Genomic DNA, 58157 nt, shown 5'->3' with positions numbered 1-58157 from the left:
ATACTGCGATGTCGACAGCGACGCCGGATGTGCGTCACTTTCGATTTGACCCCACCGACATCGCACCTGCGATGTCGTAGTGTGCAAAGTACCCCTTAGAAATGTCCGTGTGTCCTCAACATATCTAGCTAGAAGAAAACATATGGTAATTGGTGGTAGCACTCTGGACTTACAGACTTTTTATGCTTCTTCTATAGTAAAAATTGGACAAAAATTATCCTTTTACAAGCAAGATGCCTGGCTTGCTGATGTTTTTTTACAAGTGATATAAACAGAAGAAGCCGTATCTTTTTCACAATCTATTGATACGTGTAAATGATCCCTATTGGACGAGCATCAAGAGCATTGTTCTTTGCTAAAGACGCAATAGCTTTATTACAAGCCATCAAAAAATGTTTCCTATATTTACGGAACAGAAACAGGTGTTTTTTGTTTTGAAAGTACAGAAGTTAATGGTTTCTCAAAAGTTGTGAGTGAGCATACTCACCACTGCTCATTACTTGATCAAACATCGAGGTTCTTGGGCACGAATTAAGTACAGAGTGTAATGGAAGTTAATGGAAAACTCCAATGCTCAATTTAGTAATGAGCAGTGGTGAGCACGCTCGCTCACCACTATTTCTCAACCAGGATGGAAAACATTACCCTTTTTTGGGATCACCAATAGGTTTGCTATTTTCAAAATACCTTGATAATTATAATGGCTTTTTCAAGTCAGCCATAAATTCTTTGGGGAGCAGCAAAATATTAACTTTTTTTAAAATGAGGAAACAATGGCTTGTCAACAAGCCATGAAAAAAGTTATCCCTGTTTTGGTAGCAGTTTGTGCGCCCTGCAGTGGCTATAATTCTGAGCAGCAGTATTGTATAGCTATACAAGGCAGATGTCATGGCCGATTTAGTCATTGCCAAAAGCATTAGGGGACGTTGGCACTGATACATGCCTGATTAAATTTGATAAATCTAAGGTTTTTCAAGCTTGCAGAAATTAAGATGGTCTGATTGTCTGAGACTAGCTGCCACTGGTTGTAATGAATACCCTCTCTAACATTACACACATTGGTGGCTGGATATGACAATACCTTGATAAACTACTAGGAGAGGTCTTGTCACTACTTCAATCTTCTGCCCAAGAAATCCATGAAATTAGGGCTCAGGGTTAAAGATGAGTGAACCTGTTTGATAAAGGTTTGCCAATTTTAAATTCGGTACAAGCCTTAAGGGTGCTTTACACGCTGCGACATCACTAGTGTCGTGCACGATAGCACCCGCCCCCATCGTTCGTGCGACATTTGGTGATCGCTGCCGTAGCGAACATTATCGCCACGGCAGCGTCACACGTACATACCTTTTCAGCGACGTTGCTGTGACCGCCGAACAATCCCTCCTTCAAGGGGGAGGTGCGTTCAGCGTCATAGCGATGTCACTGCGGCGTCACTTAGCGGCCGCCTAATAGCAGAGGAGGGGTGGAGATGAGCTGCCGGAACATGCCATCCACCTCCTTCCTTCCTCATTGCCAGTGAATGCAGGTAAGGAGATGTTCGTCATTCCTGCGGCGTCACACATAGCGATGTGTGACGCCGCAGGAATGATGAACAACCAACGGCATGCACCACCAACGATATTATGAAAAGGAGTGATGTGCCAATGATCAACGATTTTTGGCGTTTTTGCAATTGTTGATCATCGCTCCTTGGTGTCACGTGCTGCGATGTCGCTAACAGCGCCGGATGTACGTCACTAACGACGTGACCCCCGACGATATATCATTAGCGATGTTGCAGCGTGTAAAGCACCCTTTAGCCTGTTCGGTTTGGGCTCAGCAACCCGTGTACTTTCTCCAAAAGTCGGCAATGTTTGGTTTTGTTTGATCACTGATCGCATTTTAAAAAAATGCTTTTCTACTAACGTGTTATGCTTTTGTATGGGATTGTGGGGCTGTATTATGAATGGGGGGATGTGTTTAATGAGTGGAGGGGTTAAGGACTCGGGAGAAGCCAGAGGCGCTTGGCACCATTTTTTTATTTTTTTAACTTAATTTGTGGATGTTCCTGCAGCCAATCAAAGTGCAGCAAACATCCACAAGGTTTAGACACAAGGGCTTGTGTCATTGGCTGCCTAAGTCACATGTCCATCTGCATATAAAATGTGGATAAGTGGAGTCAGTTCCATTTTGTGAATGTTAAACATTAGGGAGGGTGCTTTCACGAAGGCTGCTGGACAGTTAGCTTAGCTAGGGTTTAATGATAGGTAGTTGAGATAGATAGGAAAAGGGTAGTGTAGAATAGGAACGTGCGGTGTACAGAAAGCTGTGTGCCACAAATCGATGCCTGCTAAAGAGTTGACATTGAAAGATCTAAATAGCTATTGCTGCTTATTACTGCCTTCTCCAAATTAGCCAGTGAAACACATTTGTATCTGTTGCTAGCTATTAGTGCTGGCTCCAAATTAGCCAGTTAAACACATTTATAGGCATTGCTAGGTATTACTGCATGCTTCAATTTAGGCAGAGAAATACATTTCTAGGTATTGCTACGTATTACAGCCTGCACCAAATTAGGCTGTGAAACACATTTCTAGGTACTGTTAGTTAGTACTGCCTGCTGAAAATTTGCTAGTGAACTAGGTAAAAAGGTCTTGTCAGTTTTCATTGCCTGCTCAAAATTACTGTCAATTGAATTTCTAAGTATTGTTAGTTAGTAGAGCCTGTTGTGAAATTGCTAGTAGACTAGCTAAAAAAGTCTTCTCAGTTTTCAATGCCTGCTCAAAATTATGCAGTTAATCACATTTCTGGGTATTTTTAGTTAATACTGCCTGCTGTAAATTTGCTCGTGAACTAGGTAAAAAAAGTCTTGGCAGTTTTCAATGCCTGCTCTAAATTACACTGTCAATCATATTTCTAGGTATTGTTAGTTAGTACTGCCTGCTGTAAATTTGCTAGAGAACTAGGTAAAAAAAAGGTCTTGTCAGTTTTCATTGCCTGCTCAAAATTATGCAGTCAATCACATTTCCAGGTATTGTTAGTTAGTACTGCCTGCTGTAAATTTGCTAGTGAACTAGGTAAAAAAAGGTCTTGTCAGTTTTCATTGCCTGCTCAAAATTACAGTCAATTGCATTCTAGGTATTGTGCTGTAAATTTGCTACTGAAATAGGTAAAAAAATTCATAGTGATTCAACCATGAGAAGCACTGCATCTTCAGCAACAACTCTTGCTGTATCCAGCAGCGGTTGTGGATCTACAGTTCACAGGAAGGGTTGCCAAGCCTGTGCCTTTTTTGAGACCACATAGAATGACCCAACTTACTTTGTATGCCAATGTTGTAAACAATAGATAGATAAAACAAGCGCACTATGAGAAGCACCCGTGGAATCCTTTTAGCGTTTAAAATATTAGAAATGCTCACCTTTGTTGGTTGTGCGCCCCCGCACAACTTCAGTGTAAGCTTATCAGTCTGGAGTTCCTCCGAGCAGATCCTGTAACCAGGCTTCAGGAGTCCAGATTTGGGGTAACGTTGTCAGTTACTGATTTCCACCGGCACCATGGAATTCAGGTTTTTTTTTCCCTTCAATCCTCCAGCTACCAGCTGGATTTTTTGATATGTCAGCAGGTCCTTTGCAGCTATTACCGATTCCCAATGGGGAGGGGGTATATGAAAAAATTATTTCGGTCTAATATAGCGCAATAAGGATATATGCTGATATTAGTTATTTAAACTTTATTAATTAGGCGCTCCTATTATTACAACGCGTTTCAGCGGAATTGCTTTCATCAGGTAAAATAGGAGCAGTAGCTCCTATTTTACCTGATGAAAGCAATTCCGCCGCAATGTTGTAAAAAATGACTCAGTAGAGGCAAAAAGTCAAATAATTTGTCTACTACATGCACGAACCGGCACATGTGCAACCAACATGAATTACTGTGGAAAACTTGCTGCACTAAAATGCGGACTATTGGGCCTACCCAACCACTGGCCACCAAATCAACCATGTATGCTACTTCTTCCTCCTCCTGTGTCAGCAGGGAAACTATTTGCACACAGGTCTCCAACCATAGAATCTACACTTGTTTACCCTCTGCGGTTGGGGTGAGTGAGAGCTCGTCAGCTGTTACGGAAGTGACCATGTCTGGTGTTTTTGACCCATGTGACACTCCGAGGCCACATCCTGTGTGTTGCATGGGCCATACCTCCCTGCTGTGCAAACACATTCTGGGCAAACGGGAGGGGATCAGTTGTTGCCATTGTCATGCTGTCTGCCTGAAAAGTTTTTAATATCAAGACTCCAAGATGGGTCTCCAAATTGTCTGTCCTGGAAGAGGTGTGGAAGTAAAAGGCCTATTTCTGTCACTCATCCCACATTTTATTTTGAAAAATTTAAATGTCAGCCCACATCCTGTGTGTTACATGGACCATACCTCCCTGATGTGCATACAAATTATGGAGAAATGGGTGGGAGGGGAACAATTGATGCCACTGCCCTGCTGTCTGCCTGAAATATTTTTAATCTCAAGACTTCAAGATGGTTTCCAAATTGTCTTTTCCTGTATTGCCAGGGTACTGGGACAAAGAGGCTTACACCTGTCCCTCATGCATCTCTTTATTTTTTTAAAATTTAAATATCAGCCCACATCCTGTGCGTTGCATAGACTATACTTCTCTATTGTGCAAACACATTATGGGGAAATGGGGGGGGGGCAATTGATGCTACTGTCCCGCTGTCTCCTTGTAAGGTTTTTAATCTTAAGACTCCAAGATGGGTCTCCAAATTGTCTTTTGTCTGTATTGCCAGGGTTCTGGGAACATGAGGCCTAATCCTGTTACACATGGATCTCTTGATTGTTAAAATGAAAATGCCAGTCCACATCCTGTGTGTTGCATGGACCATACTTAACTGCTGTGCAAACAATCTATGGGGAAATGGGAAGGGGTGTGGGCAATTGATGCCACTGTCTCACTGTCTCCCTGAAAGGTTTTTCATCTCAAAACTACCAGATGGATCTCGAAGTTGTGTCCTTTATGTACTGTCAGGGGTATGAGAGAACCAACTCTGCACCTGTCACTCATTCAGTGACTCATTCAATAGCTATGCCAAAAGAGTGTTGCTGCACTCTAAATTTTTGCTGTTTTGGAAGCTTTTCAGAGTTCCTAAATGTGTTTTCTCTGCCTAAGGTTTAGCCTCCTTTTGAATCTAATGTGGTTAGAAAGATTCGTTGAATGGTTTGACGAACAGTTCAGAGAACGTAGTATTTGCTCGGTAAGGCTTGGTGAGCCAAACTTTGACAGGTTAGCTCATCTCTACTCAGGGTATCTGCCTGAGAAAGGACATAGTTTAGGTATGCCTGAATCAGTCTGTTCAGTCACTGCTGCTTTGTTTACTGAGGTAGCAGATAAAACATCTGGTCCATCATGTCAAATATACTGCAGCTGTTGCTGCTTCTGCCTCAGTTATTTCCTGTAGTCCTAATGCTGGAGCAAGCAAAAGAACATTCGGTCGGGGGGGGATTGCAGAGGGGTCCATGATAAACTCAATGATGTCACTGCTCCCAGCCGTGGCTCAGTCAGTGTCTGCCTGAAGCCATAGTGGGTGGTCATATTCTCTGATGTGTCCACATGCTGCAACATCAGTAAGTAGCAGAGCCAGGATCATAATGAGACGTGGGGATTACGTCAGACCTGAGTATCAGGCTCCTGGCATGATCCCAGACACTTTCCATAGCTTGGTGACCCAGAGGTTGTCATGATGACCTTGGGTTACCATGGCAACAATTGGGCCTTTACGATCACATTGCGGATGGAAAGGAAGTGCGATGACTCCTTCAGACCCCTAAATGCTGCCATCGATATTGATCTTGCCATTTAGGCGGTTAAACAGCCAGGTATGACGCGGAGACCATCCCTTGCTGTGAAAGCCGGGGCATGGCTGTTGGGTAAGCCGAGTCACCACTGGCGATCGCGTGGGCACAGTTCCTGTGCCTGCACAATCACCAGGAGGTACCAGTACATCTAAGATTGGGATGTCCCTGCCAAAAAGGACGTCCGGTACATCCAAGGCCGGTAAGGGGTTAAAATAAATGCAGCTGATTTCTTAATATAATTCATAGAATTATGAACTGTAGTCATGTATGATATTGATCTTGCCATTTAGGCGGTTAAACAGCCAGGTATGACGCGGAGACCATCCCTTGCTGTGAAAGCCGGGGCATGGCTGTTGGGTAAGCCGAGTCACCACTGGCGATCGCGTGGGCACAGTTCCTGTGCCTGCACAATCACCAGGAGGTACCAGTACATCTAAGATTGGGATGTCCCTGCCAAAAAGGACGTCTGGTACATCCAAGGCCAGTAAGGGGTTAAAATAAATGCAGCTGATTTCTTAATATAATTCATAGAATTATGAACTGTAGTCATGTATGACTTAAAATCATAATGATTTTTAATGGTTTTTCAATTTGTCCTTAAAAAATATTATCTGTCCATGATTTTTTGATAAGCTGTCCAGAAAATATACAAAGTCAAGTTGGCAACCCTGTATATGTCCTGTGTGGTGTAGTGTATAGAAGATCTGTCAGCTCTTGGGTGTGGTTCTGTAAGGAGGACCCATTTTATCAACTGACACCATACTTGTAAGCAGAAAAGTCTCCCTATTGGCATTGTATTATTTCGATATTACCGCATGGAAGACCCCGAGAACGATTTTTCTCTGCTGGGCCCAAGGCACTTCAGCTCAATGCTGGTGTCATGTGTCGGGGAGTCCAGATAATGTGTATAATACTGCTCCATCACTGACTAGCAGCTTGCTGACAATTCAGTGTACACAGGTAGTTGCTAGTGATGGGCAAACTTGCAGATAACCGGAATTAGCGGGTCCAACCAGATTTGTTTTAAAAAACCCGGTTCGGGGTCAGAATTAATTCTGGATATCTGACTGGACGCCGGATTCAAAGTCTAGAGGGACCCAAAAGAAAATAAGAATAAAGCAGGACCCTCAACTGTGATACCCAGCCATGATCAAGCCGACAGCTGGGGGCTGATATTTTCAGGCTGGGGAGACCCATAGTTATTGGGCCTCCAGCCTAAAAATTCATCCTGCAGCTGCCCAGAATTGTTGCATCCATCAAATGAGATAATCCCAGCACTTTACCCAGCTCATCCCGGTTGCCTTGGTGCGGTGGCAATTGGGGGAATATAAAGGGATAATGACATCTCACAGCTGCCACTAAGCCCTAGATTAGTAATGGGGGATGCTCTATGAGACCCCCTCACTACTAATATTGTAAGTGAAAAGAAATAAATACAAACATTTAAAAAATCATTTATTTGAAATAAAATACAAAAAAGCGCCTTCTTTCTTCAATTTATTAACTCCAAAAACACCCCTGCAGGTCCAACGTAATTTACATGAGGTCCCACAATGATTCTGGCTCTACTTCATACTGAAGTCAGAGCGGGCAGGCACAGAACATGACCGCATGTGGTGGCTTCAGGCAGAGACTGACTGATCCGCAGATATGAGCGGTGACATCACTCAGTTTATCTACAGTCACAGCTGGAGGTTCCCATTGTACCCCACTTGTGACCACAGGTAAACTGACCTCAGGTGACCTCATTGAACTCAGTGACGTCTCCTTAGGTGAACTGAGTTCTAATATACACAACAATTCTTGGCAGCTGTAGGCTGCTATTTTGAGCCAATAACCATGGGTATCCCCAGTCTGAGAATACCAACCCCCAGCTGTCAGCTTTATCATGGCTGGGTATCAAAATGGGGAGGGGACTGCATGCTGTTTTTTTAAACTATTTACTTAAATACTTTTTTAAAAAATGCATCGGGTCACTCTAATTTTGATACACAGCCAAGATAAGCACACGGCTAGGGTCTGCAGCCTGTAGCCGTATGCTTTATCTGTGCTGGATATCACAATATGGGGGAACCCTATGCCAATTTTTATATTTATTTATTTATTTTTACACCACTGTAATGACACAGGCAGTGTGTGTGATTCCAAGCAGTCAGACACACTGTCACACACGGTGGGGCTGCAGTCTGACTGCAACCAATCACAGATGTCGGGACTGCCGGTGGGTATGGGAAACAGAGAATATGTATGAGGGTAATGAACGGCCCCAAAAGTAGTGTTACATCCGTACAGGAGACTGGTAAGTATAATGCTACTGCTTTATTCTTAGTTTCTTTCTTTTTCCTTTCTTTTTTTAATTACCTGGGTGGCCGGATCGAGATAGTTACAGTCCAGTTTCACTCATCACTAGTATGATAGCTGCCAATCAGTGGTGTGGGTAAGGTTTTACAGAGCTCAGAATTCTGACTACTGCTACTTCTGTGATGCCCTGGACTAGTCAGGTCGTCCCAGGTAGTCCCATGCACACACACTCCCTCCCCTTGGAAAGGTGACAGCAGCCAACCTACAAACCCTTGTCACCACCCTCCAGGTTTGATATCCACACCAGGGGGGCGGAGCCAGGTGGTAGGCTCCGCCTACCGAGGAGTTCACAGGCCTGGAGGTGGGAAAACCAGAGAGTTCTAGAGTAGTAGATTAGCTTTGACAGTGGAGGAGAGAAGTCAAGTTCAAGGGCAGACCTGTGACCAGGCCTGCCATAGTCTACCAGGTGTCTGGGTTGGAACCCAGTCACCTCTGGCAAGGAGGCAGACGGTGGTGGCCACCTGCAGGAGCTAGGATTACAGCCGGTGGAACCGTAGGGACTGGGGTTGGGTGGTGGCCCGCTGGAACCGAACCGAGGAGCCGATTGGAAACCGGAGCACCAGGAGGGGTACTCAGACCCAGTATGAAGCCCAGAAACCACTAGGCTAAGTCGAATCAACTGATTGAGGACTGGACTTTAGGACCTTTCCCACACAAGTCCCGACTGAAGACAACAGCCCAACCATTAGGGTAAAGCCACCGCCAAGGCATAAAGACCCAAGGGGCCAGTGTCTGCGGGCAAACAGGGCTCTCCCGACATACAGCAAGCCGGGGAGCGGACTACCGTTGCTTAGGCATAGGAGTCATAACATTCACATTGAAGAGGTGCAGGAGAAAGGTGGAAACCACCAACCTGTTAAGGGGAAGCTGCAGCCGGCTGCGGGCACCGTTCATCATCCCATTTGGTTTACCAGAGACTCCGGTGTTTTGTGTCATAGTGAGTACACCAGTGCCTTCGGGCCACGCGCCGCACCGCACCGCATCAGCACCCAGCACGCATCCATCCCCTCGCCTCAGCTCCTCCCTCGGGCCCCCGGGACCATCACTCCCCTACCCACAGAGGGGTCAACACCAAGCTGCGCAACATCGTCCCCGGGAGGCCTAGTCAACAGCAGCGGTGGTGTCCATCTATTCACCACAACCCGTGGGTGGCGTAACGAACCTAAATCCCCTACAAACCACCGTGGCCCCGACCGTGGAACTCACCACACAAGCCCCTGCGTGTAGCGCCAACTCCCTTTCAAAGCGACGTGACCCCCCGGGTCCGTGGAAGAGCTCGAGCCACCCACCGTACGAGCACGGATCCGAGCGGCTCGGCAACCGACCGAGCCCGCGGGGCGGTACACTTCTACAGGGATTTTATTAGAACTACACCAATCTGCCCATTGTGATATATTACTTGATTTGTCACTCTGCCCAAAAGCAAAATCCTGTAGACAGATTTCCTTTAGCTATATTTTCTCCAGAAAATTAATATCACGTTATGTGGAAAAAACTGTAGTATAACCATATTTATGTCTTCACCAAACACAACTCTTAAATAGAAAGCAAATATTTTATTATGATTTTTACATATTTCATGACATACATTTGAAGCAGCAAATGTAAGTTTATATGTTCACATAACACTTTATTAGTTTTCACTGATATGAAGACCTTATCACTCTGGGCTTTACGTTATCCTCAGATATGAAGATAGTTTTTAGAAGCAGACATCATTTTTAATTCTTGTTAAATTGTTATGGCTCAAATAAGTTCACCAACAAAATCATTAATTTGCCATTGATATGTGATTTTCTATATGGTGAAATTTCTTTGTCATGCTGAAGTCATTTGAAAAATGTTTTTAATTTACTGTCTGTATCCCTAAGAAAACTGTAAAAATCCTTATATCATTTTTTGAGGAAAAATATCCATATAATGAGGTTATCTATTGAGGTTACATACATAATACATATTTCTTTCTACTCTGCACCATCAGCTCTTCCAGTAATAGAAGAACCTATAATACAGTACTCTCAAAAAAGTAAAAGGAGATACCTGAGTTGGACAATCACATAAGACTGAAGACTGGTCTGGTGAATATTTACCAGTATGGTTAACAGAGAAATTTTATCAAAGCTTTTGATCTTTCAGAAGTGCTAAACTTATGGCAATTGAAAAATTAAAACAAATATATTAACAAATGATAAAACTCACAAAAAAATGTATTCACTCTCCTTGCTTTTCATCTAATGATTGTTGTAATATTGTTCGTATTGTTGAGCGTAGTGCTGATAAAGTTGGTTTCTATAGTGATAATCATCCTCATACCTTCCATAAGTATCACCTTTTACTCCTCTAGGATCAATTTCATTCTCATGATAATAATAGCCATGTTCATTATAATACCCATTACTCTCAGGTTCATATACATGAGCATTGCCGGCAGCACCACCATTGCTGCCTTCCTCGGCACCTAGGTTATCATAATCATTGCTCTTTGGGAGTTCAGTGGGATTGTCTGCTTTAAGTTGTTGTGTTGCAGGTTCAATGGTACCAGCTTGTGTGGGCTGCACTTCAGTACTGCTCTCCTGAGCTGTGCTTGACTGTCCGTCATCAGTTGTGGTCTCATTCTGGCTGGCAGTACTATCTTCTACCTATGAAGACGACAAAACAAGACAGAGTATAATCACACTGCACAATATGGCCAACAGAGAACATAAGACAGAGTATAATGACACTGCACAATATGGCCAACAGACAAAACAAGACAGAGTATAATCACACTGCACAATATGGCCAACAGAGAAAACAAGACAGAGTATAATGACACTGCACAATATGGCCAACAGACAAAACAAGACAGAATATAATCACACTGCACAATATGGTCAAGAAGACAAATCAAGAAAGAGTATAATCACACTCCACAATATGGTCAAGACAGTACGGGGGCCTTCTTGTAGTTGTCATTTAGTTTCTAGCACATTAGTGGACGTGCAGTCCACGTGTGTGTTCTCCGGATAACCGGTAATTTGCATACTCACGTGGTCCTCGCTGCTGTCCAGGGTTCTGATCTTCGGCTCCAGCCCCGCCCACTCCCCACTGATGCTGCTTCTGGCTGAGCGGAGGAGCGGAGATTAGAGCCCGTGACAGCACGCCCACCTCCATAACACGCTCATAACGAGCAGCGGACGGCAGCAACTGTTTGGGGCGCAAGATTCTGCAGGGCTTGTGGAGGTGAGTATGTGTTTTTTTATTTTACAATAATGACACGTGTTTCTCCGGCGCGTGTCACACGCGACCGCATCCACACTACATCCGTGTGGTATGGGTGCGGGCCGTGTGACACCCGTGTGCTAGAGAAAACGTGGACATGTCAGCGTGCGAAACACACATACACACGTAAGTACGGAACGGACACACGTTCCGTTCCAAAATACTTACGTGTGTCCAAAGAATTATGAAATCATATGTCCACGTGTATACGTGCCTCCGGTACATGAAAAAAACTGGGAAACACGTACCGGAGGCACGAACGTGTGACAGAGGCCTAAGGTGGATTCCACATGTAACCCTTCTGAAAATTCACTAAAAAAACTTCCAAAAAGTACTAACAAATGCACAGCAATGTCAAAATGATTAGCTGTGCATATCGTTCATCTTTTTTCACTTGTTTGAGCCACTTAAGGCTTTGAAAGTCGAGACATGGGAATGCATTGGTCTACATAAAAGCTGTAGCCACAAAACTGTAGTTTTGTATTATTTTAGACTTGCCAAAGTTCCTTACTTTTTTTTTTTATTTTGTACTCAAGCTATTCTAATCCATCTCTCTCCTCACTATAGCTCTACTTCTCCCCTCTGCAAATCCCCTCTGCATTGGCTCCCAATTTACCAACGTGACCAGTTCAAAAGGTATGACGTTGGCAGTGTATTTTGCCATCAGGGACACCACACCCCAGGTGGACACATTTCAATTGAAATGGCAGACTAAGCATACTGCCCAGCGCCAGCATCGGCAGTAGGACGTTACTCAATCAGGCAATGTGTAATGACAATATACAACACAAATTCAGGGTGGGTCCTTCATGGGTGCCACATTACTTTCTGGAAGAAAGGCCTGGTAATTTACTTGTGTATTAAGCAAAAAAAAAAACTTGATGGCAAGCACAGCTAATGGAATGCAATTTTGTGCTGAAAGATGCGCCCCTAGGTCGGAAGGCATTCAGTAAGCTATTGGAGAAGAGACGATGGTCGACCTGAGTATGATTACATTTCATAGCACGCAAGGATGAAAGGGAGGACATCTTGTTTCTGATATCATTCGGTCAAAAGGGAAAATCAAAAACTGCAGTGATACCATAAAGTTCGAATATAGCAATGCGCCACAATATTTAACAGCATCACTGTGAGAACTATTGAGAGGATCAATTGGGTACCAATGTCCACGACAACTACCATGTATAATGTGATGTTAGTTCTTATTTTACCTCCATCTGCTGCTTTATCATCATTGATATTTTTAGTATACATAATATTTCATATTTAGAAGAAAAATCCAGCGCTGGGTATAAATTTAAAAGTCCATCTTTTTATTAGAATTCATTAAAAAAAAGAACATGATTAAGACCTGAGCGTCGAAACGCGTTATTCTGCTTCTGTATGGTTCCTTGTGATGGCACTTCACTTGCTGGATTTTAATGAATTCTAATAAAAAGATGGACTTTTAAATTTATACCCAGCGCTGGATTTTTCTTCTAAATTTTCTATTGGTGGCTGCGCCACTCCGAGCGCAGGAGATATCAATGCTACAGCAGGTCTGATCGGTGAGCTGGATTTTTCCTTTCTAATATTTCATATTGTCCTAGTGAGAATAAATATAGATGTTGTGACAAAAAGTTAGCATAAAAATGTACATTGAGACATCTCTGGAGTCAGTTAATAAAAGTACTACAAGAAAAAAATGGTCAGCCAATCAAACCAGCTAAAGCACGGACCAGATTCTATCAGAAGTCAAATAAAATGAAGCCAGGAACCAGTTAACTCGTCATTGGTAGCTGCCTGCCCTATGAATGTGTGCCGCCCCCCTGCAAGCAGCCGGGCTGCTGCTGCTCAGATCCGGATCTGCGGTGGCTCGAGGGGTCTACGGACCTGGGGGTCGCGCGGCCACTTGATTAAAAGAAGTCGGGAGATATGTACAGGGGGCTTTTTGGAAAGTTTGTGACGCCACCCACGGTGCATGGTAAGGTGAGGGACCACCGCTGCCGTTGGGGATCCCGGTGACGAAGGTGTGGCAGCCTGATGTTTAACCCCTCCGTGGGTAGGGGGTTTGTGTCCCGGAGCCCGTTGATGATGGATGTTGTGTAGGTGCCATTGGGAAATAGGAACAGGGGTTTCCAATTTACTCACTCAGTCCCAGAATAACCACACTGACAGCTTGTAAACCAGAATTCTGAGCAACACTGCAGCCTGTGGGGAGCATGCCTGGATCCGTGCCCTTGGTGTTGCTATTGGTCTGTGGCCCTGTCCCTGGCACCTTAGTCTTGATTGGACCCGTTGGTATGAAACACTCCGGGTCCCACTCACCCGTATGGCTAACAGAGCGAGCTTGCTCTTAGGGTTCACACGTAGGATTTCTTTGGACTGTAGTGAGAAAGTCCTATCCTATCGGTGAGCTAGTACCCCAATTGTGGAGCGGGTTGGGGATGACACTTGAAATCTTCACCCCCATCGGGTAAATTACCGGAATGCGTGAAGCTACTTTCCAGCCTGGGGTCCACGTACCCCGTCATGCCCTGGCCCCTGCCCGGTGATAGCTCAAGGCCGCCTGCTGCCCTCCTCGGCAGTCCGTATCCCTTGACACTGTCGCCTGCGACCGGGTTCCAGTTCCTACCAGGCCCAGACCAATGTCTGCCACCTAGTACTCAGGAGCTCTCCTCCGTGGCCTCTCCTCATGAGAGCCATTTCACCTCCTCTCTCCTTCATTCTCAACTCTCAACTCTCTACTGACAGTGTCCTCACTTTCTCCTCACCAACCCCCCATGTGGGCGGACCTATCCCTTCAGGCCCCCCAATGGTGTGTCTGGTAGGTTCAAGTGGGAAGTGTTCCTAGGATTTTGATTGGCTAAGCTGTCAGCAACACCAAAGGACCAGGATCCGTAACCAAGGAGGGTGGATACTGTGCAGAAGGGCAGATTGCACAATACCCTGTGACGACCTGATAGGCCAGGGCGTCACAAATGTAATGATCTTTTGTCACCTCTGGAGCAGAGGTTCCTCCATTCTCCTCTTCGCCACCTTCAGAGTCAGCCTCTTCCTCTGCCCCATTTCCTTCTGATTCCTCTGCTCCTGCCTCTTCTGATGCAGCATTGTTTCCATTTTTACCAGCATCCACTGATTCCTCCTGCTGTAATCAGATATATAAAATTATTAATATGACACTAGAAAAATATGAATATTTTTATTTTACCAAATTCCTTTACTATTGCTTTACTCATGCTGACATGATTACATCTGCCTTTCTCCAAGTATTTATTGAGGCTTCTGTCTTCATTCATAGAAAAGTCATCTGGAATCCATTCAGCCAGAACTGTGTATATCGGCCTTTTGTTGTGTGTGAGGTTAACCTCTATGGTGGTTTAGAAGCAAGAATACATTGCTGGGAAATGATCCTCATAATGAGTCATACAACCACAGGATTTAAAAACAGGATAGAAGATGGCATACTATTTTGTTATGTACGCTAGACGAGCAAATTAACTACATTGAAAATTGAGTAGATGGATTCATACAGGTTAATTGTTAGCTGCCAATGTCCTATCTCATTCCTTTATTATTTACTTTGGAGCTTATTTTTCAGAACCTATTCTAAGACATGGCAGACTTACACTTGACAGTCCTAAAATGCGCCAAGTTTCTGTAAGTAGTTCATGCTGTTTAATAAATCCAATTTTCAGAGTATGTTATCTAAGTTTACGCTGCCTATTAATTGGCTTACTTTCTACCAGGAACAGAACTCCAATTTTGGTGCATTTTTTTTTCTGCATTGTGTTGTGTTTTAAACCACACCTCTTCAAACATAAACTACGCCTCTTCACACATAAACCACACCTCTTCAAACATAAACTACGCCTCTTCACACATAAACCACACCTCTTCACACATAACCACACCTCTTCAAACATAAAAGACACCTCTTCACGCATAAACCATGCCTCTTCACACATAACCACACCTCTTCACACATAAACTACGCCTCTTCACACATAAAAGACACCTCTTCACACATAAACCACACCTCTTCACACATAAAAGACACCTCTTCAAACATAAACCATGCCTCTTCACACATAAACCATGCCTCTTCACACATAAACCATGCCTCTTCACACATAAACCATGCCTCTTCACACATAAACCATGCCTCTTCACACATAAACCACGCCTCTTCACACATAAATCATGCCTCTTCACACATAAACCATGCCTCTTCACACATAAACCATGCCTCTTCACACATAAACCATGCCTCTTCACACATAAACCACGCCTCTTCACACATAAACCACACCTCTTCAAATATAAACTACGCCTCTTCACACATAAACCACACCTCTTCAAACATAAAAGACACCTCTTCACACATAAACCATGCCTCTTCACACATAAACCATGCCTCTTCACACATAACCACACCTCTTCAAACATAAACCATACCTCTTCAGAACATAAGCCACACCTCTTCACACATAAACCACACCTCTTCACACATAAAAGACACCTCTTCAAACATAAACCATGCCTCTTAACACATAAAAGACACCTCTTCAAACATAAACCATGCCTCTTCACACATAAAAGACACCTCTTTACACATAAACCACGCCTCGTCAAACGTAAACTACGCCTCTTCAAACATAATCCACACCTCTTCACACATAAACCACACCTCTTCAAACATAAACTACACCTATTCACACACAAACCACACCTCTTCAAACAAACCATACCTCTTCAAACATAAACCACGCCTCTTCACACATAAAAGACACCTCTTCAAACATAAACCATGCCTCTTCACACATAAAAGACCCCTCTTTACACATAAACCACGCCTCTTCAAACATAAACTACGCCTCTTCACACATAAACCACACCTCTTCAAACATAAACCACACCTCTTCACACATAAACCACACCTCTTCACACATAAACCACGCCTCTTCACACATAAACCACACCTCTTCAAACATAAACTACACCTATTCACACACAAACCATACCTCTTCACATATAAACCACCCCTCTTCACACATAAACCATGCCACTTCACACATAAACCACACCTCTTCACACATAAACCACACCTCTTCACACATAAACCACACCTCTTCAAACATAAACTATGCCTCTTCAAACATAAACCATGCCTCTTCACACATAAACCATGCCTCTTCACACATAAAAGACACCTCTTCAAACATAAACCTTGCCTCTTCACACATAAACCACACCTCTTTAAACATAAAGTACGCCTCTTCACACATAGAAGACACCTCTTCACACATAAACCACACCTCTTCACACCTATTCACACATAAACCATGCCTCTTCACACATAAACCACATCTCTACACACATAAACCACACCTCTTCACACCTATTCACACATAAACCACGCCTCTTCACACATAAACCACATCTCTACACACATAAACCACACCTCTTCACACACAAACCACACCTCTTCACACATAAACTATGCCTCTTAACACATAAACCACACCTCTTCACACACAAACTACGCCTCTTCACACACAAACTACGCCTTTTCCCACATAAACCATGCCTCTGCACACATAAACCATACCTCTTCCCACATAAACCACGCCTGTTCACACATAAACCACGCCTGTTCACACATAAACCACGCCTGTTCACACATAAACCACACCTGTTAACACATAAACCACGCCTGTTCACACATAAACCACACCTGTTCACACATAAACCACGCCTGTTCACACATAAACCACATCTCTACACACATAAACCACACCTCTTCACACATAAACCACACCTCTTCACACATAAACCACGCCTCTTCAAACATAAACCACACCTCTTCACACACAAACTATGCCTCTTCACACACAAACCATGCCTCTTCACACATAAACCATACCTCTTCACACATAAACCATACCTCTTCACACATAAACCACGCCTGTTCACACATAAACCACGCCTATTCACACATAAACCACACCTCTACATACATAAACCACACCTCTTCACATACAAACTATACCTCTACACACATAAACCATGCCTCTGCACACATAAACCATACCTCTGCACACACCACACCTCTTCACACACAAACCACACCTCTTCACATAAACCACACCTCTTCACACAAGCCACACCTCTTCACACATAAACCACTCCCCTTTTCATTTGGCCTAGCCTTCCAGCTGGACAAAAAATGCTTTAAACACTTCATAAATATTTTTCAAGTCATGAAAGAGGTTTATTTTACACAAATTATGCCAGAATTTGGCAAATTCTACTTGATATGCACAATGTTTAACCCACTTTATAATTTGCCCATTTTGGGCCTTTAAGAAAAAACTTTTTTTTTTTGATTGTTACATTTCAGCAGCTGTAACATTTTAAGTTTTTTTTCCAAGTTGTATTTATCAGTGGTAGAATATAACTTATTACTTTTTATTAACTCTTTATGGGTGGAATAGAAAAAAACAGCAGTTCTGGGGTAGATATTTGAGGATTTATATTTTCCAATATTCACGTGCTGCATAAATAAGGAGTTAGCTTTTTTTCTATGGTTTAGCAACATTATGGGGATACCAAATTTATGTAGTTATATTTGTTTTTGATTTTTTTGTAACAGTGTAATTATTGTACAAAAGTAGTCATTTATTTCTGTGCTGGCATATTCTGAGAGTCATGATTTTTCCAATTTTCTTTCACTGGAGCTGTATGAGAGCTAATTTTTTTACTTGACAAGATATATATTTCAGTGGTACTATTTAATAGTACATTTGTTTTTAAGTTTACTTAATTCTACGTTTTTTTAAAGGTGGAATGTACAAAAAAAACAATTTTGGAATTGTGTTTTTTTTATTTTTTTTTTATTTTTTTTAACACTGTTTACCAATTTGTTTAACTGACACATCAACTTTATTCTAAGGGTTAATGCAATGATAATAATGCCAATTTTTTATATATATATATATATATATATATATATATATATATATATATATATATATATATATATATATTTATGTTTTACTACTCTCATTTGAAAAATAAACTATTTTTGGTGGGAGAGAGGGTTCACCACATTCCTCGACCAATACATTTTAGGATTAAGGCTGAGACCGCACTTTGCGTTCACCTACTTGAATTTCTAAATGCACGTTTTTGGCTTAATTAATTTGACCAAAGTTGCCTTTTTCAGAAATTTAGCGCTGAAAACGCATGCGTATTTACCGCTTTTTTGATGCGTTTTCAGCGCTTTTTACATGCTTTTTCACCTGCGTTTTGAAAGATGCGTTTTGAGCAACAAGACACTGCTTAATAAAGTTTAATCAGTCATACAGAATGAAAAAAGAGAAAAAAAGGATAAAATCTATATTAATGGAAAAAATAATGAAAATAGATATATTTCATAAAATTATAGCGGTAATATACAATTTATCGCTAATATAGCAATAAATGCATATTTTTCTCAAATTTAATTGTCGGATTATGTATGTGTGTAAAGCGACATATGAAATCATTATTTTGAAGTCCAAAAAGCATGCATTTTGGTAGTCAAAAACGCATGTTTTCTGCACTGAAAAAGCAGGTAAGACGCAGAAATTTGCTGGAATCTTGGTTTTTGCCATTTCTCATTGACTTCAATGTTAGCAAAACGCACCTAAAATGGCAAAAACAACTGACATGCTCCTTCTTTGAACGCATGGTTTTTGCCACAAAATATGCAAATTAAACGCAGCATTTAGAAATGCAAAGTGCGGTCTGAAAATCACCATTTTCCATAGACTTTGCTGGAAAATCAAAACGCATGCCTTTTGGCATGAAAAAGGTGCTTCTCAAAACGGACCTGAAACGCAGGTGGAAACGCAAAGTGCGGTCTCAGCCTAAAAGTAACCATGAGATTCAAGCTACCTGAACCACAGGCAGTAAGATTCAGAGACTGAATGCACTGTGCTTTAGGCTATGTGCGCACTTTGCTTTTTTATCTGCTTTTCCACTGCTTTTTCTACTGCAGCGTTTTCATGCCAAAATGCTTGCGTTATGCTTTTCAAGCAAAGTCAATGGGACATTGAGCTTTCTTGTGCGCAATTTGCTGTTCAAAACGCTGAGTTTAATTTGCGTAAATTTGGGCAAAAACTCAGCGTTTAAAGAAGCAACATGTCAATTGTTTTTGCCATTTTGGGTGCGTTTCCCATCCATTCAATTTAATACAAAACTGCAGTGTTTCTAAAAGCACCGGAAAAGCACTAAAAACTCATGAAAACCGCAAGGTGCGCATAGGCTACTTTACTTGCGTTTTACATGCATTTTTAAAGCCAAAAGCATTGTCCTTTCTGCCAGAGGATGCTTTTTGAACTGCAACTACCTTGAGGCAAAGTGCGCACATAGCCTTACAGTAATCTGAAATTTGTGTTTCAGAAAAAATATATTTTGAGATGTCGGCCGGTGACTGTGTCACAGTTGACTAGTCTGAGGCATGTCTATGGTGACTTCTTCCCACTCTATTCCTCTAGAGTGATAGGTCTTTTCTTATACGGAGAGATCAGGCCAACATACACTAAACACTAGGGAACTCAGATGGGGAGAAGCCGCCAGGGACCTGCCTTGGCCTATTCATCCAAGATACAAGATCCCCAACTGACTTTTTAAAGGTAATCTGTCAGCAGGTTTTTACTATGTAATCTAATATACATTGGTTACATTAAAAACATTGCAAAAATGAAAATAGACAGTGGAAATCCACCATAATGTTAGTTTACGCGTTTCAAGGCTAAATGGATTTAGTCTTTAAACGCGTAAACTAATATCATGGTGGATTTCCACTGTGTCTGTTTCCATTTTTGTAATGTTTTTAATTGATGGAATAAAGTCCACCCTTTTATAAGTGCTGGATCTTAATTTTTGGACACACTTCAGGAGTTGGAGTTTTGATCTGGAACATTCGAGGATCAGGTGAGCTGGAAAATTTTTGTATTTTAATATACTAGGTGCAGCATTAATGATAGAAGCACAACTTTCTCTGCTGCATAAAGAGTAGTCCTCAGTTGTACAACTGTGTATAACCGCTAACACTACCGTACCACAACTTTCTGTGTACATTTTATAGCGGAGAAGGATCAAACTTCCGAGATACATAAAAAAGTGACCTTTATTCAATTAAAATCCAGAAAAATATACATGAAAATCACGATGAATGGAGCCAAGGGAGCCCAGGGATCGCCATCGCGTTTCAAATGCAAGCTGCATTCTTTGTCAAGCTTAGCCTAAGTAGGAGGGGTTTTTTTGCCATTTTTCACTTTTTAGAGGACATCATAAAAGAAAAAAAACTTTTAACTATGTCATAAACATGAAAAAATGGATGAAATAAACACAAACATTCTTGTTGTATGCGTACACAGAAAAAATGGATGAAATAAACACAAATATTCTTGTTGTATGCGTACACATTGAGTCTATAAGCAGATTTTTCTGCAGCAAAAACCAGATTGTTAGCAGGAAAAATGGTGGAGTTTTTACACATTTTTGCATGTGTTTTTGATACTATCTTACTTTTTTTTCCCATTAATTTTTATGAGTGAAAAACACTGCATAAATAGCTAAAAGTATTGTCATGTTGCAGATTTTAAAACACTTTTTATGGTTTAAATCTACAAGGAAAAATAAACAGTGTGTGTATGAGATTTCAGAAATCTTCACTTTGCTAGTACTGTGAAATGCTGCTTTTTTTCCATTGCAAAAAAGCGTGTAAAAAAACACAGCATGTCAACAAGCCCGTAAAGTTATTGGTGTATGCACTTTTGGATGTTGAATAAAACCTTCTTCTTTACATCCAGAGGATAAAACTCTTCTCTAAGTGATGATTATGCAGGTATACAACTTGTTACTAGACACAACTCTGATAACTATACTGTGGTCACCATTAGAGATGAGTGAAACTATGGAAGTTTGGTTCAGCGGGTTCACCCAGACTTTAGTTAATGTTTGGTTTTGGACCAGGACTTGACTCAAACCCCAATGGAAGTCACTAATTGGGCATTTCGAGTCTCCACCCTCATGCAGCCAGCCATTAACAGATGATGTCGCGGGCGGAAGGGACGCGCTCGCCACGCTCGGGTCTGGGGCTTCTGCTGCTGCTGCTCGGTGGCTCCTCGCCCGTGAGTGAAAAGGGGTGGTATGTTTAGGGAGATTGTTCGTGACGCCACCCATGGGACGTGGTGATGATGGCACCACCACTGCTGGTAACGGGGTTCCCGGGAGAGATGGTAGGGTGCAGATGGGATGTTGTCCCCTCCGTGGGTAGGGGGTTGGTGATCCCGGGGCCCGGTGATGTAACGGGGAGGCTGGATGGCTGGGGTGCAGGGTTGCAGGGACAGCGCGGCGTGGTGCCGGACGGCACTGGTGTACTCACTCAGAAAATCAATGACAGAGTCTCTGGTAAACCAAAACAGCCGGATGGACGGATCTCGCAGCCGGCTGCAGTGCTGTTGTTGTGCTCTCCCCAGATGGCTGATTGTGGCTGTCTTTCCCTGCACCTTTTAGAATGTTCTGACTCCTGTGGTTGCCCACCGGTAGTCGGCTCCCTGGTGTATAGGTGCCGTAGGAGCCTGTTTTGCCCGCAGGCGCTGGCCCTTGGATCTCTAGCCTGTGGCGGTGGCTGTATATCCTCATGGTGTGGACTGTTGCCTTCTGTCGGGACTTGGTTGTTGAGAAACCCCTGGGGTTCCTGTCACACTCGGATTTGATTATTGACGGCGGCTCCAAACCTGGTCGGGGTCCGATGGCCTTGCCTGTGTGCTTAGCTTCACTCCGCTCCCCGGTTCGGTACCGGCAGGCCAACGCCCGACCCCGGTCCTTACAGCTTCGCAGAGTTCCACCAACTCCTGCAGATGGCCACCACCGTCTGCCAACCTTGCTGGGCTCCTACCCAGGCACACGCAGACATTTGACTCCTCTCACTTTCACCTCCAAAACTCATCTGTCTTCCTTTTCCCACCTCCAGGCCTGTGAACTCCTCGGTGGGTGGGGCCAACCGCCTGGCTCCGCCCCACCTGGTGTGGACATCAGACCCTGGAGGGAGGCAACAAGGGTTTTTGTCTGACTGTTGTTACTGTCTAGGGTGGGGGGGGGGTGTATGTTGGTATGTATGTGATTACCTGGCTAGTCCAGGGCATCACAATGACGTCCGGGGGCTGTTGGTCGAGGTTTTTTCATTTTTTTTTACACACTACATCAGATCATAGTGTTGTTACCCCCAGTGCGAGCAATTCAAACACTTGTAAGTGGCTAGCACTGGGCTGAGCACCAAGCGTACCCGAGCACAGTGAACCTCGGCTTCACTCATCTCTAATCATCATGTGACTACAGATGAGTGATCCCGAGGTTCAGTGTTCATACCAAACACAGACTTTACAAAAAAGAACAGAGTTCGGGTTCAGAGTTGGGTTGCTTTACATATGCAAATCACTCACGCGAGGATCACTGTGCTCGGGTACACTTGATGCTCGGCCCAGTGCGAGCCGCTTGCAGTGTTTGAACAGCTGACATTGGGGGTATTAACAGCGTGATTGGATGCAGTGTGCACCAAACAAAAAAAATGGAAAAACCCTTGCCACCCACCCCAGAAGAGTTCTGTTTATGGCTGGCTACATGTGGGCTAGACCCAGACTGAACAATTAGTGACTTCCATTGGGGTTCAGGTCAAGTTTAGGTTCCAAACCAAACTTAATCTAAAGTCTGGCTGAACCTACCAAACCAAACTTCCACGGGTCTACTCATCTCTACCTATGACCATTATTCTGTGCAAGGAAAAAAAGTAGATTTTGGGTACTCACCGTAAAATCTCTTTCTTGGAGCCTTCATTGGGGGACACAGGAAACCATGTTTTTCACAGGAAACCATGGGTGTATGCTGCTGGGACTAGGAGATGACACTATGCAAATAAAAAAGTTAACTCCTCCCACGTAGTATACACCCACTGACTGGAGCTGAGGAGATCAGTTTGTGTAAAAGCAGTACGAGGAGAAACTTGAATACCAGAAAATTCCAGATCTATTGAAGTCTTAGAAAAGGGCGGGTGCTGTGTCCCCCAATGAAGGCTCCAAGAAAGAGATTTTACGGTGAGTACCCAAAATCTACTTTTCTTTATCGCTTCATTGGGGGACACAGGAAACCATGGGACGTCCTAAAGCAGTCCCCAAGGGTGGGAAGAGAAAAAACCCGAAAACAGGGTTAGCAGAGACAAGATTCCTTGACCGGAACCTGGTCTTAGACCCCGTAAGGAAAACGCTACCTGGCCAGAGGCCGAAGAATAGGAGAAGAGTTAGAGTACTAGAGAGTACTAAGAACTAGTGCAAAATACGTGAGCTAGAGATAGGACGATTAGGGAGACACTGCATCCTCTGAGGTCTGTACCTAAGAAGGGTAAGGATCTAAGGCGACCGATAGAAATAGGTCGGGCTCGACAGACCCTGGTACTACGTTTGAGACTGTAAGAGAGCAGAAAACTAGGGCACCTGGTAGAGGTAGGAGCCAGAAGGTGGAGGCCAAAGGAGCCTTGGCCCCTTATAGCCGCAGAATGACTGAAAGGGAAACCGACTACCTAAAAGGTTGCAAGGGAGTCGGGATACTCGAGAAGCATGTAAGGGAATTCCGCCATAGGGGCACTTGACCCGTTGGTTTCACAGCACCCGAGGAAGTGATGTGACCCTAGTGGAATAAACAGCCTGCGGGCGGGAAAATAATACGGGAGATAATTTTCCTGTGTATGGAAGGGTTCAGAGAACCTGTGAGGTCTGGATAAAAATGACAAGGTTAAGGAGTCAAAGGAATTCCCAGGACCGACTTCCGCTGTGACGTGGCCGACAGGAGAAGGGAATCCGAGCATCTACCGTAACGTGACTGGGAGAGACCCGAACTCTGTAGTCGGGTACCGGGTTATCATTGCAGTGAATCATGGGTAGGAGAACCCCCATGGGGGACGGCTCCTGAGAAAGACAAAAAGGCACAAGACCTGGGATGTATGACCTGGAGTGGGAGAAGGAAGGCCCCTTTTGAGGGGGACCTCAAGAAAGGCTAGGACTAAGTCGTTGGCTTAAGCGCTAGCCGGCCAGGGGAGGGACGCCTATCCCTGGAAGTTGGAGTCTAAATGGTCTGTTAGGAGCTCTGTTTGAAAAGTGCAGGGATGCACAAGCGGCTAAGACCAAGCGGTGGAAAGCGGACGTGGAATCTGGTATGGCGGAGACTACAAAGAGATCTAGCATATCTCCAAGAGCCATCTAGAAGGCTACGAGGGAAGTGAGGCAGACCCGGGGCCAGAGGAAAAGAAGACCCCTCTTGGCCTGAAACTGAATCAGGTCATGTCTAGGTGTTGGTGAAGACCACTCGCTGTAGTGCCGAGTGTTTGGGTGGAAACACCCAGTGGTCTGAGTAATCAGGGCTCCCTGGAGGATTCTGTTACGGAAAGGGGACAGAAGACAAACATTGGAACCTACAACCTGTCCAGAAGAGTGAGCCCAATGACTGGGCCATCAGGGTACTTGGTCCTCCGTGGAATCGATGATTGGACGCTCCTGTGTCTGGTTCTTAACTTCATCTGTTGACTGAGAAGGGACTGCGGAATCTGATCTCTATCTGAAAGAGAGAGAACGTAAGTAACGACCTATGGATTTGGATATGTACAGTACCTGGCCGGAACCCTAGTGGAGGGCGCAGCCAAGGCTGGTCTAAGCCAGAAAATAGGCGGATGCCAAAAAATACTATGAACCACCCGAGGAGGGTGGCAGGAAGCAAAAAAAACGGACAACATACTGGTTAGCCGACAGAGTTGTACCCTGCTTACCTCTTTTGGAAACCAAAATGACTGCTGTTTCAAGAAACGACGGAGCCAACGTATGGTCAAGGGAGAAGAAGTCTTACCTTGTGGCTACCTTATATGCATGTGCGAGGTAGGAGAAAATCTCGAGTCACTGGGAAGTGACCAAAAGAGCGCTGCTGCTGAGCCGCATCATGGGGTCCGTGCTTGCTGCCGGGAGTGAAGCACACGACCCTCCGGATAAATGGTCGCATGTAGCCTTACCTCAAGGTTACTCCATACGTATGGATGCAGATCACTGGGAAGTGAGTAAATAGCTGGTGCAGGAAGGAAGGACAATGAACTGGTCCAAAAGACCCTGGCTTACCTCCTGTTCACCTGACTAGATGGTTTGAAGTAGGAGAGAGTCCTGGGTCACTGGGGAGCAACCTATTGACAGTTGCAACCGTGGCGCATCATGGGGTCCCTGCAGACCCAGTCCTCGCTTCAGTCGGAGATGAGGGAGAGAGCTGACCCACTAGATGACTCAGTCTGTTCGACTCCCTGGGTCGAGAGTAGAGAAAACACATACCTGTTACGGTAACCAGCCTCTGGTGTGGAGAAACGCTAGCCCCTTGGGTAGCGGGCAGGATCATCGATCAGGAGTACTGGCACTGAATGTGACAGCTGTTCCCGTGCCGCCTCATGGGACAGAGATGGATGGAGTTCTCGCCTCGGTCAGAGATGAGCGGAAAAGCTGAACAAAGCACCTAAGCCAGTTGCTGTATCTGGCCTCTGGTTCGGAGAAGTGCTGGTCCAAACGCTAATGGACAGGCTCATCAAATCACTGTCACGCTGTAGTATACAGGTGCATATAGAAATGCTGACACACAAGATAGAGGTCACATGCAAGAAAAAACTGTAGCACACCGCATGGTGGGTAGGTGCGTACAGATACACTGGAGAGTGAATGCTGACGCGGCTCATCAAATCCTTGTCACGCTGTAGTATACAGGTGCATATAGCCAACAGGTACACGAGATAGGGGGCTCATTCAAGAAACACTAGCACACCGGATGGTGGGTAGGTACATAGAGTCACTCTGGATAGAGGGTACTGGCACCCTGGAAGGTGTACCGACATATAGAGACCTTGGCACACAAGCAAGTGGACAGACTTGTGGAACTGTCAATCTGGATGCTGCATGAAATGGTCTATATACACAAAATTCCTTTTTTCTGCAGAAACAGACAGGTGCGATTAGAGACCCGACCCCCCAAACCGTGGGTGGGTTCACCCAACACTGATACGGTGGTGTAAACAGGTGCGTAAAGAAACACTGGCGCACTAGATAGAGAGCCAGCTCGAGAGGACACTGGTACACCAGAGTAAACAAATGCGCGTAATAACGCCGGCCAACTGAATAGCGGGCAGGGTCCCGAAGGCATCTGTGTATTGGGGCAGACAGGCATGGCACAGAGACTGTCACCTGGTTATTGGGGTACACAGACACTGGCACACTGGATAGTGGACAGGGACAGGAAAATGCTGGCGCGGAGATGTAGGCCAGTGCATAGAGACGCTGACACACTGGATAGTGGACAAGCGGGAGAAAGACGCTGGCACACAGAAGACACTGGCACACAGGTGAAGGCCACGGGCACACAGGTGTAGACCATTGTAAGCGAAACACTGGCACACTGGGTAGCGGACAGACACATGGTACTACTGGCACACTGTATAGTAGACAGGTAAATGGAGACACTGGCACACTAGATAGTGAACAGGCTGAGGTTGAAAACAGTGGACGGGTCAATGACCATGTGACAGGCGGGTATATGACCGCAGATAGGACATGAGGAACATTAACCCACGAATAGTGACCCTACGTGAGGAACGCTGACACACTAGGTAGTGGGACAGGAAAATAGGCAGGAGCACAAGAAAACACAGACGGTGGAGGTGGATAGGGCCCCAGTTTGCTGGAATACCCCTGGAAATGGAGTGCGTATAGGAGATTGACATCTCGCACCTGTAGAGGAAGGGGGGCTGTTAATATTCCCGGACTGAAGTCGCTCTATAACCATGCGCTGTATGTTAGAGGGGGGACAGCTCACTGCAAGTGAACTGCACCAGGAATCCGGTGTAGGTGCTCCTGGAGTAATGACAAGAGAGCCGGTTTTGCGGTCTGCTGAAGGTTTTTTTTTTCGTTTTTTTTTTTTACAATCTTGCCGGGACCGGGAGTCTGAGGTGAGTGGTGCTGGGCAGCTCGGAGCGCTGACTGAGGGGGCCCTGGGACGCACTGGCTGTCTGCGGGGGGCACTGAAGCTGCGGCGGTGGGGTTACTTACCGAGCCGGGAGGCTGGAAGTGCGGGCCGGAGCAGCGTTCCCCGGGAGATTCGGCGCCGGAAGTGACGTCAGGCGCCAGGAGAGAGGGGGGCGGCGGCGGTTGCACAGGGGAGCCAGAAGAATTTGAAAAGCCCGCGCGCGCGGGCTGAATTCCCGGCTGGGGGAGCGCGGGAATGCAGAGGGCCGCAATTAAGCCGGGGACAAAATTTTTAAGGTAGGCCCCGGAGGAGACGCCGGGCCGCAAGGAAACCGGGGCCTAAATTTTAAGGGTAGGCCGCCGGAGGAGACGCCAGGCCGCAGGGGACGCCGGGCCGCAAGGAGCCGGGGCCTAGGTTTTAAGGATAGGCCGCGGGGGGAGACGCTGGGCCGCAATGGAGCCGGGGCCTAAATTTTAAGAGTAGGCCACCGGAGGGGCCGCCGGGCCGCAGTGGAACCGGGGGCTAAATTTCTAAGGGCAGACCGCCGGAGGGGGCGCCGGGCCGCAGTGGAGCTGGGGGCTACGCTTCTAAGGGCAGGCCGCCGGAGGGGACGCCGGGCGGCAATGGAGCCGGGGGTTAGATTTCTAAGGCCAGGCCGCCGAGGAACCGGGGCTAAATTTCTAAGGGCAGGCCGCCGGAGACTGAGGTGAAGGGATCTAGGGGGGATAAGGGAACCCCTGACCCAGGAGGAAGACTGTGGGCTTCTATACCCGGTATCCCTCCCCCTAACCCGGGACGGGGAAGAAGGAGGGGGATTGGATTACTTATCTGAGTTCCTGGCTTGTCTTTGAGGTGAACCTGGATCCATCCTGGAAGGCGAGTGAAGACATCTCGACGGTTGTCGCGGGCATAGTCTAGGGGAGACTGGAAGGGTACCTCTCCATCCTGGGTACGGTCTTCGTCCTCCTACCCCACAATCAGGCTCGGGAGCGAGAGAGTCTTTGGGGAGGGGGGCAAGGACCATCCGCCTGTCCCTCTGTGCGGATGCCCCCCAAACAGTCTTGAGAGTGTTAGGGGGGGTAGGGTCCTGCCAGACAGACACGGAAGACAACGGAAGTGGCGGACGGACCCCACTTCTGTGCGACCGGTCTCTATGTGGGAGAGCAGGGTGAGCGATTACACCCTGTCGCCCGACGAGCTGTGTCTGAAAAACAAAGGGAAAAACATTAATAAAACACAACAATACAAACCTGAAGGGCTGAGAGCAGCCCCTGCGTGTCCAACCTCCTCGGACACTAAGCAAAAACTGATCTCCTCAGCTCCAGTCAGTGGGTGTATACTACGTGGGAGGAGTTAACTTTTTTATTTGCATAGTGTCATCTCCTAGTCCCAGCAGCATACACCCATGGTTTCCTGTGTCCCCCAATGAAGCGATAAAGAAATGAAGGTTTGCTTTCACGCATTTGCAGAAGAGATTTTTTGATGAAACTGTGATGAATTAATACACAAAATATGTTAAAAATTTGCACACAGCCATCAGAGTTTGAGCTGAGTGTCATAAGAATAATCGCATGAGAAAATCTATGGCTGTGTGAGTGAGCCCTAAAGAGTAGCTGTTACCTTACCTTGGCATATCTATTTCGATAAATACTTGTATCCCTGATTAAATAACCATATTGATGTTTCTCATAACGCTATGCATGTGCCATTGCTCCTGAATGTTTGTGAATAAATTGACAACTGGGTGTTATCATTCACCTTGTTACAGGGGAGTGTCTTTACACAGTCTGCCACTGTCAGCTCTGATTGGGCCATATCAGAGAGTGTGGGGACAAACCTCCAACTGGTCACCCCCAATTGTACATTTATACATTTGTAGGAGAAATATGAAAAATGATATACATTGTAACTTCATAGGGAATGCAAGTATTTGCTAAAACAGACATGTTAACTGTGATATGTCTCCTTATAGTGATCAGCATAGTATGTTGCTTCATGAAAGAGATTATGTCAATGACGGACAAGACACTATGTAATCCAATACAGTCTTTCTATTTTAGAGACGCAATAAAGATTTATTTTAAAAAAGTACATCTAAACTTGTAAATTTGAATAATATTCAGTACCAAAGTAAAAATAGGACCCATATACATACTTCGTCAGAGCTATCCTCATTTTCTTCTGAAGAATCGCTTGCCTAGAAGATAAATTAATTATAATATAGTCAACTATAAAAATAACCCACACAAAAATGTTTGGTTAAAAGCAGTTTCATGTAAACTCCCTTTAGAAAAAAAAGAGGGTATGCTCTCCTGGAAAAAAAATGTTTTCCAGAAGAGACAGGCATTTTTTACTTTGAGAACTATTTTTTATATTGGTAACCAAGCATCAGGGTGCTCAGGACGCTCAGTACTGAATCAAGTATCTTGCAGGGGCTCAACATGCTTGATTCCTAACGTCTCTCTCTCTCAGCCTCTTTGGAGGTTTAAGAAAAATACTTAAGTTTCTAATAGACTTTCATTATACTTGGTACTCAAGTCGATCCCTCCAAGCTTCTGAGTTGCTCAATTCGAGTACTGAACACTTGAGCATTTTAGTGCTCACTCATCACTATTATTTATTTGTAAAACTGTCCACCTCAGTAGCTGTTCATAGCAGGGACCTTCGAGGGTTTCAAAAAAGGCTTAGACGCAAAAACCTGCTGACAGGTTCCCTTTAAATGATGGAAAATACTATTAATTTTGGACTATTAAGACCAGTGCCAATCTGAAGACTGAAACCAGACAATTGCTTGCTTGTCCCCTGTTGTCCATAATGTCAATAATTGACTATAATGGGACAGTCATGTGGTCTATGGTAATAAATGGGCATAGCCGAGGCAAGGCACACTGAAGCGGCACTTTCCTATTGACTATGCCATTATGTTGTTAGGAATGGATTGCTAAACTCAAAAGCTCCAACTCATCTTTAGCTACGGGTTGAACTAGATGGACTAAAGGTGGCTTTACACGCCACGATATTGTTAGCAATTGCTAGCGATATCGTACGCAAAAGCACCCGCCCCCGTCGTTCCTGCGATTGTGTGTGATCGCTGCCGTAGCGAACATTATTGCTACAGCAGCGTCGCACGCACTTACCTGGTCGGCGACGTCGCTGTGACTGCCGAACAATCCCTCCTTTAAGGGGGAGGGACGTTCGGCGTCACCGCGACGTCACTAAGCGGCCGGCCAATCAAAGTGGAGGGGCAGAGCTGAGCGTGATGTAAACATCCCGCCCTCCTCTTCCTTCCGCATTGTGGCCGGCGGCAGGTAAGGAGATATTCCTCGCTCCTGCGGTGTCACACACAGCGATGTGTTCTGCCGCAGGAGCGACGAACCACAACGAAAAACAACCCTTACCGATTTTTGAGTTTGGGACGACCTCTCCATAGTGAACGATTTTCACCATTTTTGAAGTCGCTTAAAGTCGCTGGTATCACACGCTGCGATATCGTTAATGACGCCGGATGTGCGTCACTAACAACATGACCCCGACGATAAAACATTAACGATATCGTAGCATGTAAAGCCCCCTTTAGAGTCTCCCTTCAACCTTAAAAACTATGATACTATGATCTAAGCAAGTCCATCAGAATTTGGGCGTAAAGCACTTTAAAAACTCTGCTTTAAGCAAAAATGTTTTAATTTTTATATTTTCATGCATTTCATTCGGCTGTACTAAAATGGGTAGCATTGGGGCAGGTGTAGAAGAGGGGTGTACACCACAATTTGTCTAGTTCATGATGAACTTTAGATTATCTTACACAAGAAGTCTTACTTAATGAGGTTGTTTCATGAACAAAGTACATTTAATCAATAGATGTTGGAACAATAATAATTTCCGCACATGAATGTGTTTAAAAAAATGTTCCTGTACTGAGATAATCTTATATATGTGCCCCTGCTATGTACTGTGTAATGGCTGTGTCTCAACTTACAGGGACTTGGTCTGATCATACCACATCTCCTGGGCAGGGGAAAAAAAAGTATACAGACATTAAAGTACAAGATTGCAAATTATTCTTTCTTTGAGGTAAAACATTATTTCTTTTAATAGGTAGGGAAATGCTTTACCTCACATAAAGAATCAGCTGTGATCCCATGCTGTAATGTCTTTATAGTCTTTTGCTTCCTCCACTGCCCAGGAGATGTGGTGTGATCAGACCATGTCACTGTACGGTCAGACACGGCTATTACACAGTACATAGCAGGGACACATATATAAGATTATCTCAGTATAGGAACATTTTTTTTTTTTTTAAATACATCCAATTGTGAAAATTATTATTATTTCAAGATGTAATAATTAAAATTAATTTTGAAATGTACTTTGTTTGTAAGAAAACCCCTTTAAGTCCCCGACTGGAGTAAGATTTGTGGCAAGTGCCACTTTTCAGAAACAGTCTTTAATGATTCCAGGGGCTTCTGACTGCAGCACGCCAGACTTGATGAATCTTGGCTAAAATACGTACGCATGTTTAATTCCATTGTCTATTTAATTATACCATAGATTTAAAATAAAGTCTGGATTTTAAGATTTTGGAGTTAGTCTTTTTTCTAATATTTTCTATAAAGATGTACAGAGATCATAAGCACTCACATCACCTGCTGCTTTGTATGCGAATCACAATCTAGTATCCATATTCTAAATGTGATCACAAACACTATGGCAGATTTTATTTAAAAAAATACATAAAATTTCCATCTAATGCTGGCATTTACCTTTTGGACCAATATGTAAGGTAGTTAAAATAAACCCTTCTAATAAACATAACTGATCTGAATATAATTGTACAGCAGCGCTGAATGTTAGACTAGACACATTATATAAATAGGGGAGTAAGTTCTTACCTTAGCATAAGTTATGTATTTTGGAGGAGCCTGAAAGTACACACGTCTGAAAAAGTTGTTGTTGTATCTGTGTCTCTGTGCCTGAAGGAAATAAAAAAAAACATTTAGAAGCAGGAAATTTTTTAGCTGATAGTTCATTACATGGGACACTTTTTTGTGTATTTTGTAAAGGGATATTCTTCTTTAGTTAAAGGGGCTTTACACGCTACGACATCGCTAATGCAAAGTCGTTGGGGTCACGGAATTGGTGATGCACATCCGGCCGCATTAGCGATGCCGTTGTGTGTGACACCTATGAGCGATTTTGCATCGTCGCAAAATCGCTCATCGGTGACATGGGGGTCCATTCTCAAATATCGTTACTGCAGCAGTAACGAAGTTGTTCCTCGTTCCTGCAGCAGCACACATCGCTTTGTGTGACACTGCAGGAACGAGAAACCTCTCCTTACCTGCCTCCCGGCCGCTATGCGGAAGGAAGGAGGTGGGCGGGATGTTACGTCCCGCTCATCTACGCCCCTCCGCTTCTATTGGGCGGCGGTTCAGTGACGCAGCTGTGACGTCGCTGTGACACCTCACGGACCGCCCCCTTAGAAAGTAGGCGGTTCGCCAGTCACAGTGACGTCGCCGGGCAGGTAAGTACGTGTGACGGGTCTGGGCGATGTTGTGCGGCACGGGCAGCGATTTGCCCGTGTCGCACAACAGATGGGGGCAGGTACCCATGCTAGCGATATGGGTACCGATATCGCAGCGTGTAAAGCGGCCTTTAGTCTACAAAAAAAGTCACATTCTTGACAGACCAGTATATAATTGAGCTCAGCACAATGGGTCTTTCTTCTGATAAAAGTGTCCCGTGAAGAGATGAGCCGACCTGTAGAAGTTCAGGTCCTCCAAGTGCAAAGGGACTTTAGATAAAGTTTAGTTTGGGACCTGGACTTGACCTGAATTCCATTTGAAGCTAATGATTGGGCATTTCGGTTCTCCACCCACATACAGCCACCAATAAAGAGCATTTCCAGGGGAGGCTGTTTTTTCTTGTTTTTTAATGGACACACAATATCCGAAAACATTTTTACCCTCAGTGAAAGCCATTCAGAGACTGCAAACGGCTTTCAATGGGCTGAGCACCGAGCATACCTGAGCACCTCAATCAAGTGGTAGGCTATGGTCAGCACTCGATATCCGAATTCAGAAGTTCATTTTTTTTAACACTCTATGTTCGGTGTGAACCCTGAACTTTATAGTTCCAGTTTGCTCATCTCTAGCCCAGAGGGTGGGTTAGAGGTTCATTTTTACTGTTCACCTAGTCCCACATACATAAATCAGATTCCTGACAGGTCTACTATAATGATACACACATCAGGAGGCAATGGTGAGAAGGATTCATTTATCAAGCCATACTACCTACACAAATTATATAGCAGGTCAAGCAGCTGTTTGGGTCAAATGAAGGTCTAGTCCATCAAAAAAAGCTCAGCTTTCAAAATGGACATTGTGCGCCTGTAAGCTAAGCTCTATCACATTTTTAGTGGGCTATGTATTCACTTTAATGATCATTCACTGTGCATCTTCCAAAGTACAGGAGGTGAATGTGGTGTTCCCTATAATTATGTAATTGTAGGTATTCTCTGCCAAAGCATATATAGTCAGTGATCCCACACATACACACGCTTACAGCATTTGTTCCACTAGCCTAAAAATAACATTTTTCCTGTTCACTGCTGAAACTCACATTCACTGGCTCTAGAAAATGTATGTATACCGTATATACAATCCTCAATGAATTACGACACCAAGAAGGAAAATCGCAGAATTATGGAATCACAGAATAGATTAGACAAGTTAATAATGTGCAAATGATCAAAAAGGAAAGAAAATTTTCTAAACATCTTGATTTGTTTAGAATCGAGTAAGAGCAGCATGTGCAGAAATACAAGCACTTACACTCCTTGGCATGCTAGCAATGAGGTTATTACCTCCTTCACGACATATGACATACAGTTATTTCATAAACTCTTATCTGTACATCCGGGATTTATAAATGGATACTACATACACACTGTATGTAACACAAACACTTTATGCTACACACACATGTATATACACACATGCATGTATACACTAAGCACATACACACATATGTATACATACACATAGCACACACACACATAGCACATAGATACACATATATGTCTTCACACACCTATATACAATGGGGAAAATAAGTATTTGATACATTGATTTACAAGTTTTCCCACCGACAAAGAATGGAGAGGTCTGTACGTTTTATCTGTGACAGACAGAATTCATAGTAAAAAATTCCAAAAAATCACATTGTATGATTTTTAAATTGTTAATTTGCATGGAATAAGTATTTGATCATCTACCAACTTTGTAAGTGGGAAAATTTGCAAAATCGGCAGTGCATAAAATACTTATTTTCCTCATTGTATATTTACTTATATTATAGGCTCCATCACACACACACAGACACAGATGGGTCTTCCAGGGAGAGATGCTCTTTGCAAACACATATCTGACCAAGAGATGGGGATTCTGAACACAGGAGTCATTATATTAACCCCTTCCCAACCATGGACGTACCTACATGTCCTAGATTGGAGGTGTTAGTCACGCTGCTCAGATCTGGGATCATGACTCGAGAAGGGCGTCCGGACCCGGCTTAGTGGACACTTTGATCCGTAAGGGGATATTTACAGGGGAGAAGTTTGTGACGCCACCTGTGGGTTGCGGTAATGGGAGTACCACCACTGCTGTAAGGAGTACCGGGGCAGATGGAGTTGAGCAGCCTGATGTTAGTCCCTCCACAGGTAGGGAAGGCTACGGGCTCAGGGGTGTTGGTGGTTATTTGGGAGCGCAGGGTGCAGGGGATCAGAGTACTCACTGTGGGTAGTCGGGGTGCTGGATGAGAATTATAAAGGGGACACACATGCAAGTAAACCAAATTCTCTTTGTGTCGCTGTGGGAAGCCCATCTAAGTACCCGGTACCACCGGTGTCACATAGTAATCCGGAGCCTGCGTCCGTGTACAGTTTCGTGTCCGTGTGGGTCCCTATAGCCTGAAACTATAAGGTCCCGCTTGTTCAGTTTTTAGGAGAAGATGTGCTCCCAAGGGCTGGCACTTGGGACTTTAATGGGTTGCTTTCTCTGGAAAACCCCGTCCCCCACGGTGTGCTGATGCCCTCAGTCTTTGAGCTGTCTGGGAAGGTCCCTGAAGGTCCCCTTCCTCTGCAGGTTAATTGCCAGGATATTGAATCGGCTCCTGACCTAGGGTCCTGTACCCCGTCGTGCTCAGTACCGGTCAGTTCTTTTGGGCTTGCTGGTGCTGACAGTCCTCCTAGACTATGTCCATCGCATCTTTATCCAATGTCACTGCTACCGGTCCCCGACTCCTCTAGCCCCGGACCACTGTCTGCAACACAACCTCGGTCTAGCTCCCCGTGAGCTAACACTCCAGCTCCTTACACTTTTAGGGCTCTCACTAGACTCCTCTACTTCCCTCCCACCTGTCTGCCTGAACCCTAGGTGGCTGGCCCTTTTCCAGCTGGACCAACCCACTGGTGTGTCTGACAGGTCATGATGTGAGGTGTTGATTGGGATTTGTGGTGCGGATGGAGATGACACCGGTTTCTGGGAACTTGGAACCAAGGAGGGGTAGGCCCTGCACCCTGGGTAAGGATGCAGTACCCTGTGGCACCTTGATGTATTCAGGGACGCCACAGAGGTACTTACCGACATAAGACGTATAGTCACATCCTAGTAAACACAAAGGCACTGGCGCCGTTTTCAATCGCCATGAAGGACTTTCTTTGCAGCCAAGCCCAGGCACTCACAGCCAGAGATGACCTCCAGGTCACCTGACTACGATAAGCCTCAGTGATCATGCCTCCAGCATGATCACTGCAGCTTCTGAGTGCAGCTCTGACAGCTGCATTGTACTGAAATGATAAATCATTGCTGCACAGTGTAGCTGTGATCAGAGCAGTGAAAGGTAATGTCCTATATAGGACTAAGTAAAAATAAGTTTTAAAAAAAGTAAAAATATAAATAAAAAAAAATCAGAAAATAAAGAACAAAAAAAAAGTAAACAATAAGTGCACATATATGGTATCGCCACGACCATAACAACTAGATCTATAAAACTGTCAGACTAGTTAACCCCCTTCAGTGAACACTGAAAAAAAAAAAAACGTAGCAAAAAATGTTATTTCATCACAAAACTGAATAAAAAGTGGAATAAAATGTGATAAAAAAGTCATATATAAATAAAAATGGAACCTTTGAAAACATCATCTTATCCCACAAAAAACAATCTACCATAAAGCTCTATCAACAAAAAAATAAAAAAGCTATAGCTCCCGGTATACAAACCTAAAAAGAGATGTAAATCAGGTATCGCTGTAATCGTACTAACCGGAGGAATAAAGCTGCCTAATCACTTAAAATAAATAAATAAAGCCAATTGTTAAACTGATGCTGATTTGTTTATTTTGCCTCCCAAAGATTGCAGTATGGCACAGCTCATATTTATCCTGCACTCTATGCAGAGCCCTTACACCCGGCATTGCTTGTGAAAAACATGATTCATCAAAATTCACAATGAAGAATTCACTGTAATGAGGCAGAGAGAGTCACTTTCACCTCTCTTATGGGCTGTGGTGCAGCAATGTCCATCTTTTTATGTGCCTTTTTAGATGTGCACAAAAGTACGGCCATTAACAGTTTTGTTCAAATTTGAAAATATGGACACCGCTGAACAGAGGCCAAAAAAGTCCGGACTAACTCTGCTGCCTCATTAGTAAAGAAATCAGTTGGGGGTTTTACCTGACTCATATATTTCAGAGATTTAGATTGAAGCACTCAGCATAGAGCATGGGATAAATGTGGACTGAGCCAAAATGTTCTGTACCCAAATCGCCACTGAATAGCCTTCAACTCAATTCTCAAAAGCACAAATCCCCACTAAGGTCTATCATCTGTTAACAGAAATATAGGGGGCTTTCATGTTACTGGTAACACAAAGGCTCTGGAAAAACACTAGGGCTCCCCCCTCAAAAAAGAAATCCAACAAAATCTGCATTCCCATATCCAATTGCCCCTCCCTTCTGAGCCCCACAATGTGCCTAAACCACAGCGTGTTTACAAATAACTAAATTGTCACTACACCAGTAGATGAATTTCCAGAGGGGTGTAATTTCCAAAATGTGGTCACTTCAGGGATTTTCTACTGTTCTGATAATTTGGGGTTCTGTAAATAGAGTCTGTAAACTATTCAATGAAAATCTGTGCTCCAAAAGTCAAATGGCGCTCCATCCTTCTTGAGCCCTGCCGTGTGGCCAAACAGTACTGTACAGTTACTTATGGGGTATTGTCAAATTCAGGACAAATTGTGTAACACTTTATGAGGCTTTTTACCTATTCCCCTTGTGAAAATTGGAAATCTGGGCCTAAAACAACAATTTAGTGGTAAATATCTAATTATTTTTCTCCACCACCCAATAGTACAATATTTTGTGACACATCTGTACTGTCAATATGCTCACTGCACCCCTAGATGAATTCAATGAAGGGTGCAATTTGTAAAATGGGATCACTTGTGGTCTGCTGTTCTGGCACCTCAAGGGAATCTGCCAATGTCACATAGCACCCACAAACAATTGCAACAAAATCTAAACTCCAACATGGCACTCCTGCACTTCCTCACTTTTTACTCTGCCTCAAAAGTAGTTTTTGTCCACATGTGGGATATTGGCAAACTCAGAAGTTGCACAAGAAATTGTATTGTCCATTTTCTCCAGTTACCCTTGTGAAAATGAAAGATTTGGGGTTAAAGTAACATCTTTGCGTAAAAAATATTTTTTTAATTTTCACAGCTAAACATTATAGATTTTTGTGAAGCACATGTGAGTTCAAGGTGCTCACCACACATCTAGATAAATTCCTTGGGGGGGGTCTACTTTAAAAAATGAGGTGACTTGTGGGAGGTTTCCACTGTTTAGGCACATCAGGGGCTATCTAAATGCGACATGGCGTCCGCTAACAATTCCAGCCAATTTTGCATTCAAAAAGTCAAATGGCGCTCCTTCCCTTCTGAGCTTTATTACATGCCGAAAAGTAGTTTTCCACCACATATGAAGTATCGGTGTACTCGGGAGACATTGCACAACAAATTGTATGGTGCATTTTCTCCTTTTACCCTTGTGAAAATTAAAGATTTGGGGTTAAAGCAACATTTTTGTGGTAAAAAAGTATTTTTTCACTGTTATAGCTCAACGTGATAAACTTCTGTGAAGCACCTGGGGGTTGAACGTGCTCACCAAACATCTAGATAAATCCCTTGAGGGGTTGATTCCAGCCAATTTTGCACTTTAAAATTCAAATGGCGCTCTTTCCCTTCCAAGCCCTCTCAATCACAAGATTTATCACCACTTTTTCTAATGGTGCCAATTTTGTCAGAAACATTTTTGAAAAGCATTGGGCAATCTTGACAATGGACAGTGACCTGGAAACATCAGTAGGTCCCTATCCCCAGGTCACCTATCGAAGGGGGAGATCTTTAGGGGATAGACTGGTCCATAGTCACTTTATGGCACCAAAGCAAGAAACATGGCTCAGGTCTAATTTGAGAGGATGCCACAGATGTGGCGATTGTGTATCATGCTCTTCTATCTCACCTGGCAAGACCTTTGTATCAAACGTGACACAGGAATCATTCAATATCCGGGATTTCATAAATTGCCGTACAAAAGGCATCATCTATAAGGCAACTTGCACATGCGGACTTGAATATGTCGGTAAGACAAGGAGAGAGTTCCGTAGACGCATTGGGGACCACATGGGAGACATTGAACATGACAGGGACACTTCCCTTGCACGTCATGTCAATGTCTCCCATGGGGGTAAAAAGGATGCCATTAAATTTATCAGCATTGAGAAAGTCGAAAAACCGATCAGAGGGGGAGATTGGGACCGGTTGATCCTGCAAAAAGAGGCAAGGTGGATCTTCCGACTCAATACAGTCTCCCCGGCTGGTTTGAACGAACAACTCAATTATGGATGCTTCATCTAAATTCTGTCCTCGATTGATCCTTTTGTTTGTTGTCCTCCTGTTTGGATTTCTAGCTAATATCATTTGAATTCCCCTATCAGGACACACGTGATCTTGATATCCTGTTGGGATTTAATATACACATGATTGTCTACACAATCTGTTCTATATCACGCTTTACCTCATTAACATGAGTTTAGTGATCCCCTTTGTCCCCCCTCCCCTTTCCCCCTCCCCCCTTCCTTATACCTCTATTTGGTTACTCACACAAATTTGGCATTATTGTACTTTTTCGGTGTTATTGGATGAGATTTCTTATCCACTAACATGTGATTGGATGTCGGAGTCTAACTTATCTACCACATGCACCTTTATGTCCCTTTGGATACATTACTATGAATAAATGCCATATGAGTGACCTATATGTTTATAGGTCGAATGGATAGGGTGAATATAACTGAAAACCCCCCCTCCCCTTTTTTCACCTAGGTGACCGAGGTGCGACTATGTATTTCATTCCTTTTATAATATAGGAGGACTGTAATCTCCTTGATATTCCTGAAATGTGTATCTGTATAAGTCTTTCCCAATTACGTAATGCGGCCCGTAGTGTTGGTAGCGTATGCCTCACACTCTGCGATCTAGCACGTATTGTTAAACATACAGCTTCGTGCCTGAATTGGCCAGCCGTTATCATGTGATGAGCACCTTGTGCGTCACGAAGTAGGTCGTGGGATTGACATCTTGTAGACGCCCCTCTTCCTGCTGGTGATGTCACCGGTCGCGTGATTGATCATGTGACCGGCGAACCAGGAAGTCCTGCTTTCCATCAGGCCGCCGCATACTGATGACCAGCGGTCGGTTCTGCATGACGCGACCGATCCCTATTGGTCCCTGTACACTACCGGTCACGTGACTACTCACGTGATCGGACAACCAGGAAGCATTATGTCCCTTCACCGGATCACTAAGTGAGAGGGAAATAAATGTATGTTCTGTCCGGTAAGAACTATATCGGTCTGTACATAATGGATTACATCTAGCTATACCCTATTTTGATCAGCGATTATTATATCGCCCTCATGATCTTGGATTGATCTGTCACGTACTATCTGGGTTTTTATTATTACTGCCGCGTTATTTGCATAATTATGCTGGGCGGCTCCTTCAATTTGGGGAAGGGAGGTGGAACCAAGGTCCCCTTTTTATTACCTCAGTACATCGTACGCCTTCAATGATACCAGGCCACGTAGGTTTGAGCTCTAAGTCTGAGCCATAACCACGATCTTCAGGTGTTTCAAGCCTCCCCTGATGAGCAGTTGTTGTGAAACGCGTCGGGAGTCACCTGTATTATGGATACTAGGGTCAGCCACAACAGGGCCAGCTGTAGACTGCCCTTGTAAGGGCGGGAGTTTTTGTGGATAATCTAAGGGTCAGCTTTATCCCAGACAGGGCCAGTGACCAAGCCACTGCTCCCCCCGTGCCGGTATATGGACTAAGCAACACCGGAGAAGGACGACACCTCACCGACAAAAAGACTGGGTGAGATGGTTCCACTTTAAGTGGTCCTAATATTGCACTGTATTTGACATCCCATTTTCCTTGACTCTTTGTTGTAGTTGGTATAGAGCATGGTATATGCATTAGGAGGTCATTATCTCCTGAGTACTGTATGTCATAGTGCATCTGTTTGGTTGTCCCCTGATAGAGCGTATTACACTAGCATAGCTCTATGGTGGGACATTCACACTATTTCGGTCTGGTGTTGATGACACTGAGTGACAATATCCTGTTTGTTAAGTGGCATGCTACTTCTTGTGAATACACGCATTTCTGAAGGCTGCACTTACCCGGCATCTGTCTAATCAGTGATACCACATCAGCTATTTGTGTGTTGAAAAATTCATTACCTCTCCGGTGTTGTTCACTAAGGTGAACGTTACCTGTTCCCCTTATTCTGTAAATGATGGTGCCATAGATATACGCATCATACATTGGTCCCATCATTTCCAGGTTTTAATTGGTGTTTGGATCACAGTTTGTATATATATTTATTTTAAATAACCCAATTAAAGGTTAAGTTTTATTATCACATGTTGCTATATCTATGCAAGTTGTACATGTTGGAATTCTATTCTAATACCTACTGGTTCTGAATTGGTGCTATTTTCATAAAGTAACATCTTTGCGGTAAAAAATATTTTTTTAATTTTCACAGCTAAACAATATAGATTTTTGTGAAGCACATGTGAGTTCAAGGTGCTCACCACACATCTAGATAAATTCCTTGGGGGGGGTCTACTTTAAAAAATGAGGTGACTTGTGGGAGGTTTCCACTGTTTAGGCACATCAGGGGCTATCCAAATGCGACATGGCGTCCGATAACAATTCCAGCCAATTTTGCATTCAAAAAGTCAAATGGCGCTCCTTCCCTTCTGAGCTTTATTACATGCCGAAAAGTAGTTTTCCACCACATATGAAGTATCGGTGTACTCGGGAGAAATTGCACAACAAATTGTATGGTGCATTTTCTCCTTTTACCCTTGTGAAAATTAAAGATTTGGGGTTAAAGCAACATTTTTGTGGTAAAAAAGTATTTTTTCACTGTTATAGCTCAACGTGATAAACTTCTGTGAAGCACCTGGGGGTTGAACGTGCTCACCAAACATCTAGATAAATCCCTTGAGGGGTTGATTCCAGCCAATTTTGCACTTTAAAATTCAAATGGCGCTCTTTCCCTTCTAAGCCCTGCCATGCACCCAAACAGAAGTTTTCCACCACATATAGAGTATCAGCGTACACAGGAGAAATTGTACAATACATTTTATGGTGCATTTTCTCCTGTTACCCTTGTAAAAATACTAAATTTGGGGCTAAAATAACATTTTTATGGGAAAAAAGTAGAATTTTCATTTTTTTCTTCAACATTGCTTTATTTCCATGTGAAGCAACTTAACGGTTAGTAATCTTGGATGTGGTTTTGAGCGAATTGAAGGGTGCAGGTTTTAGAATGGTGTCACTTTTGGGTATATTCTATCACCTAGGCCTCTCAAAGTCACTTCTAATGTGATGTAGTCCCTAAATACCTAAATGGTTTTGTAAATTTTGCTGGAAATATGAGAAATTGCTGATCAACTTTCAACCCTTCTAACATCCTAACAAAAAATAATGTTTCAAAAATTGTGCTGATGTAAAATATGTGGTAAATGTTATTTATTAACTGTTTTGTGTGGCATATCTCTCTGATTTAAGCCAATAAAAAGTCAAATTTTGAAAATTGCAAAAATTTTCACCAAATTTCTGATATTTTCACAAATATATGCAAAGAATATCATCCTAAATATACCACTAACATGCAGTACAATGTGTAACATAAAAAACAGTCTCAGAATCACTGGAAACTGTTAAAGCGTTCCAGAGGTATTAACTCATAAAAGTGACACAGGTCAGAATTGAAATATTGGCCTTGTCATGAAGGTGAAGAGGCTGTGGGTGAGGGTTTAAGAAGCGAGGAGCACGCAGACACAGCCAGGGAAACTACGTGGAGAGTACAGGACCTGGGAGATGGACGTTGCTATGGGCACAGTAGTAAGGCTTAGGCTGTGTCTGCACTTTGCTTTTTTACCTGCTTTTTCGCTGCTTTTTCAACTGCAGCGTTTAATGCCAAAATGCATGCGTTCTGCTTTTCAAGCAAAGTCTATGGGAATTTGGGATTTCTTGTGCGCCCTATGCTGTTCAAAAACGCTGTGTTTTTGTGGCAGAAATTTGGGCAAAAACTCTGCTTTAGGCTATGTAAGCACTTTGTGTCGAGGTACTTGCAGTTCAAAATGCAAATGGCAAAAACAATTGACATGTTGCTTCTTTAAAAAGCAGAGTTTTTGCCCAAATTTCTGCAACAAAAATGCAGCGTTTTGAACAGCATAGTGCGGACAAGAAATCACAAATTCCCATAGACTATGCTTGGAAAGCAGAACGCATGCATTTTGGCATTAAAACGCTGCAGTTGAAAAGGCAGCAAAAAAGCAGGTAAAAAAGCAAAGTGCGGACACAGCCTAACATCTGGGCAGAGGAGCAGTGTGGTGAGTACATTGGCATCTCTGCTGGTTAGTACAGGGAACGCCGGCGTTCCAAATTGAATGTCAAATACCAAACCTAATGTACCAAATAGGGTCTACACAAATAGGAATATGTTTGAATGACATTGGCCTACTAGACAGATGTCCAGTTACAGGTGTTCTGTTGACCTCACACCACTGCTGTCAAAGGTTATCATAGTAAACATCAAGACAGCAATGGAGAATGGAATGGAGGTTTATTCTCTTCAGCAATGAGTCCTGCTTTTCTCTTGGATGCAATAATAGCTACAAGTTGGTCTGGAGATCACATGAGCAGCACCATTAAAAGGCCTTAATGAGTAAAGATGAGGAGACCCATGGAAGTTTAGTTAGGGACCCGGACTTGACCTGAAACCCACTAATAAAGTCATTAGGGTCTCTGCCCACATACAGCTAACCATGAACAGATCATTTCCAGGGGCAGGTAAGCGAGGTTATAACATTTTTTTGTTTGGTGCACACTGCATTCAATCATGCTATTGTTACCCCCAGTGTGAGCCGTTCAAACACTGCAAGCGGCTCACACTGGGCCAAGCCCCCGAGTATATATTTGCATACATAAAGCATCTGAACGCCGAATCCAAACTCTGTTGTTTTGTAATATCTGAGATTATTATGATTACCGAACACAGTAACTTGGATTCGCTCATCTCTATTCATGAGGGAACGTCACACCAATCCTACTTTTGAGATTATGGTGTGAGATGGCATAATATACGATAGCCAGACTCCTCTAGTCTTTACCCCATGTACACTTTTAGCTCAGCATTACATTAACTTCTTTTTGGAGCCAGTCGTATGGTCATTTCTCCAAGGGGAGCCAGGAGCCATTTTTCAACAGGACAACAACAAGACATATGATGCACAAGGTACTATAAGAAGGCTGGGTCACTTTTAAGTGCTACCATTGCCTGCAGTAACTCTGGACTTGTCTTCCATTGAGCCCATGTGGGATATCATTGGACTGCAATTTCTAAAGGCAGCTGCCAACAGCAGATCTTGATGATTTGCATGCCAAATTGCATTTAATAACCTGAGTGATATCTTACCAGTGTGTGTAAGTGTATATATTCCTGCACACGGTGCTCATACATGATTCTGACTAAATTTAGATTGTTTGAAAATTTTGGTTCCATTTTTGTTATCATGTGCATGTCTATAGTCTGTGGTTTCCATTACTCCATGACTTTTATTTTTTTGATGTTGCAATTTCCATTTAGCACTGCCTCCTTTCTATTCCTGCTGCGATTTCTGACCCCTCATTTGTTTATGCAATTCAGACCAGGTAACCTTTTATGAGTCTCCCAAAATAGACGAAATCAGGCACTCACCGGTTTGTAGCAAAATCAAAAGACTGATTTATTCAGGCATAGGGGGAGGTTGCCGGGATTGCGTGCACACGGACGTGTGCACGCAATCCCGGCACCCTTCCCCTATGCCTGAATAAATCAGTCTTTTGATTTTGCTACAAACCGGTGAGTGCCTGATTTCTTCTATTGTGGAATGTCACGGCTCTGCAGCTTTTGTAGTGCACCCCGGAAAGTAGATCCATACTCAGGCTCACGCTGAATACCTTAACAGGTGTAACAAGACAGCGAGTTGATCATACGTTTCAACCAGTGGATTTCGGATTGTGACCGTTCATTCAGTGTATAAAAATAGTGCCCAGTGTTCCTTCTTTTTTGGTGTACCTTTTATGAGTCATTGTCTCTATATCTTAGTATCTTAGGCCGGGGCCATACTGGGACTACTGCGATCCTCACATGACACTCAGCTCACGCTGGCAGCACAGCAGGAGCCGAGTGTCATGTGAGTGTCATTGCGACTGAGGTCCAATCGTGCGATCGGACCACAGCTGCGGGGGGCGGGCTGGCGCTGAGGAGGGGCGGGCCAGTGCTGAGGAGGGGAGGGCCGGCATGGAGGAGGAGATGGAGAGGGAGAGATTTATCTCCCTCTCTCCTCCATTGCCGGCTATTGCCATTCTCGCTCTGCACTCGCATTACACCGGTGTAATGCGAGTGCAGTGCGATGTTTCTCTCACCCCTTAGACTTGAATGGATGCGAGAGAAAGAGGATCGCACTGCACCTGCTGCATGCTGTGATTGTTTTCTCGGTCCGATTAGGGCTGAGAAAATAATCGCTCATGTGTGCTGGCACATACAGTAATATTGGTCCGAGTGGAATATGATATTTTATCACATTCCACTCGCTCCGATTTTCATGCTCTGTGTCTTAGGCCTTATTGTCAGACTGCATTTGTATGCACAGCCATTGGGCTTTTCTAGGATCTGACAGTTTACTTTATTGAAGTGTCCTCCCTATTGATTTTATATTTTCTATTTATTGCCATTGGGCTATATAATTATATCATTGTCAGACTGCCTGACATTTACAACTATGGGATTGCTCTTAGGATCCGATTACCTATACAGTGTTTTTCTACATCTGCTTACCTGACTGCATATTTTTCATTTTGAACTTTATCTGGTGTATACTTGTTATTTAAAAGGTCTAATTGCCATCTGATGGTGTACCTAAATGTTATCAGTGTTCTTGTTCATCAGCTTTTTTAATCTTGAAGTATCATCATAAATCCTAATGTATTTGACCTATTGTTTAACTAGCTACGTTTTTATGAGGCTTCTCCACTGGATAACTTTCTATAACTTCTCATGTACAGCACCATGGAACTAATGGTGCTCTATAAATAAATAATAATAATAATAATAAATAATGTATGACTCCATTTTTAAATGATTTTATCTACTTGATGAATTAAGGCCCTGTCACACACACAGATACATTTGTGGCAGATCTGTGGTTGTAGTGAAATTTTGGACAATCAATGCCAGGTTTGTGGCTGTGTACAAATGGAACAATATGTCTATGATATCACTGCAACCGCAGATCTGCCAAAGATTTATCTCTGTGTGTGATGGGGCCTTTAGTTTGTAAATATTTGTGACTCCATTTTTTATAGGCTAATCTATATAAAGATAGCCAAGGTTATAAAAAAATTGCCAGCATCCTGTAACAGCTAGAACACAGTGGCCAAGACCATTCAGCAGTTCAACACGGCAGGCTCCAATAAGAACAGGCCTCACCATGATCAACCAAAGAAGTTGAGTGCACGTGCTCAGCATCAGATCCAGAAGTTGACTTTTCAAAATAGACGTATGAATGCTTCTAGCATTGCTGAAGGGACTAAAGGGGTGAGGAGAGGGTCAGTCTGTCAGTGCTCACATCATATGTCATACACAGCATCAATTTGGTCTGCCCTCCTGTTACCCCAAAAGAAAGCCTCTTCTAAAGATGATGCACAAGAATGCCCGCAAACAGCTGAAAACAAGCAGACTAAGGACATGGATTACTGGAACAATATCCTGTGGTCTGATGAGACCAATATAAACTTATTTGGTTCAGATGGTGTCAAGCATGTGTGGCGGCTACCAGGTGAAGAGTACAAAGACAAGTTTGTCTTGCTTACAATCAAGCATAGTGGCGGGAATGTTATGGCTTGGGTTTTCATGAGTGCTGCCGGTTGTGAAGAACAACAGTTCATTGAGTGAACCATGAATGTACTGTGACATACTGAAGTAGAGCATGATCCCCTACCTTCAGAAACTCAGCCACTGGGCAATATTCCAACATGATAATTACTCCAAACACACCTCCAAGACGACCACTGCATTGCTAAAGAAACTGAGGGTAAAGATCCTGGATCTAAACCCTATTGCACATCTGTGGGGCATCCCTAAATGGAAGGTGGAGACGTGCAAGGTCTCTAACATCTATCAGCTCTGCTTGCTCCGTTATACTTCCACCAGGTCAGTGATGTCATCATAGAGGAGTTTAAGAGGAGTCCAAAGGCTCCTGTGAAGATCTAGTGAACTCCATGCCCCAGAGAGTTAAGGCAATGCTTGAAAATTCTGGTGGCCACACAAAATATTGACACTTTGGGCATAATTTGTCCATTTTCACTTAGGGGTGAACACACTTTTGATGCCAGCACTTTAGACATTAATGAATGTGTGCAGAAACACAAAAGGAAAAGTCCCACACAACCAAGCGTTACCTTGAAGGGGTGTCACACAGGAGAGAAAATCAGCTCAGGTACTCCGTGATCTCAGCATTGAGGTGCATGTCAGGTAAGAAGAAGTAATCCATGTAAAATCCACGAAAGAAGTAAGACCGCACTCTCCGAAATACAACAGATGATCTTCTTTATTCAACAAGGTGCATGGTAAAAAGTAGGAGAGGAGTTAGGTGCATGCCCCCTCTAGGATGACAGCCGTTTCACGTCTAATTACGCTTCAACAGGTTCAACAATGGACCTGTCGAAGCGTAATTAGACGCAAAACGTCCGTCGTCCTGGAGGGGGCATGCACCTAGCTCCTCTCCTGCTTTTTATCATGCACCTTTGTTGAATAAAGAAGATCATATGTTGTATTTCAGAGAGTGCAGTCTGACTTCTTTTGTGGATTTTACATTAATGAATGTGTGTTGAGTTATTTAGAGGGCACAGCAAATTTATACTGTTATACAAACTGTACCATGACTACTGTACATTGTAGAAAAGAGTCAAATCTTCAGTGCTGTACCATGAAAAGATATAGTTTGATTTTTTTTTGTGAACCACAAAGTGTTTGAATTCGCATAAAACCTGGAATTTCTGGAAAGTTGATTTAATTCTCAGTGAATCGATACATCTCTAAAGGGTGTGTATGCAATTATACATTTATGTGTGTGTATATATACAATATATATATATATATATATATATATATATATAAAATCTCTATATGTATATAGTGTACATACTTGTATATAATGTATTTTGTGGGGTGTGTGGTCAGGGTGAATGGAATAAAAATGTCTAAAGCCTGCTTTACACACTGCAATGTATCTTACAATGTGTCGGCGGGGTCACGTCGTAAGTGACGCACATCCGGCATCCTAAGTTACATTGCAGTGTGTGACAGGTACGTGCGATTGTGATTGAACGTTAAAATGTTCATCGCATACACATCGTACCTTTCTCTAGAATTGCACGTCAGATTGTTCATCGTACCTGGGGTAGCACACATCGCAGTGTGTGACACCCCGGGAACAATAAACAGATCTTACCTAAGTCCTGAAGCTCCCGGCCAGCAATGCGGAAAGAAGGAGGTTGGCGGGATGTTTATGTCCCACTTAGCTCCGCCCCTCCGCTTCTATTGGCCGGCTGCCGCGTGACGTCGATGTGACGCCGAACGTCCCTCCCACTCCAGGAAGTGGTCGTTCGCCGCCCACATCGAGGTCGTATGGACGGGTAAGTACGTGTGACGGAGGTTAATCGTGTGTGCGGCAGGTTCAACAAATTGAACGTGCCACACATACGATGGGGGCGTTGCAAATCGCATACGATATCGTATGCGAAATTGCAACGTGTAAAGCAAGCTTTAAATACAGCCCTGCACATGGAACTATATGTTGCTCTACCGCCAATGTGCTGTGCAATACGGCTATATCTTTGGTGGTTTGAAGACATTTGTATGAGCTGAAATTGAAATACATCTAAAATATTTAATTTTTTATGACTCCGCGGAAAAACATAAAACGCTTACCCCTTTTTCATCAGAATCATCACCTTTCCATCTTCTTTGGAAACGATTTATCTTAAAAATAAAAACAATTTTTTATTTCAATATCATTTTTCCTGCATCATTTTTCAACTTTACAACTGTTTACAGTGGAATATTTTTTTGGGGGTAACAAATCGAACACTTTATCAAAGCCAATAATCGCCACTACAGTTGCAAGAACTATTTAAATAGCAGCAGAAAGATGGCAAATTTTGCTAACAAACCTTATTTGCAATATGGAGATGGCCATGATTTTTTATAGCAAATGTGTAATTAATTTGAAAGGGTTGAATGAGTTTAGAAAAAGATGTATAGTATAATATTTTTTCAAAAGAAATAGCGCCACTCTTGCCATAGGTTATGTGTGCTTCTAGCCGTACAGTTTTTATTTTGTGTTCAGACATTTTCAGTCTATCAAGAACAATAATTTTGAAAAAAAAAAAGATTTTCACATTTATACAGCAGTGTGAATACATCAGTGTTCATGGGGACTGATGTCATGATCATCAGCATCTCATTATCATCATCATCATCTATCAGCATTTCAGTAAAATATATTTTTTATCGTATTAATTCAAGTATGCATGCTTAATGCAGATAAAACATTTTGGATTTTGTCCTTGGCTTAAGAGGGTCACATAGAAGGAAGAGGACAATTGACATTTTTTTAGGGACATGTTGACTTATGATAAAATAATATCCCTGATTGTGAGCCAACTAGGGATCTACTTAAATCTAAAATGCTTGACTGTAATATGACATATTTTCACTTTTTTTTTTTAAAAAAAAGGGTTTTCCCATCTCCAAGATCCTATCCCAATATGAATAATATTAGCACATACCTACAATTAGAAATATCAGGGACAAAAAGAAAGATTGGTATCCGCTCACCTGTAGCCAAAGGAGGGGTCACCGTATCCAGGACTCGTGCAAGGGAAAGGGTATACTGGCAATCCAGATTGTAGACAGAGGGTAATCCAGCAACAAAGTCCAAGGGATATTAAAATCCAAAAATGTTATTAAATCAAATTAAAATCCATATAAAAAAAGATCCAAACAGGGTATAAACAACTGTCAGAGAGGATGCATTTCGAACCCAATGGCTCTTAGTCAGTCTCAGATTTGCTTTAATAAAATATTTGGATTTTAATATCCCTTGGACTTTGTTGCTGGATTACCCTCTGTCTACAATTAGAAATGCAGTATGATTCTCCTGATATAGTCATGTCTCTTTCCTCAGGTTCACCTCCTTTTAGTTTAGGTATCCATAATTACGACCACGAGCAACTAAATGACTATCTAACTGGTACTATATGAGTGGTTGTAACCATGGATACCTAAGCTGCAATGCCCTGCACATGAGGTAAGAGACATGGGTATATCAGGAGAACTGTACTATATTTCTAATTGGAGGTATTTGCTAATATTATTATTATTATTATTATTATTATTACACCTTCTACATATTGGGATAAGATCTTAGAGACAGAAATAACCCTTTAAGCTAAAAATAGTGATGTAAGATTGGAGATAAGATGGTGCCAACTATATACGTCATTTCCCACTCAAAATTACTTGTGTAACTTAAAATCACTTACGTAAAATGCGCTGCTGATACCCCAAAGAAAGATAAAAATGAGTGCTGCCTTCATTTTTCCTGTCAATAGAACATAAATACATATGGTTGGAATGATTATGATATGGAAGATATAAATAGGCAGGTTAGGAAAACGATATTATCTGGTCCTGGAGTATAGCTGGAAATATAACCTATTAAGGGTGAAGGAAGCTCATTTGCTAATATTTAGGATTATTCTGAAGCATGACAAAGAGCAAATGGCCTTATGGATGAAATATAACTACATAATGTGTGACATGATTTTCTTAAAAATGTTTCATAATGGAGATCCGTATACAAAAGCATCATTTTTGTAGAGATGGTGCATGTGGTTGCTATCAATCCCATGAAAAAACAGGGCCTTTTCTAGGTTGCTGCATCTTTTATTTTAGTTGGCTGTGAGGACCTGTACAGAGATCTTCCCATTGTTAATATAACAATAGCAAGAAAGAGTGTGGGACATCTCACCAAGGATCATGAAGGAACAATGAGAATGATAATAATTAAAGGGGTATTCCCATCTCCAAGATCCTATCCCAATATGTAATAATATTAGCAAATACCTCCAGTTAGAAATGTAGTAAAGTTCTTCTGACTCACTATGACACTTACCTCATGTTCAGGGCATTGCAGGAACTTAGGTATCTATGGTTATTACCACTAGCAACTAATTAAGTAATTAACTGTGACTATTTGTTGGTCATAACCATGGATACCTAAGGTCCTGCAATGCCCTGCACATGAGGTATGTGACATAGTGAATCAGGAGAACTATACTACACTTCTATTAGGAGGTATTTGCTGATATTATTATTATTACACCTACTACATATTGGGATAGGATCTTGGAGATGGGAATAACCCTTTAAGTTGTTCTGTCTCACATGATTAGAAGAATGTTGGTGAAAACTAGCATCAAATGAGTGCCTTGTTCAATTTTTTGAGATGGGGCTCCCTCAACTCCTAGAAAGAAATTTGACTTTCACGTATCCGGTATGAATACATATTGTAAACTACTTAGCTTAATTTCAGTGATCACAAAAACTGTTTAAACCAAAGCTAAATGTATTTGTACTCAGCATGCTATTCATCTTACCATATAAAATGTATTACCTATCATATATCTAAGAAGTGTAATAAATAATTGTTTAGAATTCCATTACAATGTAAATTGTGAACTAAACAGTAAGAAAACGCATGCTATGCATCATACCGATAGAACAGGATAAGAGGACATTTCCCCCTTGTGGTGATTTATATAGCTCTTCGCGTAAAATGTTGTATCTTAGGTTTTAGGATTCAAGGTTTGCTAAATCCATATCTTTTTGAAAATTATGGGGGTCCCATATCAATTTTATTTAATTCAAGTTTGGGTGTATTTTCCCTTAAAATTTGAGGGAAAAGCCATCTCTTTAGCTTGGGTTGAGCAGTTTGTATTCCAACGCCCTTGGTCTATAAAAGCCTTCATGGATTTTTCTTTAGTGGTCCATTATAATTTTAATAACATAAAATATCAAAGTAAATAACCAACATCTTAGTTAAAAAAAGACAAATATTTTTTAAATCTTAGTACGATATGGTTTTCAGTCTGTAGAGCAACTAGATCTCCCTAAAAATGTGAAACGTTAAATGTAGAATATCAATATAGTTGGGCAAATAGAGTATCCAAAATCTATTCAATCCAAACATTTACTACTAGTTCAGTTCCTCTTGTTTAATTTATAGTAAAAATCTATATAAGGATGAAATATATAACAGACAAAACTCAAATAGAAGAGAAGTTTATAAATTCTGGAAAAAGTACAAAGTAGTTCTTACCGTTTTCAGTGTTCTGAAGCTTAGAGTGAAGAGCACAGATTTAGCCTGGACGGGTATGTTGGACATGTTGCAATATAAACTCCCTCATTGTTTGTCTCTAGCCAATCAAACCACAGGAGTGACATCACCAAGCGCGTTTTCAGCATAAGAACCTGTAATATCAACACTTACGATGGCCACACAGTTTACAGAAAAACGTCCCTACAATGCCAGCATGTTTGTTTCATTCCATATAATTGAAGGTCTAAGTTTACTGGAAGGGTTTGGTCACCAATACCAACATATAATGATGTTTCAGAGTATAGTACAGAGCAATAAAAAAGCCTTTCATCTAGTTTTTTCCCTCCAAAACTATTTTTAAGCAAGCAGCATTTAAGAACCAAGTTTATAAAAGGGTTATCATTGTATGTTGAGTCCTAAATATTCAGATTCTCAGGCAAATAGCCCATTTCATAAAAGTAATAAAAGTAGCGCATTTTTATGTATTTTATATAAATGTTGTTACTGTAGGTTTCCTTACATATGATATACGTTTTTGACAAATCTAGATGTACAAATGCTCAATGAGGTCTTTCACTGCTAAAAAGGGTTGTCAAAGTTACACACAGTGACTGCAGATTTGTAAGTCCTCACATCACACATAGTGCATGCTGTCAGGATTCTCCTGTTACTGGAAGTATGAAATATGCGTACTCCCAGCCATATTCCAACTAGAATACAAGTTGGATGAGCATGTCTAGTTAGAATGTGGCTGGAAATAAGCATATCGCATACTTAAGATCATATCACCGCCCAGTCTTGCTGCTGTCATTGGAGAATCCCAACACTATGCACAATGTGAGGATTCAAAATTCTGCAGGCACAGAGTGACTGAAAACAATTTCCAAAAATGCCCTTACAGAGCCTGTTTTCAGAGTTGACCCACACTGTCAAGATTGCTAGAGTTCCCCCGTAGAGCAGCAATTAAGAAAGGGCCCTAGACAGCCTATTTTCAGAGTAGACGCACAAAGCCAAGATTGACAACAAAGTAGAACGGGGTACCCCTGCGCTGCCCGTGTACCCAATCGATGAGTCAGATAAAATTTTACAGGTTTATGTATGGTTTTAAGGTTTAACTGAAGAAGAGGCCAGATCACCTCAAAATGCGTAGATAAATAAACCTGTTAAATTTTATCTGACTCATCGTTTGGTTACACAGGCAGCGCAGGGGAACCACTTTCTACTTTGTTGTATTCTGACTCAGTGTCTCTTCATTCGTGGATCTGCAGCAACCTTTATGCCTACATAGTGGTTGTGTCTCACACAACCACCACAGGTGAGGAAATTCATCTATCCCCCTCACCCCTGTTTCATCAGGTATCAACCTGTTGCATTTTTATGTTTTCACCTTTAGTTCACTTCTACAAAGCCAAGATTGAAAGGGTACCCCCACAGAGCAATAATTACAAAAATTGCTCCTACAGAGCCTGTTTTCAGAGTAGACCCACACAGCCAAGATTGACAGATTTCTCACACTGAGCAACAATTTTTAAAAAGGACCATACAGAGCCTATTTTCACAGTTGACTCACACAGCCAAGATTGGACGAGTTCCCCTACAGAGCAACATTTTTAAAAAGGCCCCTATAGAGCCTGTTTACTGAGTTGACCCATACAACCAAGATTGAAAGCATTTTCCCACAGAGCAACAATTAAAAATAAACCTTACAGAGCTTGCTTTCAGAGTAGACCCACACAGTCAAGATTGGAAGAGTTACCCCACAGAGCAACAATTTTAAAAATGACCCTACATAGCCTGTTTATAGAGTAGACCCATACAGCCAAGATTGGAAGAGTTCCCCCAACAGACCAAGAATTTCCAAAAACGCCCCTACAGAGCCTTTTTTGAGAGTTGACCCAATCCCTGATGAAGGTGATGCCAAAATGCATGTCGAGGTGGGCGCTACATGTACTAGGCTTCCTACTTCTCTATACAGGTAAATTCCACCTTCTATACTTTGCTAGGTTTCCTCTCACTCTCCCCTTCTCAACTCCTCCCCCTCCCCCCTCTCCTACTTCAGCATTATACACACACAGTTTACTGATGCATGGCACTATCCTACATATGGTCACAAACCTTCTGCTTCATGTACCTTTAGCTCCGTAATTGAATTACCTAATTGTATTGTGCTGATATACTTAATTGTCTGTTCTTATGTGCCCTGGCCTATCAGGTCATCACAGGGTATTGTGCAATCTGCCCTTCTGCACGGTATCCACCCTCCTTGGTTACGGATCCTGGTCCTTTGGTGTTGCTAACAGCTTGGCCAATCAAAATCCTAGGAACACTTCCCACTTTAACCTACCAGACACACCACTGGGGGGCCTGAAGGGAATAGGGACGCCCACTTGGGGGGTTGGTAAGGGGAAAGTGAGGAAAGTGACAGTTGAGCTTAGAGAGTTGAGCTTGGAGGGTTGAGGAGTGGAGAGTGAAAGGAGAGGAGGTGCAGTTGTGGCTCCCGTGAGGAGAGGCCATGGAGGAGCGCTCCTGTGTACTAGGTGGCAGATGTTGGTCTGGGTCTGGTAGGAGCTGGAACCCCGGTCGCAGGGGACAGTGTCAAGGGGCACAGACTGCTGAGAAGGGCGGCCGGCAGCCTTGAGCTATCACCGGGCAGGGGCCAGGGCATGACGGGGTACGTGGACTCTAGGCCGGAAAGTAGCTTCACGCATTCCGGTAATTTACACGACAGGGGTGAAGACTTCAAGTGTCATCCCCAAACCGCTCCAAAATCGGGGTACTAGCGCACCGATGGGATAGGACTTTCCCAATACAGTCCAAAGAAATCCTACTCGTGAACCCTGAGAGCAAGCTCACTCCATTAGCCAACAGAGACAGAGGCCGCAGGCTAACAGCAACACCAAGGGCACGGATCCCAGCGTGCTCTCTACAAGCTGCAGTGGTGCTCAGAATTCTGGTTTACAAGCTGTTGGTGTGGTTATTCCTGGACTGAGTTTGTACACTGAGAAACCCCTGTTCCTACCCCAGTGGCACCCATTCGCCAACCGTCAAACGGGCCCCGGGACACAGACCCCCTACCAACGGAGGGGTTAAAACATCAGGCTGCCACACCATCGTCACCGGGCTCCCCAACTGCAGCGGTGGTCCCTCACATTACCACGCACCGTGGGTGGCGTCACGAACTATCCAAAACCCCCCCGTATATAGTCCCCCTTTTATCGAGTGGCTGCGCGACCCCCGGGTCCGGAGAACCCTCGAGCCACCGCATATCCGGATCCGAGCAGCAGCGGCTCGGCTGCTGGCACGGGGGCGGCACACTTACATATGCACAATATTATTATTTATTATTATAGCGCCATTTATTACATGTGGTACACATAATGAGGACAAGTACAATAATCACAAACAAAAACAAGGCACAGACAGGTACAAGAGGAAGGAGGACCCTGGCTGTGAGGGCTCACAGTCTACAAGGCATGCGTGAGGATACAGTAGGTTAGGGTGGAGATGGTCGTGTGGTGATATAGCAGACAGAGGGTTACTGCAGGTTGTAGGCTTGTCAGAAGAGGTGGATCTTTAGGTTTCTTTTGAAGCTTTTGAAGGTAGGTGAGAGTCTGATATGTTGTGGTAGAGCATTCCAGAGTATGGGGGATGAACAGGGGAAATCTTGGATGTGATTGTGAGAAGAGGAGATGGAAAGGAAATAGAGAAGGAAATGTTGTATGGATCGAAGGTTACGTGCAGGTAAGTACCGGGAGACTAAGTCACAGATGTATGGAGGAGACAGGTTGTGGATGGCTTTGTATGGCATGGTTAGGGTAAGTTCACACAGTGCGTTTTTCGCGGCGTTTTTGCGCAGTTTTCGGGTGCGTTTTTGCTCAGAAAACTGCATGACTTTGCTTCCCCAGCAAAGTCTATGAGTTTTCATTTTTGCTGTCTGCACACAGCGTTTTTTTTCAGCTGCGTTTTTGTGGTGCCACAAAAACGCATCATGTCAATTATTCCCGCATTTTTCACTGCGCTTTTCATCCATTGAGTGCAATGGGATGTTGAAAGAGGCAATGAGAAACGCAAATAGGTGCGTTTTGGTGCGTTTTAGTGCGTTTTTAAGACCAAAAACGCAGTTATAAACGCAGGAGGTGGGTAGTAAAGTGACATGTACAGGAAGAGGATTCCTTCTGTCAGTAAACACAGAAGCGTGAATCCTCCCGGTACCATCACCGCCGCTTCCACCTCCCATCCTGTGCATGTATGCTGCTGTGCGGTGTCATGTACGGGCAGGAGGTGGAGGCGGCTGCAAAATCAAAAGTGAACAGTAGAAAAAAAAAAGTCATACTCACCTGTCAGCAGACTCCCGGTGCCATGCCCGCTCCCAGATCCTCCTCCCGGTATCGCCACACCGGCTGTGTGCAGTCTCCCCGGGTACGTGCGATGGATGCAGGACCAGGCGATGGATCACCTGATGCAGTCACCTGACGCATCAGCTGATAGTAAGTCTCGGGGTGATGCCAGCGGCCGGCCGGCTTCACCTATCAGCGGATACGTCAGGAGACTTCATCCCTGACTACCGGCAGCTGCTGCAGCGATCGGACGGGATCAGACTCCGCTGCAGGAGCTGCCGGAAATCAGCACATAAGTATTTTTTTTTTTTTTCACCGATGCATCTGCTGATTGTATAAACGGCTTTTATACAATCAGCTGATGTGTGATGTGATTCAGGCACTTGATCCTGACACATCATCTGATCGCTTTGCCCTCCAGCAAAACGATCAGATGATATTGGATCCGGATTGGACGGCGCGGGACCCTTGACCCAGGATTACTGCGGAGGGGGGTTCTTTATTTCAATAAAGATGGAGTCACTAATTGTGTTGTGTTTTATTTCTAATAAAAATATTTTTCTGTGTGTTGTGGTTTTTTTATCTTTACTAGAAATTCATGGTGGCCATGTCTAATATTGGCGGGACCCAATGAATTTCGGGCTTAGGGCCAGCTGATAATATACAGCTAGCCCTAACCCCATTATTACCCAGTGAGCCACCCGGCATCAGGGCAGCTGGAAGAGTTGGATACAGCGCCATTTTCTGGGGTGGATGCGGACTGCAATTCGCAGCGGGGGTGCCCAGAAAGCATGGGCACCCTGCACTGTGGATTCCAATCCCCAGCTGCCTAGTTGTACCCGGCTGGACACAAAAATTAGGTGAAGCCCACGTCATTTTTTTTTTTAATTATTTCATGAAATTCATGAAATAATTAAAAAAAAAGGGCTTCTCTATATTTTTGGTTCCCAGCCGGGTACAAATAGGCAGCTGGGGGTTGGGAGCAGCCCGTACCTGCCTGCTGTACCCGGCTACCATACAAAAATATGGCGAAGCCCACGTCATTTTTTTTGTTTGGGGGGGCAAAGAAATCCTGCATACAGTCCTGGAAGGAGGATGCTGAGCCTTGTAGTTCGACAGCTGCTGTCTGCTCTCCTGCATACACTATTGG

General features: G+C 43.4%; 1 protein-coding gene across 1 annotated transcript; it reads right to left on the bottom strand.

The window, feature by feature from the left end:
• Window positions 1-9813: 9813 nt before the first annotated feature.
• LOC142292149 (uncharacterized) lies at window positions 9814-52720 on the bottom strand. Its single transcript, XM_075337306.1, has 7 exons — window positions 52671-52720; window positions 50833-50891; window positions 49217-49267; window positions 32430-32510; window positions 29696-29737; window positions 14456-14602; window positions 9814-10853 (listed from the first exon to the last, which is right to left on the bottom strand). The coding sequence occupies exons 2-7, from the start codon at window positions 50884-50886 to the stop codon at window positions 10446-10448; spliced, it is 783 nt and encodes a 260-aa protein (XP_075193421.1). The 5' UTR covers window positions 50887-50891; window positions 52671-52720; the 3' UTR covers window positions 9814-10445.
• Between the last annotated feature and the right edge of the window lie 5437 nt (window positions 52721-58157).

The sequence above is a fragment of the Anomaloglossus baeobatrachus genome, chromosome 1 (genome assembly GCF_048569485.1).
Source record: "Anomaloglossus baeobatrachus isolate aAnoBae1 chromosome 1, aAnoBae1.hap1, whole genome shotgun sequence".
Classification (NCBI taxonomy): domain Eukaryota; kingdom Metazoa; phylum Chordata; class Amphibia; order Anura; family Aromobatidae; genus Anomaloglossus; species Anomaloglossus baeobatrachus.
The sequence above is the reverse complement of the archived record's forward strand: the minus strand, read 5'-3'. Positions and strand labels throughout refer to the sequence as shown.

Excerpts from the sequence above, each read along its gene's own strand:
- LOC142292149 (XM_075337306.1), bottom strand. The coding sequence starts at position 50,886 with ATGAAGGCAGCACTCATTTTTATCTTTCTTTGGGGTATCAGCAGCGCA. Across the intron at positions 32,511-49,216 it reads ATGATTCTGATGAAAAAGGG|GCACAGAGACACAGATACAA; the intron begins GTAAGCGTTTTA and ends TATTTCCTTCAG. Across the intron at positions 14,603-29,695 it reads ATGAGGATAGCTCTGACGAA|CAGGAGGAATCAGTGGATGC; the intron begins GTATGTATATGG and ends ATCTGATTACAG.